The sequence below is a fragment of the Panulirus ornatus genome, chromosome 48 (genome assembly GCF_036320965.1).
Source record: "Panulirus ornatus isolate Po-2019 chromosome 48, ASM3632096v1, whole genome shotgun sequence".
Classification (NCBI taxonomy): domain Eukaryota; kingdom Metazoa; phylum Arthropoda; class Malacostraca; order Decapoda; family Palinuridae; genus Panulirus; species Panulirus ornatus.
In genome coordinates this window covers 17,146,178-17,218,266 of record NC_092271.1, presented here as the reverse complement: position 1 = coordinate 17,218,266, position 72,089 = coordinate 17,146,178, and the positions used below count along the sequence as shown (strand labels likewise).

Below are 72,089 nucleotides of genomic sequence, written 5' to 3'. Positions count from 1 at the left end.
TTTCCTTGCGCTACCTCGCAAACGCTGGAGACAGCGACAAAGAAAAAGAAGAAAAAAAAATATATATGTATTTATATATATATATATATATATATATATATATATATATATATATATATATATATATATATATATATGGCTAATGGCATCTTGACAGTCTTTGTGTATCCAGAGTGTACCACTAAGGTTTTCCATTCAGGGGTTTGATTGCCCTACATAGGGTAAATTGGAATTTTCCATGGAGTTAACGATAGACGGGAAAACAGAATATTTTCGCAGAAAAATAGAAAAAGAATTATGATTATCAAATCATAATTGAAAATTTGGTTGGATTGTTGGAAGGTTGTTTGGACTTTAGGCCAATTAACTGCCAGGGTCGTTAAGGCCGTCAACGTCAAACTATATATCCACTGAACGAATGACCTTTAAGATGATCTTCGGGTGTTAAAGATGATTTTAAGACGATGTACGAAATACACCCTCACTGTGCATGGAGCCCAGGGTGACTCGTATTCATGTCAAACTGTAGATTACTCTAAAGTTCATAATTCTAAATACGAACTGCTTTTCCCAGAATGCTCCGTCTGCGGCATGAGGTATTATCATATATCTGACAAGGTCTGGGAAAGACCTCAGCACCAGCACAATCATTTGACACATGTTTGTTAACCCATACCAACACAGATATTTTTACCACGACTAATGCATGGCGATACCTAGAGAAGTCCTAAGCTGTGGTGAAAAATAGAGTAAGGGACAAAAAGATAATTGAAAAAAAAAAGTTTGTGAACTTTGGAATCATTTGCACAAAGTGTTTGGAGTTATTTGCACAAAGTGTTTCGACTCGTCACTTGTCTCGACACACCCTGTGTGTTTCAACTCGGTCTGTGTTTGAGGACTCATTCGTTCTGATCATTTAGTGAAAGTGACGCTTCCTAAAGAGTGTCATTGGAACATAGAGCACCTCTCTGGGTTAATGGTCATCCCTACTGAGTATATAAAAACCTGTTCAACCTAATTCTGTGATGTGCTTTTCCCAGTCTTAAACAAATAATCATATGATCCATCTTACTGCATTCTATTAATGTCTCTTGCGTCTCATCCCAGATATAATGCACGACTGATGGTCTAAGTTCACTCTTAAGATATGTAGGAAAAGTAGAATTTTTTTTATACTTTATTATTAGAACCTTCTCTAGTTTCATTCCGTGTTTCTGACCTTCACTCGTCTCCATTAGCCTCATATATACCACCCCGTCGATAACCATTCAGTATCCACGATTCGATAACCATTCAGTATCCACGATCACCATCCACCAGAGACTTAAAACTGCCATCCTCATTCATCCACCTACTTTACTGTAGTAACCCTCTGTTGCTCGTCACATCTGTTCTCACTAGTCACAGCTAGAGAGTATGTCCATTCTCACCACACACACACACACACACACACACACACACACACACACACACACATACCCTCACTATCCATCACACCCTCATATCTGCCCACCACACCCACCCACACCACCAATACACCCACGTACCACCACCTACTTACTCCTGGCCACCTACACCAGCCGTTCCCGTCCAACCTCACCAGCCCCGTCTCTGAAGTAACCCAGAACCCACCCAAATATTCAAAGGGAACCTTCATTCCACAGAGAATCTTGGAGTCATGATAGTTCGCCTCTCACACAAGTCATCTCAAGTGGTGATTGCGCTTGTAGATGACCGTAGGCAGTGTTTATACAGCGAGGTCTGCCGTGTTGTCACGAGCAGAGGATGGGAACCCGACGAACAAAAGTATTTTAATTAATGTTATGAATGTGATGGTACGAGAGTGAAGCGAATGACGCCAATGAACAATAGTGTTATTCATTTTTTTTTTTGAGAGAGAGAGACAGTTTTCCATACAATGGAAAACTGATTATTGAAGAATAGTTGGAATTTGCATGTGTTCATTGTTGTACACTATAGGATTTTATTCCGTGTAATAAAATGATTATATATATATATATATATATATATATATATATATATATATATATATATATATATATATATATATATATATATATATATATTCCTATGAATCCACGAGGAAAATGAAACACGGTAAGTTCCCAAGTGCACTCTCGTGTAATAATCACATCATCAGGGGAGACGCAAAAGAGAAATATAACAGTCAGTTGATATACAACGAAGAGACGTAGCTAGGACGCCATTTGGTTGTATATCGATGTGTATCAACTGACTGTTATATTGCTCTCTTGTGTCTCCCCTGATGATGTGATTATTACACGAAAGTGCACTTGGGAACTTATTGTGTTTCATTTTCCCAGTGGACTCATAGGAATATACTTGATCATGCATAAAATTGTGATCCTTTCCAATATATATGCATATATATATATATATATATATATATATATATATATATATATATATATATATATATATATATATATATATTGTGTTGGTAGTTCCTAAAGCTCTTCTTATCTTTCGAGTGACAAAAGGGAGGGCAATCTATATAAGTTCACGACAGGAGTTGTCCTCACTTCGATCTATCATTTCGAGACCATCTGCAGGAATGATTCGCATCATCATCTTGAATAGGTTTACCTGGATGTTTCCTGTGTGGAACTTACTTAGACTGTAGCTGGTCATCCCAGTGTTGGGTTGTGACCCTAACCATCTTTTGATTATGCAGGTGGACGTCTACCTACAAACGTGGGTACGGTGATATTCACATACACAACAGTGAAATTTTCTTGCCGCCACCAGGAACGAGGTGTTGGTGGCTCCTTGCAGTTCTGTTGTCTCTGTCAAAGGTGTTTTGCTAGTCCTTTCGTTGCTAGTTTGTCTTCCCGGAGGTTCCACGACGAAGTGTTCCGATGAGTTCGCATTCCAGTTGGTAGTATGCGGTCTTCAGCTTGTACCTCGATGCCCATTTCCCCTTGCATGGGTAACTCAGTCTTATCCGGTGCAGGTTTTACTCTCCCCATGGCTTCATCTGCTCAATCTTTCTGCCCAGTGGTGCTGGCTTTCCGTACCTCGCCATGAAAAAGTTCCATCACGCAGTAGACGATTTCAAAGAGTCGATCTCCAGTACCGTTCGTGTGTAACAAGAGACGTGGTGACTTATTCTTTTCTTCATCTGCTTGTGGCTGGGTTGAAATCCCAGCGCCAAAGATCGATTCGACAGAGCAGCTCTGGCGGCTTCATGAATTCGATTATTTCCTCATAAGCCTTCCTCACTGGGATCCCAATTGAGTGCAATTTTTCAGTTTTGTTGCATCAGTCTTTGTGGCAATTATACGTACATGAGTGATTAGAGTTATCATTCCCACTTTATTTCTGGATGCATCAACGTTTCATATACAAGAAGAGGTCTTATACTGATGGATATTTAGCCAATAACAATTGTGATGGACAAAAGGGTGAGTGCCTACTTCACTTAAGTTCAAAGGGGATAACGGTAGAGGTCATCCCGGCTATGTATCTCTTGAGTGTTGTAGATGAAGACTAAGAAGGTCGTGAGTGGACGTCTGCAATTCCTCACCGTCTGTATTGTTATGATCATTACATCCCATTAGAAGGCACGAAAGAATTCAAGTGCAGAAATTTCCCTGAAGGTTCGGTGGGATCTTTTGCTGACGCTGTCTCGATAAGGCGGAAAGAGTTGGCAAAGTGATATATATATATATATATATGTGTGTGTGTGTGTGTGTGTGTGTGTGTGTGTGTGTGTGTGTTTGTGGAAGAGAGAGAGGGAGAGAGACTTGAAATAACGGATATATTTGTATCTGGTATTTATGGGTATGGAGAAAGCATATGAGGGAGGTGACAGATATGCTATGTGGAGGGTCTTAATAATATGTGGTGTTGGAGGCAAGCTGTTAGAAGCAATCGTACCCTGAACTGTCACATTACTCGCCTTCGCATTCAAATCACCCATCATCAGTACTCGGTCTCGTGCACCAAAACTGCTGAGACTCGCTCAGCTGCTCCCAAAGTGCTTGTCTCTCATGATCTCATACATATATATATATACATATATATTGTGTCTCCCCTGATGATGTGATTATTACACGAAAGTGCACTTGGGAACTTTTCGTGTTTCATTTTCCCCGTGGACTCATAGGAATATATATATATATATATATATATATATATATATATATATATATATATATATATATATATACATACTAAATGCTATATAAATCTGAATGCCAAGATGTTCATATATTGCATACAGAGCACTCTGAATTGCTATAGGGACATATTGACATATTCTCTTTCTGTTACAGATTAATTTCTTTTAAGATTCATTAGATTTTCCCTTCACAATCGAGAGGTCAACGCTGGTGTAAAAGAGTAGGAGAACGGAATACCAAAAGAATATATAAGGAAGACAGTGTGCACGTTACCATCAATAAAGATAATATGTACTAAATATGATAAACCGGATTTATAGTGATATAATAGTTGCATACGCATTATCTATAGGAAATACATAGGTGAAGTACAACAGAGTAACTTGGCTAGCATGTAAATCATACTTGCCTTCCGATATGTAGCTGTTTTCCGCTAAATAAAGTTTTACCTTTTCTCAGTGATGGTTCTTTCTAGCAGAGTCTCGCTCCTGATAGCGCTGCGTATGTTGCCTTCGATGGCACACTTGATGTAGTTCATACAAGACCGTCGAACACTTCATCTCAGACTAGCTTCCAGGTTGTCATGAAAATATCAATAAGCTGCTGAGCCTTGGATGTCATTGACGTAAGCCCAAGATCACATAGTTTACTGATGCTATATTCTCTTTGGTGATGGATCAGATCTTTCGTACTGATTACCCACAATTACCCAAGGTGCTTGTCTGAGGCGTCCTTCTCTCCCTTTCATAACACAATGCAGTTATTACAGTCGTAGGTGATGAGTGACCGTAACTACTCAGAAATCTACTTGAACTTTAAGATTTTGATGTGGTTCACACAACAAGACAGTCATGCAGAGTAACTGCATTTTATAGTGAACATAATAGGAAATTAAATTTCTACGTTTCTTGACACAGTTGGTGACTTGATTGACAGACTTTGCTGAAACAGAGGATCGGTGAAGTTGGGTTAATCTTGGAATGATTTGAATGAAAAGCAACAAAGACAATTGGACCAAAACATTAGTAAACAAGGATGAATATGTTAAAGCATAATATACAGTATTTCATCTGTTAGCTACGGTTAAAGAAAGAAATATTCCTTCATTAAGTATGGTTTCCATAACGACGTTAGAACGTCAGACAAAAATGAAATAATGTGAAACTAAAAAAATAGCGAAAGATATCTGAAATCAGCGACGCAAACCTGAAATGCTGTCAATGGATTCCATTAACAAATGAATAATGAAATGCCGGAAATAATAACAATAGAAACTAGATATTCATACTCTACAAGAGCTATATATATATATATATATATATATATATATATATATATATCCCTGGGGATAGGGGATTAAGAACACTTCCCACGTATTCCCTGCGTGTCGTAGAAGGCGACTAAAAGGGGAGGGAGCGGGAGGCTGGAAATCCTCCCCTCTCGTTTTTTTTTTTAATTTTCCAAGAGAAGGAACAGAGGGGGGCCAGGTGAGGATATTCCACTAAGGCCCAGTCCTCTATTCTTAACGCTACCTCGCTAACGCGGGAAATGGCGAATAGTTTAAAAGAAAAAAAAAGATATATATATATATATTCGTTATAGAAGTTATTTATGACTTCTTCTCCTTTCACAGAAGGCAAACTCATATACATACAAATATGAAATTTTCTGATACAAACATGTGTATATTAGATTTTTCTGAAAGGTGCAATTTTAAGCAACATGAAAATTGTGAAAGGTTACCGACACTGTGAACTGAGTGAGACGAGTTTCCTTTCTCTCCTTCGTGTTGAGTCAGACGGAATCGTACGGCATGGTGTCTCGCAAGCCTTCACTAACACTCCTTCTTCCAACGGAGAATTCGCTCGCTTAATCCGCTCAAACTTAACCTTGCGACATCTCCCGCCCGTAGCCTTTCATGCTGTCGACCCTAAATACAGAAATGCATTGTTTAGCCTCGTATAAGAAAGCTAACGTAGGTTTTGTGGCTAAAAATTCATCGCGTTGTAAGACGCCAAGATGCAATTCTTAATTTATCACATCGTCTCCTCAAGGCCCCGTTTAGATTACGCTGTGTTAGTCACTTCTGGTCACCAAAACTTTGTCAAATACGAAGAAAGAAAACGCGATAAATGCAAAAAGGCTTGAAGAAAAGTCTGATTTGCTCCCTTGGAAGTAACATTATGGAGACAAGACTCGGGGTTCTAAAATGTTCTCCTTGAAAAAAAAAAGAATAGAACCCAAGATCTCACAAACGTTTTCAAAATACTAAATACTATCGGTAAATATAACTCACCATCAGTATTATGCCTAATTGTATGATGATCCACAGACTACAACGAACGGAATGAAGTTGTAAGAAGAAGTGTTCCAGTGCAAATCTGGGCTAAAGTCTCCACATATAATCACAGAGCATAGACTGAAAGCCTCTGCTTAAAATACGACGGATACAAGAATGTTGATGATTCTGTAACTAAGACTGGATTATTGCCTTCGGGAAATACACCCGAGAATAACATTCTCATATGTTGGCGTTCCCATTGGGTTCTTTCTCTCCACTGCCTGTGCTCGTAAGAGGACGTACCTCGTATCTGGGATACCCAGCGGCCGTAATCAGATGACAGTGTTTGTTTCTTCTTTTCCTCCTCTCATTTCAAGCATCTCCCTGCTGTATGGTGTCCAATGGACTACTCCAGAGAAAATGGTGGATGGTGACGAGCATTCTCCTGTACACTACGCCGGCTCCATCTGTCCATTTTACCTTTTCTTTTTTCTTTCACTGTTGCAGCACCGATTCCTCGTATCATTATTATGATCCTTTTTTTTTTTCATACTCTTTCGTCGTTTCCCGTGTTAGCGAGGGATTGCCAGAGAGAAATCTTTCACATCCAGTCTCTCTAGCTGTTATGTGCTATGCTCTGAAACCACAGCCCACTGTCCTCAACAACCAAGCCCCACACATCTTTTTTTGTGGTTCCCCTGGCTGCTCCTTGTGCTTTTAGCTCAGTCCAATAACATTATCATTATTGATATCATCACTGATACTCTCATTATTATCTTTATTAGTCTTACCGTCATAGATAGAGATAGTTTTATTATCATTACGAGCAGTAAGGTGTGCTCAAGACTCCTCCTGTCTGAGAAGTTGGTTACCATGGGACGTGTGCTGGATGGTTACCATGGTACTGGTGGCATCTCTTCCCTCACTACAATTTGGTGTAAACTTAAGATTTAATCAAAATCCCTTGCCTTTTGTGTCCCGGTACATTGCAAGAGCCGCAAGCCATGGGAATAGACATTTTCAGAGGTCTCCCCTTTTCCAGTTTATAATACGATCTTCCCGCCAAGTTACCCGGTATTGTATTTTTCTTAAGTGTGTTACTGTATATTTCGTTTGAATTATGTTTCATTTGTCAACTTGCTATTGCGTCAACATCCGTTACAACCATCGCAAAAATTGCTATCCTTTGTCAGCTTTGCTCCCCTTTTGTGTGGTTAGTTGTTAGTGTGGGAGGGAAGGCGCTAGAGCAACGTAGGTTGTCAAACTGCTGTTCGTTGGTGACTTAAAGGTTAGTGTGATGTTCGCTGTGAGTTGTTCCTGTAAATCTGTCGTTAGATGTGCCTGTAAATCTGTCGTTAGATATTCCTGTTAATCTATTGTTAGAGGTTTCTATTTATGTTTTTAGGTGTTCATGTTAATCTTCTGTTAGGTGTTCATGTTAATCTTCTGTTAGGTGTTTCTGTTAATCATTTTTTCAGGTGTTCCCGTTAATTTGCTTTGAGGCGTTCCTGTTAATCTGTCGTTACCACTGCCGTAGGGACGCAACTCCGTGGTATTGCTGGGCGTGAGGCAGAGTCGTCGGCATCTCCCACAGTTCTCAAGATGGTCGATCCCGGCCACGACGAAGCTCTGAGAATCGGCACTGGAATCTTTCGATATTCTCCAGTGCCGTTCTTGTACGTTCAGAGAGGAGAGCTACCTCTCTGCGCTAGAAATATACGAACATGTATTTTGCGTTGTACTGATAGCGTTAGGACACAAGAAGGTATGTCTATAGTGAGTTCTCGCTCATATATGTATTCCTGGGAACGATGGAAATGATCAGTGAGCAAAGACGGATACAGCTGTGTTTTCATGTCTCATACAACGACATGTATTCCTGGGACCGATGGACCTGATCAGTGAGCAAAGACGGATACAGCTGTATTTTCATGTCTTATACAGCGACATGAAGTCCCACATCTACAAGAATGTCTTTTTATTAAATAGAGGCAGCAACTGGGACGGATAACAAACAAAGAATGTGAGGAATTCGAGCAGTCTTTGGCAGTTGGGCTGACGCGGGTTCACTTCAGCCGACCAATAGAAGTGGTTCAAGCAAGGCTGAGGATCAGACTCTCAAGATACTCATGGGTGGTTGATGGCAGGAAAACCGACCAGTGAAGTGCGTCATGTAGAGTTCAAAACATGTATAGTGGTCTTATATCTAGAAGAAAAGCTTTAACTTCTGCCACAGTACTCAAAAATGTACTGAGGGTAGATTGCGACGCTTTTATTCAATCTGACTGGTGCCCTCAAGTTAACCTGTACACACTCGACAAATTAGTTGTGTTATTTTAGATAGGTTTTAGTTTTAATCGGATAGTCTGCTCTTGTAGAACTTTTGGAATCCAAAGCTTTCTCTTTTGATCAAAGGGATGTGTATAAGTATTTTCAATACTCTGGATATTTTCCATTACATAACTCTATCATTCAGAGACAGATATATACTATTAATGACTCTTATTTTGTTTACGTGGTGGATGAACCTACATAACAGCTCGGTCTCAACCTCCCACACATACTCTCACTTTATATTTCTCACGTTTCCCAACAAAGTGCAGTAGCGTGGACCATCTTAGCGAGGCAAGGCACCACCGTCCTTCTCTCTTTCCCTCTGTCCTCGACGTTCCAGCAGTATATCCCTTGTACCACCACGACTCCGACAACATTCCACGTAGCGCGTAGCTATTCGGTGATTGCTCGTCTGCCAGAGTAGCATGACTCTCGACTCCCCCATTATATGGGGTGGGTTGTCGCGCCGGATATGTGACCTGAGGGGTAACTTAGTGACTGACTCGCTCTCTTCGCTGGGACTCGCACGCCACCATCCACCCTCCTTGTCCCAGACATTTGTTTGAAACGTTGTGGAGGAACGTTGTAGGCTGAGCGACTGTTGTATCGCCATAGGTAGGGTGTAGAAGGTCGTAGATGGTGCAGTGACTGCTGCTGTGAGAACAATACTAAAAGAGCGAGACTATGGCCAGCACTGGACTGTAGGCAAAGGTTTTAGTCTCTCACTTGAGGGTGTGGCTAAAGCCACTAGCTATACATACGGATTTTCCCGACGCGGTGAAAACGGGCATTGTACCCGTCTAGCAGAACAGTCGGTTACAGCAAAACAATAAAGGGGCGATCAATAACACCACCAAACCTCTACAACCAGACATTAGGGCTAGATCGTGCAACCATCTAAAGTAACCAACGAATAGAATAGTCCTATCCATCTATCGTAACCAAACATTGCGACGTGGAAGCGTACACAACCAATCGTAAAAACCCAATTAGGTCTAGACATTATAACCAGTCACTTGTGACCTATCTGTTGTATCCAACGTTTTGAGACAGTTATGTATACATCGAGCCATCGCCGAAGTTACGACATCCACGGAGTCGCCTCCTCCTCGCCCGGCAGCGCCCCCGGGAGATGCGTGTTCGCGTGTCGTCCCTCAGGCCATAAAAATGAGAGGAGCACTCGGGCGGTGTGGCAGGTACGGCCGCTGGCATTAAAAAAGTGTGGTGACGCCATAAGTATAATGGCATCAGGCTGTACCTACTCAAGGGTATTATTCTGACACAGGAATATATTTATTTATATTTATTTCTTTTGCTTTGTCGCTGTCTCCCACGTTCGCGAGATAGCGTTCAGAACAGAGGACAGAGCCTTTGAGGGAAATCCTCACCTGGCCCCCTTCTCTGTTCCTTCTTTTGGAAAATTAAAAACGAGAGGGAAGGATTTCCAGCCCCCCGCTCCCTATATATATATATATATATATATATATATATATATATATATATATATATATATATATATATATATATATATATATATATTATCCCTGGGGATAAGGGAGAAAGAATACTTCCCACGTATTCCCTGCGTGTCGTAGAAGGCGACTAAAAGGGAAGGGAGCGGGGGGCTGGAAATCCTCCCCTCTCATTTTTTTTTTTATTTTCCAAAGGGGGGAACAGAGAAGGGGGCCGGGTGAGGATGTTCCCTAGGAGGCCCGGCCCTCTGTTCTTAACGCTATCTCGCTGGTGCGGGAAGTGGCGAATAGTATGAATAAAAAAAAAAAGAATATATATATATATATATATATATATATATATATATATATATATATATATATATATATATATATATTGCAGTGAGTTCGCCCTCCTGTCAGCGTGATTCTAATCGCTATCATTTGTGTGGGAGCTTGGAGGAGCCTCCATACTCTTGTTGTTATCGTCCTTCCTCGATTCCCGTGTGTGTGTGTGTGTGTGTGTGTGTGTGAGAGAGAGAGAGAGAGAGAGAGAGAGAGAGAGAGAGAGAGAGAGAGAGAGAGAGAGAGAGAGAGAGAATACCATATGCGTGTTACACGTAAAGAGTTTTACATCTACGTTGCCCCCGTCTTTTAACCTTGCGTCATCTAATTTTGTCTTTGCTCCAAAGAGATGGGACAACACAAATGTAAAACTTTCTCGCCGTTACACACACCCACACACACACCCACACACACACACCCACACACACACACACACACACACACACACACACACACCCACACACACACACACACACCCACACACACACACACACACACACACACACGATTTTCATTATGTCACATTATTGAGGGGAATTCCTGTAGACAAAAACTGAGAAAGTGTGTGTCGTATGTTGTTCCCGCCAGAGTGATCGAGTTAGGGTCAGTAAGCAGTGGCTGTCTTACACCAGCAGGTAGATAGGCCATGTACAGGCCACTGATGTACCTGCGTCATGCAACGCGCAGGTAGATAGGCCGTGTACAAACCACTGATGTACCTGGGTCATGCATCTAGCAGGTAGATAGATGTACCTGGGTCATGCAACGAGCAGGTGGATAGACCATGTACAGAACACTGATGTACCTGGGTCATGCAACGAGCAGGTGGATAGACCATGTACAGAACACTGATGTACCTGGGTCATGCAACGAGCAGGTGGATAGACCATGTACAGAACACTGATGTACCTGGGTCATGCAACGAGCAGGTAGATAGACCATGTACAGGACACTGATGTACATGGGTCATGCAACGAGCAGGTGGACAGACCATGTACAGGACACTGATGTACCTGGGTTATGCATCTAGCAGGTAGATAGATGTAACTGGGTCATGCAACAAGCAGATGGGTAGACCTTGTGCAAGACACTGATGTACTTGGGTCATGCAACGAGCAGGTGGACAGACCATGTACAGAACACTGATGTACCTAGGTCATGCAACGATCAAGTAGATAGACCATGTACAGAACACTGATGTACATGGGTCATGCAACGAGCAGGTGGATAGACCATGTACAGGACACTGATGTACATGGGTCATGCAACGAGCAGGTGGATAGACCATGTACAGGACACTGATGTACATGGGTCATGCAACGAGCAGGTGGATAGACCATGTACAGGACACTGATGTACATGGGTCATGCAACGAGCAGGTAGATAGACCATGTACAGGCTATACGCAGAAACACACACACACACACACACACACACACACACACACACACCACCACCACCACCACAAACATCAACCGAGAAAAAGATGTATATCAAGTTTTATTGTTATACTAACGAAAAAGAAAGGAATCTTCAGTTTGACAAAATAGCTGTGGCTATCAATCATAAATGCAGCAATGCATCAAGCTTAAGCTGGCAGCTTATATAGACCAAGGACACACAGCCATTACTCTTATATTTTCTCTAATGCACTCCAGCCCAAGCCAGGCAGAATTTCTGCCTCCTGCTTCCACTGAATGCACTGCAGAACTGCTTTGAATTAGCTACGCTGCACACCTGGCTATGTCTGGCTACGCAGCATACCTGGTTGGGTCTGGCTACGCAGCATACCTGGTTGGTTCTGGCTACGCAGCATACCTGGTTGGGTCTGGCTACGCAGCGCACCTGGGTGGGTCTTGCTATGCTGCAAACCTCGCTTAGTTTGGCTACACTGTACATCTGGCTTGGTTTGGCTGCACCGTACACCTGGCTTGATCTGGCTTGGCATGGCTAATCTGTACACTTGGTTGAATCAGACTGTACAATCCACCTGGACTGCTCTAGCTGCACTGTACACCTACCTCGATCTCTCTAGGTTGGGCTACAGTGTACACATGACAGTCCATACTCCACACCTGGCTTGATCTGGCTGCGCTGTACACCTGGCTTGGTCGAGCAGCACAGTACATTTGGCTTGGTTAGACTATCCTACACACCTGGCATCGCCAGGCTTCGCTGTACACTGCTGCAACCCTGGCGTGTGATGGGTGTAACCACAGCAGACTCGTGGTTCAGTTTGGTTACACTGTGCACAGGTTTGTTGATGGTGTAACCCCAACCTGCAGCAAACCACACTGATAACGTAGCTCTGCTCATATGAAAATGGTTAATCTCTGCAGCTACTAACACTCCTATAATCATACATCTGATATAATGATAATTAACCCATCTTACGCTAGCATAGGTAATTCAACTCGTTTATATTCTTTAAACTCATTTAATCACATAAATGTATGATATACCTCCCCACGAAGGTTCACACAGGAAGTTATACATAGTGTTGTGTACAGACGTATATAAGTATACAGACGTATATAAGATTGTGTACAGACATATAAGATTGTATACAGACGTATGTAAGATTATACACAGACATATACAAGACTGTATACAGACGTATACAAGATTACGAAATGATCCCAACTTAAATTTTTAAAAACAAAAAAAAAACAAAACCCCAAAAAAAAACACAACACAAAAACCCCAACAACCAAAAAAAACCAAACACCACCACCACCACCACACCACCACCACCACCACACCCCACCACCCCCCCAAAACACCAACACCAACCCAAACCACCACAACACCCCCCCACACAAACCAAAACCAACCCCCCACAACAACAAAACACACCACAACACAAACAAAAACAAACAACAAAACCCCAACACACACACCCACACACACACCACACACCCCACACACACACACAAAACACACACACACACACACACACATACACACACACTCCTGTCCTTGCAAGTATTGGAAAAAGTAAAAAAGAAATATTCCATAAACTGTTCTTCGTTAAAGCTTTTGTGGTACCAGTCATCAGGGACTCTTGTCTTTCTAGGTTATTGAAGAGCTTCTCTTGTTAAACACATAGGATAACCCTTGGTTTTAGACGCGAGAGAAAGCTGGGTGGATTGTCTGTATTTGGATGGCCAGAAGTTAATTGCTGCCGCACCACAGAGGATACAGGTCAAGATATTTCATCTTCAGGCAGGAATAAGGGAAAGACTATCCCTGTGGATAAGAGATTATCCGAATGGAAGGGGAAAACAGTGCATTTGTTAGGGTCATCTTCTTGAAATGGACTGAGGTCACAAGTGGCGTGCCGAAGGTGTATATCTTGGGATCCTTAGTGTTCTTGATCGATGTGGATGAAGTGTCGGAAGGATTGAACTCCTGCTTGAATATGCTTGCGGATGATGCCTTAGTCATAAGGGAGAAGGGAGGTTAAAAGCGAGGGTGAATGCATTGGCTTGCAACGGGATCTAGACACTCTCAAAAGTTAGTCTGATACATGGCTGGTCAAATTTAAGTTAAGTAGATGCAAGGATGGGGTACAGTGAAAAAAAAAAAAGGCGTCAATATGAATATTATCTAGGAGAGTGTAGGCTGTAGGAATCTGCGCGTGGGAGGAACTTGGGAGTAAACATCTTTTCTAACTTGTCGCTAGAGTCCCACCTTAGGAGAATATCATAGGAGGCAGATTGCCTGCTGGAAGATTTCAGAGTAACGTTCAAATCTGTATGTAAGGAAATGTCCAAAGTGATGTTCATTTTCTACATTAGGCCAAAAATGATACATGCCCCTCAAGCTCAGTCGCTACAGTTATAAAGGCACATAGAACTAATAGAGAGGTTCCAGGGAACATATGGTACCAGAAATAAGAGAGCTGCATTACAGGGTAAGGTTACGAGCCTTAGATTTGTATGTGTGTGTGTTGTGTGTGTGTGTGTGTGTGTGTGTGTGTGTTTTGTGTGGTTGTTGGGGGGGGGGAAAAAACAGGTTCCCTATTCAAAGTAAAGGAAAAAAGGGGACAAAAATTTAAAAAACTTTTCCCCAAAGGGTTTCCCCAAACAAAAACGGGGGGCGCCTTCCCCTTTCCTTTTGGATTTCCAAAACCCGAAGGGAAAGGGATAACCCGCCCCCCTTGCAGGGTTACCCCAAAAATAACACCATTTAGAACAGGGAGAAAGGGAACAAAATTACAGAAAAGAGAAAAAGGGTTTAAAAGAATGTTACCCAAAAATTTAAGGGACAATTTTTTTGGTTTATCCCACCCTTCAAAAGAAGGGGAGTTGGAAAAGGGGAAAAACCTTCACCCCTTTATCCGTACCCAATACTCCGTACTAAGAGCCACTAAATCCCTTGTAATTATGAAACAGCAGATCACAAGAAAAGTAGTTACAGCACTTGCATAGTATCTTCAGCATTTAGAAGCAGAATCTGCCATGCTGATTATGCAAGGTTCCAAGGATGGAATGAGGATATGGTTATGCTCAACATATGTTGTTACAAGGTTATATTTTTGTGATCCTCTGAAACTGAAAACGGGGACACGATAACATCTAGATAGAGACATTGGGATAAACTGTGTTTTAGCAGTATTCAATCTAATCTGCTAACTGCTTGTTTATTCTCAGAAGTTGTCCAGGTTCGAATTAAAATAATGGTTCGGTACGAGAAAAAGTATTAGAATGAGGAGAGAAGAGAGACTGAGCTGAAGTGTGTATAGTGGAATCGTCGGCGTAAACGATGAATGAGGTTAGAAGTTGATAAAAGATCGTTTATGAAGAAAAGAAAGAGAGTAGCCAATAGGAAAGGTCACCACTTGACAGAATCAGAGGAACACGTCGCCCCATCAACGACAAATAAAATGGAACTGCCAGAGGGCTATGGAGGATGGTTTTAAGTATCTATTGAGTGAGGTAATGTTGGGAAATAGTGTCAAATGCTTTCTTGATACTTTTTTCCACTAAGACTGTGCGAAAGGTGGGTTAAAGTTGATTAAAGTCATCCAGAATGTTCTTTGTGAGGTTTGTGGATATTGTGGTAATGGCATGATTGGATCTATGGCCATACATCTTTAGGTGAGAGACGAATTTGATTGACGCTGTTTTGGATTAGTATTTCAAGAAGTTTGGACACTGAAGACAGCAGTAATATATGGAGGGCGTACGAAGAAGAAGTTGTATGGTTTGGGGGATTTCTTGATGGACACAATGCTGGCAAGCTTTCAGATGTTTGGGATTATACTTTGTAACCAGTAGTTGAATATATTTGTTAGTGCTTAGACTGCAATAGGGACAAAGTGTTTTATTTGGAAGTTTGGAATGTTGTCAGGGATTGTAGCAGGGAAGTTCTTTAAGGTCTTAATTTCGTTTCAAGCATCAGTAGAAGTGGTGGGTGGGTTAGCTGTTGTATCAAAATCGATTTGTGTGTGGATTTTATTGGATTTGGTTAGAATTGCTTCATGTATGGGACTGGGGTTGTGTGGGAGGCATGGATTTTCTTATTGTTTATCACAGTTGGCTGCTATGGGTTTTATGGTTAATTGTGTTAAGGAAGGAGTGATAATTTTCTGTTTGTCTTCATTCATTAGGTTAGTAATGGTGTTGTTCCAAATCTGGATTTGTTATACTTCTTTGTGTCCGTGTGGTAAGTGCTTTTTCTTGGCTTGGTTAGTTAAGTTGATGAAATGCAATTTAGCATGGAAAGGGGACGAAACAGACCTTCCCTCTTTTCCTCTGACCATATGCCTTTGTTCTGTGGTGGGGTATACCCCAACACTTCAGTTCTCTCTATTCTTGCCCTCCTCCATGTTCAGGTCTGGATAATTATTAGTCTTTCACTTCATCCTTCCATTTCCTTCTCTGTCTTCCTCTTTCCCTTGTTCTTGACAATTCGGAAACATATATCCTCTTCCTCAAAATTTCTTCACCTATCCTCTCCAAATGTATTAATCACTTCAGCACCTAGTTAGCTTTCTAAACCACATTCCACTTACTACTGCACCTTTCTTTACAGTGTCATTCCTTATACAATTGATCTCACATCACATATTGTCCAGCTTCCAACATTACAGTGTGCTCTGAATGTGCTTAAAATGGAGTACTTTCCAAGACTGCTCTAACAAAAGTAATCATAAATGTCTTTACTGTAATGATAATCACAGTAAATTATCCATAAGATACTCCAAAGGGAAGGAAGCAATCAAGCAAGAGATGAAAGGACTTGGAAAAGACATATCTAGAAAAGAAATAAAATTTGTGTTGAGGTTCTTGACTAAAAAAATATCAAGCAAGACCACCCATCATTCAGATACCCAAGTTATTTGTGAAATTCATGATTGCTCTCCATGCTCTTTTCTTGAACATGGCGAATCCAGGACCTTAACCAGTATTCCCAGATGAAGAAACTACCTCCGTAGAATCAAATCATTTAACCTGGTAATCCTGTCTGAGGCACAGAACATCAGCTTCAAAATGCCATCTCAAGTTTCCACGCAACCAATATGTGCACCAAGAAAAAGCTAGAAACATGCTTAAAAGAAAGGGGATATCTAAGCAAGAGAAAATAAGAACTCTTGGACAATTCCCACCGGCTAAAAAGAGTACATAAAAAAACAAATACACCAAAAGGGGGCTGCAGATTATTGCCCTTTCACATATACACCCACATCAAAGACAAAAAGCATGTTATTAGAGCCATTGTGTATTGAAGTCAAAATTAAACAAGAGCCACAGTAGACAAATCCCACTGAATCCCAACTGGCTGAAAGAGGAAGTAGAAAATATAGAATGAACCCATGAACATGCATAACAATGGATGCACAAGAACTCAAAATAATGTGCACTGAAGCTTTCAGCAACCATTTGGAAAATAAAATGCACAAAATTCAAATAGACAACAGACAGCTGGGCAAGTTTTGGAAATCAATAATCATGCTGTTTGAAATCTCTAGCCATCAACCATGATATATCAAATGCCACAATGGAGAGAAAAAAAAAAAAAGGCAAAGGACCAATAGAAAGCTCTCAGGAAATCCTAAGAAAAAATCTATAGCACCTCTCACTGTGTGGGGATACAATCAATCCATCTGCATTAATTTTGATAATACCACAGCACAAAGATAATCATAAAGATGAAGGAAAAACAAAACAATAAAAGTGAATTTTTTCAGTTTATTGCACTAAGTGTAAAAGCTTACAAAGCAACTACTATGTTTAAAAAGAAATTCTACATACAGAGGCAAAGATGTAATTGTACAGCCTCGTATATCCCTAAACATCAAATTTTGCTTCACACATACATGCATTTATCTACATCCACTACTTTTCACATGAATTAACTCATAATTTGTAATCAACTAGATGGTACACTAATGCTGTACAAGTTGAGATCGCAATAATTACGATGAATATTTGTCAAAAAAGAAAATTGTGTAGACATGTGCAGTGGCTGCATGGAGGACATTCTGCATTAGCAACCCTGCTGCCTTGTGGAAACAGGCATTTAACATGTGCTTACTTCGAGCCACATTAAACATTTCAGAACTAAAGGATCAAATTACTTTATCACCACACATGCAAGAAAAAATAAACATGGTGCGGACATGATGACTGAGACATGATGAAGTTATGATGAATTGTAAAGGTAATTCAAATTGCAAACACATTTCTGATAAAAAGTAAAAAAAAAAAAAAAACTAATGAAAAATCTAATTAGGAATGTCCTTCATGTTGCTTCTGTAAATCAAGTTCACACAAGTAATAAACATTATCCTGTACTCAATACTTAAAGTAATCAGATAATCAAACTGAAAATAGTTAATACATCCAGTAGCATCTAATTAACAATGTCTTGTATCTATTCTTCAAACTACAAAAAATAGTAACTTTGCTGATGTATAATGCAACATACATACTTGGGTGTGATGTTTTCTCATTTTTATATTTGTGGAAGAAATAGTACCATTTCAAGCAACTGTCAGCATTTTTTTTAATGAAAATACATCAGTTACAGCACAATATCAAGTGTTAATATATATATTAAATGTTGTTAAGGCATCATAAAGGCACTAAATATGAAGATACAAACGTTAGAATTTCAATTATAAATTCTAAAAAATTCTTACATAACAAAGGAGGACATGACAATTTCACATGAGATGGGATTTTAGGAAATACAACAGTGTCGAAGAAGAGTAATCCATTAACACCGTTCCCATACCATTCCCTTGAAAGGGCACAAACTGAAGTGAACATCAGAAAATCCTCCTTCGTACAATCTATATATCTATCCAAGGCATATTCACAACATAATTAGTTACGATTTCACTATAAAAAAAAATTCATCTACATTACATTCAGATATTTGTATTCTGTTAGCTAAGGTACTACATTACCTAGATGTCAGGAGAGGTCAAATTTTATGGCCTTGCAATACTGATCAATGATATCCTCTCTCTAAATCATCCACAACAATCACACAAATCTCCTAATCTAATGCTAGAAATCAAACATAGCAAGCAAAGTTTAGAATGCAACATTTCAAATGTAAATTATATTACATACCAATGAAGTCTCACTGTATCATTACAATCTATTCAACACAAGATTAGCACCCAAGTATTCAGCAACAACGCTTTAATGACTTGTCACTGTAGTAGTGCAAGTCCTACAGATATCAAATGATGGACTGTTGCCATGTGCAGCCAACAACCAAGCTGCAAATCATCACATATCACAAAATGTTTTTATAAATCTCATGACACAAAATTTGGAGCATGGACTTTAAACATTTCATCAAGATTCTTTGACTGTAAATTCTAGCCATCCTCGCATAAATGCAATTCCTCTCGTGCTATAACAGCAAATCAATGTAGGATTTTCAGTCTCTGTCTCTATGTAAAACAGTTAACAATCTGCAAAATTTAAAACATATATCAAATATGTAGTAATATGGGAGAATCAAAGCTCATCAGCAAGAAGTTATTGGCCATCCATTTAAATTCACCATATTCATGGGAGCTCCCCTCTAGACAGGATATACTATGTAGAAGTAATGACATTCAAAAGATGACAGGCTGCTCCTCTTACATATACAAACTAACAAAAATTCCAAAAATTTTAGTTCTTAAAAAACATATACTTTTTGATAAAAGCCTATTTGGCAGTTAACACTGAGAAAAGGAAATATCAAAATAATTGTATTACCCTACTTTTGGCACCATAATTCAACTAAATATTCACTGCTTTCAAACAGTACTGGTTATTCTTCCACACATGGCAGTGAAGATTTATCACACTCAAAAAACTAAGATCATTACCTAAACATAACATATAACAGCACTCAGGGATGGAACAATTAATCCCTAAGCACAAATAAAAATGTTAGTCTCACTTGACAACTCCACTTAGAATATACAGGACATTAGAAACACTGTTAGTGAGGAAGGGTTTGATCACTTAATACATAATTTGAGGAAATGTGTAAGCAAAGAGGCTGCATCTAATACATTCCAAGAAGAGAAAAGTGTGGCAGTAATAACAGCAAGTGCATACAAACAAATATCTTTATTTGAAGAAAATTAATGTATATCACTGTTCAGGCAATGTGTGGTATTTGTGGGCCACCTGCATACATATAGCATAAGAGATCAAAGGAACTATTGCTATAGCTCTGGTTCATAGGAATTTAAAAGTAGGATGTCATACTGAATGAACAAGACAAAAATTCAGTTCAGAGTCTGTGGTATAACATATGGTACAGAATTAATGAAATCTTTAGTACAATAAAACAATTTTTTAGTATACTATGAGCAATCATACTTCAATGATGGAGTATAAGATGCTCATAAAATCAAATAACAAAAGAACTAGATGTCTCCTTGGTGTAAAATGAAAAAAAAGTCACCCCTGGATGCAGCAGGAAGTGAAGCCTTAATGAAAATGAGGATTAACCCAGACTCTAATTTCTTCACAATCACTTTGCATAGTCTTAGCCCTCCACACCTATCCCATGCATAGCTAATGTACCTACTAGTGCCAAAGCATTTGGATAAAAAAGAAACAGAAATCTGTGGAACTCTGTATGACTCATGTTAACTCGTTCCAAAAAACTAGTGGACAACTTTCCTTCAATTAGTAAAACTAACATAATCAAAACAGATGTCTAAGATCATGTTCTGAATTGGAAAAATTATAAATGGCATAATAAACTGAGTCTGCAGACCACAAAACCTTGCGTAAAAATATAAATTCATCCATAGTAAACAACTTTACCTTCCAAGAAGTGACAATTTATCCTACAATAACCAAATGAAGCAATTTATACATAAGAGATTTAAACTCATAAAGATTTGAATGAGAGAGGGGTGATACAACATTCTCTGAGTACCACAAAAATAAGGCTACCTATTAAAATCTTTGGTCATCAACAATGAACATGATACTGATACACAAAATGTTTCAGCATTAACAGGGTCGTATGTGAAAAACACATTATTAGTATATAGAAGAGGCTGTAATAACACAGAGGTACTGGTACTTTAGATGAACTTAATCCATTATTTGTTGGTATAAGTTATAACTGCAAAATATTCCACTCTATTTCTCCTGTATTACTGTAGGAGTTTTGTGACTAAAAGACCTCCAGCAAAAATTTTTAGGCCTTTTTCCACACAGCTGATGATCATTTGGAAAACAAATGTATACCCACTAACATTTTATGCAAAAGCAAATTAAAGCATCTTGTGCTTACTATTTTTCTTAATATTATCTTTCTTAATGTCAGTCATCTCCAAAGAAAAACAATATTTTCTGAATATTCAGGGTACTTGAAAAATAGACACCTCATTCTGTTCACTGAAGCACCAATTACTCTTTAATGAAGCCTTCATCATTTTTGTGGATAAATGAAGGTTTAGGCTGTAACCAAAAAAAATTTTAGGTTGCTTATTTATACTGTATTACTAACATATTAGCTCATGGAAAAATATGGAAGTGTGAACCTTATATTTCTTAATACATTTCAAGCATTGACACTTCAGCGAATCAAGTCTGAAACTACCTATCCTATCAGGGTGTTACCTTGAATGTCTGCTTCATCTTTCCAAGTAATGGAATTCTTCTAAAGTACCAAGTGACCCAAAACAAACTATGAGTTGTAATGACACACAAAGAAGTAGAGATCATAATGTAATGATGATAATCCTCAAAAGCAGTCATCATGTGTGAGTCAAATCAGATATTAGCTTTTGATTATTCAGTAAATCTGAAATAAACAACTTTTAACCAAAAGCTTGCTCAACAATAGCAGGTTCAGGACTACTTGAATGAAAAAAAAATAGTTTTAAAAACTCTTGGAATAATTTTCTGGTTACCCATACAACTGTTCATTTCTAGACAAAAAGATTTTTGAGACTGCTTATACAATAGTTTGGGAGACTTAATTATTCTTCAAGGGAGTAATCAAAAATGCTCATGTTTTTGTAAGAAAAAACAGCACATTCTATTCAATTTTTTCAATCTTAAAGATTCAATTTCAGCAAAAAAAAAAAGGTCCTGATAAACGTTAAAATGTGAACTACTTGTTTCATGAGATTAAAAATAATACGATTTGCAGTCAGTTGAAACCAAGATATTTGGGATAATCTCAGAATGTAAGCAAACTGGTAAAATTCTAAGAAGTAAGGAATAACAAGAACTATTTGATATGGCATGGTTTGTAATATAGAAATAACACAAGCCACATTATGCAAGTTAATGTCTGCAACAGTTGGATGGATGAGTTCAAGCAGAATTTTGTGTGGGGTAGATGTGAATTTTGTTGAGTTGAGAGGGTGAGGAATGAAGAAATTGGAGGATGACACTATGTTGAAAATTGTGACTTATAAGGTACAGTATAGGGTACTGAGGGTATATAGACATGATTAGATAATTAATGATGTATGAATAACTAAAAGATAAATTTCAGATGTAAGGAAGATACAAAAGAACTGAAAGTAGAAAGGAAGGATGAAATGAGTGAAAGTTGGTGTTTACAAGAGATGAGAGTCTTAATGTAGGATTCAGCAGAAATGTGGAGCAAGTGTGGTGATCAACTATCAGTTCCCCTGTTGTATAACAGTTAGTGTGTAAAATATAGACAGACAGTAAAAGCTTACTAGCTAATCCTAAGACCTTAGGTTCCAGTAAGAATTCGAAGCATACATCAGAGATTCCTTGAACCAGAACACATAATTTTGTATCCCGACAAAAACAGTTTTGCTATACATATGTGTGGATAAATGCTTCCAACCAAAAAATGAAAATATCTGAATTCAATAACGAATGAAACTATTTCATTTTCATATGGTTATTATTGTAAAATACCTTACAAAATGATATTAATCACTCCAAGAAATAGATTCAATAAGGTTTGACAGTCTCAAGTAATGATGTCCTTAAATCATAAAGTCTACAGTACATCAAGAGTAAAGACAACTTACACCTCCTTTTTTGAAAAGAATAGAGCTTTGATACATTTCCTCTGACATTGCCTATAATCAGTGCATGATTTATGGAATTGGCTTGCCACCACGAGCCTGGATCTCATGTAGTTTTTTGAGACGTTTCTTTAACTCCTGAGGGAACTTCTCATAGCATTTCTTACATATCTGAAAAAGAGAAGAAAGTTGCCATTAATATGGCAAAGAAGTCTTTAAAAATGTTGACCTAATATGCAAAATCTTTGGTTTGAATAAAATGAGTAGTCTTTAAGGAAAATCCATCCACTACATTTAAGGAAAAGCATAAGATATTGCTTCTTGTTCAAACAGTTTTGCTTCTCAATATGAATTTTTTGACCTGAAGGCCTAAATCCAATACTCAGACCAGAAGCAGATACCTGAATGTTGGTAAAGCTATTAGTCAAAGTTGGCATCACCAATGCATGTATGAATGTACAACAATAAAATAAACAGTGACCAAGAATGATGGTTACCTAAATACCTGCATAAAAATGTAAAGTAAAAGTAAGGATATAAGAAATAATCAAAGAAAAGTAAATGGGGAAACAAATATATATGGCAAGGTGGCTGGAATGGAAAGCACTGCAGTTGAATCTTTTATGGAAGGGGACAACTGTGCTGGAGACTGGTTAGTAAGGATTTTCAATGTGAGTATGGATCATGCTGAGGTGCCTGAGGTTGGCAGAATGCATGTAGCATGCCAAAAGATAAAGATAAGAGGGAAAAAGGTGAATGTATGAATTACAGAGGTATAAGTTTGCAAAGTGTGCCTGGAAAGTTGATGACTGACAGTGTGGTAGCATGAACAGAGCACTGGATTGGGTTGGAGCAATGAGGTTTCAGGGGTGGTAGAGGACATGTGGATCCGGTATTTGCTTTGAAAAATGTGTGATGAATTCTCATAAAAACAGAAGAATTTGTATGTGGCATTTACAGATCTAGAGAAAGCATATGACAGCACTGATAGGGATGCTTTGTGGAAGGTACTATGAATATATGATGCGGGAGGGTAGTAAAGAGTTTTTTCTATAAAGTAAGGCATGTGTAATAGTAGGTGGAGAGGAGAAAAGAAAGTTCAAAGTGAAGGTTTGTTTGTGGAAGGAGCGTGCGATATCACCAATGCTGTTTAATCTATCTATGGATGGGGTGGTGAGGAAGGCAAATGCAAAGGCTTTGGAGACAGGGCAAAGTATGCAGTTTATAGGAGGTGAGGGAGCCTACGAAGTGAATTAGTTGATGTCTGGTGTCTGTTGATGACAAGGTACTGGTGGTAGATTTGAGTGAGAAACTGCTGAAGTTATGTCTGCATTTGGAGTGCTTGTGATAGGAGAGTGAGTGTGAATAAATGCCAGGTTATGAGGTTTAACAGTGTAAAGAGACAGGTTAGTTAGGGGTGTATGTTTGAATGGATGAAACTTGAAAGTAATGGGGTGTTTTAAATGTCTTAGAGATGACACTGCAGCAAATGAAGCAATAAAAGTGGAGGTAAGTCATACAAAGGGTAAGGGAGTGAAGGTCTTGAGAGCACTGAGGAATATGCAGAATGAGAAGTCACTGACTGAGAGTGTCTGGGTTGGAGAGGCCTATTGTTGTTGCACTTTACTGAAAGCCAAACATGTTGAGAGAGTGCTGTAATGGGAGCACCGTTGCTTCATTGCAAGGGTATTTCATATTTGTGGTTGGTACACAGCCAGTGATATCTCTGTACACACTACCTCATGCTAAATTTGCTTTTGAATGGGAGAAAGACCTGGCAGGTGGGGCATATCTTAAAGTATAGCAGATGATTTGTTTGTAAAGGATGCTGAGTGATTCTTTTTCTTGTTTAAATCTGGTGCCAATTTGCATTCTGCAGGCATTTACTTTTGAGTACCCCTTTGTGTTAGTGTGATTGATGTGGAGAGTAAATATCATGTTTTTGTAACCCATGATGACTACAATGGTTGATGGCTTGTTCAGTGGTAGTGACTGTCCATTCATTGTAGCTAGACTTGAGTCTGTCAGAGGTTAAAGGAGAGATTAAAGATTTCTTGTTAAGTCATCATTCCAACTATCGAATGAAGTACTGCATGTATGATATTGGTCCTGAGGTGTCAAGCTGCTACAACATGATTGTGAGATTGTCTGCATATGAGAGTCCTTCAAGCTGAGGTTTGCTTGAGGTAATGAGAGGTAAAGGAGGAAGAGACTGAAGAAAGCTGGAGAAAGAGTCTTCCCTCAGATATTCTACGGTAAAGTTTGTTTCAGATGTGAAGCTATTGTGAGTGACTCGAGCAAGGCAGCCAGCTAGGAAACTGGCCATCCACTTTTAGTTCTTGTTGTGGAGGGTGGCATCCGATATTTTTTGTATGAGGATGTGTTAGGCACAATGTCAAATGCTTTGTAGATATCTAGTGCTGCTACTCTACATACTCCTGCCACCCAAACAACTCCATAACTAACTACTGACTCCAAAATGGAAATAAAAAGTATATTTCTGCCTTACATTTCAGCAATCTTTACCCACAGATCACCCTAGGCCCAACAAGTACAGCACTAAACAAATGCCCCTTCCATCTCGGTCTTAAGCTCCATCCTACCAGACATACACCCATCTGAAACCACAGTCCTCGGATACATATGAGTCACATCTTCATTTCTCCATTTTCGACATATCCCATCCCTACAATGCTATTGGCATTTCAACATATCCCAAGACCCGTTAAGTTGACAATGCGACTACAACAACGAAGACAAAGAGCATTTACTAATAAAATGCTTTGCATTATCTACATGCACATAGATGCAAACACATCACTACATTTTATGATGTATGGTCCCTACCAGTGGATGATGAGAGCCAAAAGCACTAGAAAGCGTGGATATACTTAATACCTAATATGTCTGGGAAAAATCCACATTAGCTGCTCAGTTTGGAATATGAAAAAGGCAACATGGGATACAGACATATGAACAAAAACTTTATAATTACCAATAAATGAGTTCATCTGTCTAAAGGTATATACAGTCAGTAATAAAGATTTGAAAAAGCTAAATATTTTCAGGAATACTGCTTCAAACACAAATGATTACCAACTACAGATAAAAAAAAGCATAAACAATGAATTAACCATTACTTACTGGCTTTTGGTCAAACTCAAAGAATTTGGTTTTCTGTGTCATTTTAATGTCACATACAGCACAGGCAAAGTGATGATGACACCAAGCTTTGTTGAGGGCTATTACCACTGTGGATAAACAAGACATAATCAATGTGTTTTGCTAAACACAGAACAATAAAACCAACAAATATGAATTAGTATTTCTACATTTTGGATGAGAAGCACTGTTGCATATTGTAATCTACCTAAATAAGAGTATGATGAGATTATGGCAGTGGTCATCATGTCTTTAATAATCTAAAATCATAAAAAAGATGAAAAGTAGACAATAACCAAAATGTTGGTGAAAATATAATATAATTCATCCTTCAAACAGAGAAAACAGCAAAAACTGACAAAGGTAACTGGAAGTTTCATATCCAAAGGTATTATCTATTAGAATCCCAATATTCATTGCTATTACTAAGCATTGACAAGAAAATGATCACCCTGTAGATCCTTACAACCCAGTCACACTGTGCCTCTCATCAGACTATTCTACCTTACTAGTAATGTCACTGAATCTGTCTTAATTGCTAATACACAGTAATAACTTTAACCTATCCGCAGGTAGCTTTAAAGCACATCCTATCATAAACCAAATCATTAAAAAAGAGCTATAAAGGCAAGACAGCATAAAAAGAGTTACTGAATACACATCTCACTACCCAGGGCAACCATCCCCTCATAATCTCACTTCATCACAAGGTACTCTCTACTTTCCTTTTACCAGCTAGAACATAAGTTTCTACTCTGGCATGGCAGTAAGAGGGTGTACAGGTTTGTGTGCCCATGTTAGGGGTTAAATATCTGCAAATTGTTCACACCTAATGAGGTGAATTTCTTCTGTGAAACATGTTGTAGTGCTTTGTAAAGTTTCAGTAAACTAAAGTATCTATACCCTAACTGAAGTGCGATTATCCCTTCATCTATCTATTTCATATATTATACTAGACCACTGTTTCCAGTGATTAAGTACAATAAATAAACAAATAATATACATACACATATATACACATGTACATATTCATATAAGCTCACCTTTATACATTCCCAGTGCCACCTCACCCTACAGGAAACAGCATTGCCACCATCTGCGACAGTGAGGTAGTGCCAGGAAACACAGTGAGAAAGGCCACATTCACTCACATCAATTCTCTAGCTGTCATATGTAATGCCCTAAAACCACAGCTCCCTATCCACATCCAGGCCCCAGAAACCTTTCCATGATATACCCCATACATTTCACATGCCTTGGTTCAATCTACTGATGGCACATCGACCCTAGTACACCATATCATTTCAATTCACCCTTTCACCCTCCTGCATACTCAGGCTCAGATCACTCAAAATCTTTAACTCCAGCCTTCGACCTCCAATTTGATACCAACTCCTGACTTCACTACCAAGACATTTCTAAACCATTCTACCACTTTATCCTTGAGCATTGTTTTGCTCAGAGCCAAAACATCCAGGTTTCTTTCCTCAAACATACTACCTATGTCTCCTTTTTTCTTGTAACATCTACACACATTCAGAGACCTTAATCTGAGCTGGTTAATAAAAAAAATGAGATAATCATGATAGAGAGTATGATACAAGAATGCTGTACAGGTATATGAATTCAACATGCCATGCTGACATACGTCCGACTTGTATCCATTTTGAGATCCAATCAGTCAGTCAGAATGGAACTTGGACGTATGTCAGGGAGGGGGTGTATATATCTTTCTTTCACACTTGTTTGTCATTTCCTGTGTTAGCGAGTAGCATCAAAAAAAGATGATATAAATTCATTTCTCTATTCATCAATTACTGAATCAAAACCACAGCCATCTATCTACAACCAGACCCCACATACCTTTATGTAATTTCCCCTGACCAATTCATATGGCCTGGTTCAGTCAAATGAGAGTAAATAACCCCCTGTATATCAGAATGCTCAAACTCACCCGATCCTGTAAATGCCTTACACCATCCTGCATGTTACGGCTCAGAGCACTCAAAATCTTTTTCACTCCACATATACATAGAGATGTTATAATTTCAATGACAGACATATATAAGCTTTATGGTTATATCAGGTTTGAAAAAAATTCAATTAATACACTTTAAGGTGTAAATTGACACCTTTAAGGGAACTGTCTTAAGAATTAATGCTATATTCAAAGACTTATAGAGTCATTTAAGCTACATCTGTATGTAAATGGGTTAAAGGGAGAAAATTTATATCTTTATCTATTCTATACCTGTTTGCCATTTCCCAACATAGTAAATAATTGTGAGGAACAGACAACTGACTCTTAGACGAAAAAGTGTTTTACTGACTGTAAATCATGCTCCCTCTTTTAGCTACAGAATCCTGTCATTAAAAAACTTCCTCATAAGAACAGTTTTTGTATGAAAAAATGGACGAGAAAAAGCATGAAGGCTAAAAACAAAAAACAGAGGATAAGCATACGGAGTAATCAAGGAAAAGATAAGTCCTAACCTTGAAGAAAGTTCTGGACACTACTTCAACACTACAGAGCAACAGATTTTCAACTTCCTAAATAGTGTATAATCAACTTTGAAAAGAGAACATCTTGAAAATGAAGATATCACACAAAAGATAAGACACTAAAAATCATGAAAAAGAATTGCAAAATACAAACTTACCATCACCATAAATAACTGCATTGCAAACAAAGCACAGGTTTCCAAATAACTCATGATAGTGAGTCTCACAATATGCAAGGCCTTTCCGTTCATAATGGCGATTACCCATGAATGGTTTCTCACACTTGGCACAAACAAAGTGCTCCACATGCCAGTGTTTGCCAAGAGCTGTTACTACTCGCTCTTCAATGGGACGACGACATGCTCCGCAAATTGGAATACCCATTTTGTCATGGCAACGAAGACAGTATAGCTCATTCTGAAAAAAGAAAAAAATCGGTTAATTTTTTTCAAAAAAGAGAGTCATGGTTTTACCCAGGACCACTTTCCAAAGGCTCCTGCAGCCTAAGGCTGGACTACTTCCAGTACCTGGAAAATGTGTACCACATCAGAATAAGTTCTCTAATGAGACTGTGCTTCCAGCAATACAGCCTCGACAAAGATGACTTTTCACTTGCAGTGTATCTTCAAGCAGGTGTAATCTGGGAACACCAATCAATACCTTTACAGGTATATGATAATAAAAAGCTACACATATGCACCATCAGTTCTATATAACAGTATCTAAGCACTCAAATACAGCATACCTTATGTTGATCATTGGCCTAAGTCAATTCTTTTGACAGAAGAACTTTATTAACGTAAAGCAGCTAGAAATCCTCTTCCTTATGGTCTCTCTCACAGTAAGGGGATTATTTCTTGAAATACACCTTTGTGTTATCAGTTTTCTGTATGAATTCATCCAAAATCCATTTCTACTTGCCATTTCTTTCCAAACTACTGTTTTCCTTAACTCTACAACTCATCTCCTATGGTTATCTCATGTCTGGGAAACCCCTCATTTCCTCTAAATGCTCCTATTTACCAGATACTCCATTTACTAACTTTGGTTGCCCATAGAAAGAATTCCATTATAAAGGATATGCCTACAACTCAACTTAAGATGTTTCAATTTGAGACCTTTTGTACACTAAAGAATTCACATACATATTTGACTTGCAACAAAAATACTACCTACATGAGATAGATAAAAAAAAAAAGATAAAATACTCTTCCTTTAAATTTTCAGTGCATAAAATAAAATTTTCTTTAATACACATTCCAGGATTTTCTAAAGTATTTTTGCACTTATAAAGCTGAGGCAAAGCACAATTTGATTCATATATCCTCAACTGGTAAATAGTCATATCCCACCTGCCAGAGGTCCATTAGTAAGCAATAAATTACCTGACATATGCTGTAGATTGTGTACACTGATATACCTGCTACCCCATTATCTATTGTCTCCAGAGTGTATTCATTTCAATATGGCTTTCAGAAATGTTAAATGATGCTCAAAGGTGTACAGGATGTATGGTCATCATTCTTGAAATGAAATTATAAGTGCTCAGGAGGTCTGGTGGTAAGAAATTTTTTGTCTGGCACTCCATTGATACATGATACAATAGTGTAAAAAAAAGCCTATTCCTAATCATTAATCCATCCCCATTCCACTCTACCAGTACCTCAACTCCTTGTCACCATAGTTTCTGGTAAGTTTCCATTAAATATCATCCACATTCCCTGTGATATGGCAACAACTATTGAATCACAGTTCAAGGGGTGACATGGACAAGCTATGTACCTTCCCTGTCCATCCCTTATCCTACCCATTTCCATTCTGTCAATACCTCAAGCTCTGATTATCACATTTTCCAGTAAGTTTTCTTTAATATCATCAAAATAAATGGGGAGAGAGAGTGATGTATTGTATCTTAACCTACGATGCTTCATAAATGTTGCATAGGAAAGAGTCTGATACAGCAAAGTTTGACAGGAAAATACTCCTCCCTTTTACAAGCCTGATTTAATTTGTTTAGCTTATAATAATTCGACTTGTGAAAGGTGTTCCCATCACAAGTTGGGGTATACATATACAGGATTGCTTTCAAAGTCTGATCCAGCAAAATTTAACAGGAAAATACTCCTCCCTTTTACAAGTTTGATTTAATTTGTTTAGCTTATAATAATTCGACTTGTGAAAGGTGTTCCCATCACAAGTTGGGGTATACATATACAGGATTGCCTTCAATGTCACATGTTTAATATTTACGTATATTTATATTGCAGCCTACATTTGTACATATCCTTAAAATCAAATCATCATTAAAAGATGTACCATCACTTTTCTCATTTACTGCCTCCCCTTTTGTGTACTTCCATCTATGACCTTCCTTTATTCATACATGAATGTCAAAGTAATCCTTACCATTTTTGCACCTTGCTTCTTGTGTGAACAGCTGATAAATGCATTTTTCATGTAAGAGTAACATCAACATGCAGCTTTTTTTTTGGCAAATTATCTGAACAGCTATTACCTCTGCAACATTTAAGGGTTTATATCTCTTTTACTTAACATATTGAAGGATGATTTAGATCTTTGCATTACACCAGAATTTTCAAAATAAATGCAATATACAGCTATGTCATTCATGCTTCTGTCAAATTTCTCCATTTTTCTTCAATATAAGGGAACATCTTTAAACTTCAGGTATTCTTCTCCCTTAATAATGCATTCATGAAAAAGTATTCTTAATCATATTTAACAAATGAAACAATACTAAATATACCTTTCCTTCAATCAGAAGCAACTTCAAACTTCTTTCTTTTCTTTCATACTATTTGCCATTTCCTGCCTCAGCACGGTAGAGTTAAGAACAGAGGACTGGGCCTCTAAGGGAAAATCCTCACCCGGCCCCCTTCTCTGTTCCTTCCTTTCTTTCTCCCCTATCCCCAGGGATAGACTTATAGACTTAACTTCAAACTTATCCACTTTTAATTTTTTCATAATCATACAAGACTTACCATTTCATTAGCTGTATACCCAGGTCGACTCTTAACCTCCCTAGCATCAGCAGTCAACTCACTGCCACAAGAAGCACAGTTGAAGTGGTATGGATGGAAGGTGTCTCCACGCCAGCGCAATGGCTCACCATCAATTGTTGCACTGTTTAAGATTGAAAAAGAAAAATCCCTCAGCATCTTCTACATAAAGTTCATCTGCTCCACCCTAAACTATGCCTCACATGCCTAGTCATCCACACAGCTAAAGGCAAACATAAGATAGTTGCAAACCTCATATAGAGCACTCAGAATAATCAGTGGATGACCAGCATCTATACACATTCAACACCAACACAATGAGACAAAAATACTAACAGGAACATATTACTTCAATAACTTACTCATCCCATACATTGCAACAGCATTATAGCCCTCCCAACCAAGCCGCTAAACACTAACCACCAGCTCCAAAGGAAAAATGAAAAGCTTATCCATGCTTTGCACTTCAGCAACCTATACTTACATACGCCTCCTTTCCAATAAACAAAATGTGGACAAAACCTAGACGCACCAAAATTATTTACAACAAGCATTAAACCAATAGCCTTCCATCCAAATCTTAAACTCAACACCAACAAACATTCTCTCATCTGAAACTATACTCCAGAGGCATGTAAGAGTTACACTTCTTATATGTATTCTGGACAACATCCACTTCTTCAATACTATTCCATATCTTATTTTATTTTGCTTTGTCGCTGTCTCCCGTGTTAGCAAGGTAGTGCAAGGAAACAGACGAAAGAATGGCCCAACCCACCCAAATACACATGTATATACATACACGTATACACACGCAAATATACATAACTATAAATCTCAACGTATACATATATACATACGCACACAGACATGTACATATATACACATGTACATAATTCATACTGTCTGCCTTTATTCATTCCCATCACCACCCTGCCACACATGAAATACCCCCCCCCCATGTGTGTGAGGTAGTGCTAGGAGAAGACAACAAAGGCCCCATTCGTTCACACTCAGTCTCTAGCTGCCATGTAATAATGCACCGAAACCACAGCTCCCTTTCCACATCCAGGCCCCACAAAACTTTCCATGGTTTACCCCAGATGCTTCACATGCCCTAGTTCAATCCATTGACAGCACGTTGACCCCAGTATACCACATCATTCCAATTCACTATATTCCTTGCACGCCTTTCTCCCTCCTGCATGTTCAGGCCCCAATCACTCAAAATCTTTTTCACTCCAACTTTCCACCTCCAATTTGGTCTCCCACTTCTCCTCGTTCCCTCCACCTCTGACACATATATCCTCTTGGTCAATCTTTCCTCACTCACTCTCTCCATGTGACCAAACCATTTCAAAACATCCTCTTCTGCTCTCTCAACCACACTCTTTTTATACCACACAACTCTCTTACCCTATTATTACTTACTCGATCAAACCACCTCACACCACACATTGTCCTCAAACATCTCATTTCCAGCACATCCAACCTCCTCTGCACAACTCTATCTATAGCCCGCACCTCGCAACCCTATAACATTGTTGGAACCACTATTCCTTCAAACATACTTTTGTTTTCCGAGATAATGTTCTCGACTTCCACACATTCTTCAACACATCCAGAACTTTCGCCCCCTCCCCCACCCTGTGATTCACTTCCACTTCCATGGTTCCATCCGCTGCCAAATCCACTCCCAGATATCTAAAACACTTTACTTCCTCCAGTTTTTCTCCATTCAAACTTACCTCCCAATTGACTTGTCCCTCAACCCTAATGTACCTACTAACCTAGCTCCTATTCACATTTACTCTCAGCTTTCTTCTTTCACATACTTTACCAAACTCAGTCACTAGCTTCTGCAGTTTCTCACACGAATCAGCCACCAGCACTGTATCATCAGCGAACAACAACTGGCTCACTTCCCAGGCTCTCTCATCCACAACAGACTGCATACTTGCCCCTCTTTCCAAAACTCTTGTATTCATCTCCCTAACAAACCCATCCATAAACAAATCAAACAGCCATGGAGACATCACACACCCCTGCCACAAACCTACATTCACTGAGAACCAATCACTTTCCTTTCTTCCTACACGTACAAATGCCTTACATCCTCGATAAAAACTTTTCACTGCCTCTAACAACTTGCTTCCCATGCCATATATTCTTAATACCTTCCACAGAGCATCTCTATCAACTCTATCATATGCCTTCTCCAGATCCATAAATGCTACATACAAATCCATTTGCTTTTCTAAGTATTTCTCACAAACATTCTTCAAAGCAAACACCTGATCCACACATCCTCTACCACTTCTGAAACCACACTGCTGTTCCCCAATCTGATGCTCTGTACATGCCTTCACCCTCTCAATCAATACCCTCCCATAAAATTTCCCAGGAATACTCAACAAACTTATGCCTCTGTAATTTGAGCACTCACTTTTATCCCCTTTGCCTTTGCACAATTTGTACTAATTCAACTTGTCACAAGAAACTACAAGCAAAAGATGAAACTTCCATAGCAAAGACACTGAATACTTACTCTTATAAGTGTCCTGTACTCACCCCACACAGAAATACACACATCACTGCACTTTTTGAACTGTGGTCCCACCCAATGGACAAAGCTGGCTTCCTGAGCAATGAGGGAGCCCAAAAGAAGAAGCACATGTTAAAATTAACTCTTTCACAAGCTTGACTTCTGTGAGGACACCTTCCTTGCAGGCTTTCCTTGCCCCTAACATAATACTGCTATAATCATCCTGTGATCAGGATGGTTAAAGGTAAAATGACAAGGTAGAGAGGAACAAAAATGATGCAGAAGAAAGATTCTTATGGGCTTCCCTAATGTGCAGATGGAAAATAAAATATATTATGAAGCCTGATATCTACATCAAGAAGCCACTCAGTGAACTAAAAGTAAGTGATTTAAACAAGGTCTTTGAACATTTCACTTACGGTGAATATGTTCATACTCAAGACTATCTTATATCTACTAACATTCAAAGGAAAACATAATGATACATACTGACACTTCTGACACATGTACTTCCCAAGTGATTCTGCTTTCACTCGAGCATTGCACTCATGGCAGAGTGCCCGTCCAGCATTGCGAATGAATCCTAAGTCAGCTAGTTCCTTACAACAAAGTTCACATGTGAAGCATTTTGGATGCCAATTGGAATTCATGGCCTTGATCACTCTGCCAATGATGAATTCATCTGAGAAATTAATAAATATTAAGTAAGATTACACACAAATAATAAATCAAAATTCAAGATGTATATTTCTGTTTTATGATAGAGCCTGAGCCAAGAGGGCCTGGTACCAAGCTTGCCTCGTCTAAGCATGCTTTGACAATACAATACCAAAGGAACATAAAAAAACACTAGAATATATGTTTATCAATCCTTAAATGACTGGTCTAGGAATTCAAATAGCATGAAATAATGAAGTAGTAGTAGTCAGAAGGAACATTAGGTCAGAGCCTCTGCAAACACTGTGCTAGAGTTCCCCTCTGCCAGTGGCCTGTTAGGAGTCAGGTAATAAAAGACTAAGAAGTGACACTGGAGTTCACTAGTTATGGAGACTTTATTGCCGTGGCCACCCCCTTGAGAGAGTTCCATTTGGAACAGGAGTCAGAGGTATAAATAGATATATAGATAGAAATCAACGCTTTGAAGCAAAAGCCAGCACCACTGCATAACCTTACTGCAGAAGTAAGAATGACATAAATTCAGCCTGAAAAGCAAAAGACACTTAAAAGTCAGTGGGTTGGGGATGCAATTCAGCAATGCAGACCATCTACAAGAGATTATACATAAATCTCAACCTCCTTATCTTTTTTCACACTTGATTGTCACTCCCTACATAAGCTCGGTAGCAATAAAAATAAATAACTGACCTTTGAAGGTAAAACATTGCTTTTCTCCTTCCCATACTCCTTTAAGAAAGTAATAATCAGTAATAAGGGGAGTTACATTTCCATCCCCCATCCCTGCACCTCTTAGTTGCCTTTTATGATAAGCAAGAAATGCATGGGTAATTTTCTCTGTTCCTTCTCCTCAAGGATATATGGTATATGAATCAGAAAGTGTAAATGCTTTCATCAAATCAGCAAAACTTAGAAGCTGAAAAATGAACCCATACTATATCACATGACCTGATATTAACATCTGGTCAAACAACATTCTCAGCACACCTTACATCACCTGAAAAAAGAATTCCTTAACAAAAAAAAAGGATACTTTTTGTTACTAAACAAAGCACAACCAACATAAAGAATCATCCTCACTCTTTTGTCTTAGACATGACATAATGGATGAAGGCTTTTGATAAATGCTCCAGATCTTGCCTCAAACTAACAGCCCTGTTTCCTTTATATATATTTCTGTGTGTGGAAGACAAAGTATACAATGAAGAGCATACTGTTTTTAGAAAGTTACAATGCATTGTATTCATTTTAATTTTGAGTGTAATTACCTTAAAGAGCAGTACCATAATCATTAAGAAATGCATCTCATATTCACGCTTACCAACGCTACTAAAACAACAGTCACAGTGTTCATTTTGAAATGCATCAGATCCATCCACAAGATGATTTATTTGCTGAATGTATGTCTAACTGTTTAAAGACATAAAGAGGAACTTGGATCTTATGTTCTACAAGACTGATTGTAGCACCTGATCTATGCAGCTCCATCAGAGGCTATTAGTTTTTGAAATGATGAACATCTTAATCTCAAAATCAAAGAGTGCATTCAAGAATGCTGAGGATGCACCAGCTTGAATGTACATATCTTAAGACAATATGTCATACTCCATATGACAACAAAAGCATGATTCTTGACACTTCCTATGAGCTGTAAAAGTGTAATATGAATTATTATTTTGAATGAAGCAATTAGATTTAATACATTTCCTTTTACCTGCAACTATTGCTGCTTCCTACTTGACATGATGATAATCACTTTATTCCGCAAAATGAATAAATGATAGTAACTATTCAAAACTAAGGCAAGACAAAACCAGATGCTGACATTGGCAGCAAGATGTTGGTATATCTCTGTTCGAGTCTTGCGACCTCCCATATGGTGACGAGGCTTTTTCTTTATTCTACAGTATCCAACTTAGGTTTGGTAGATGAAGCATAACAATCAGTCTGTCTTCTTCATCCTGTCTAAAATGAAAATCAGATATCTTTCATTTAAAGATGACCTATCTATATCTATGTACTAAACGCAACCAAAGGCATTCTAATTAGCAACATCCAACATGCCACTTTCCACTAAATAGAGAAGCAAAATCTCTTTTATTCAGCACACTTAACATACCTATTTTTCTTTTGTGGATACACTCCCTCAGTCAATTCTCAAACCTTTCATCTAATCTTCCACTTGCCCTCAAATTTGCTCATGACTCATTAAACATTCAATCTTCAACACATCATCATTTCTCCTAACCCAGTCCTAGAGAAATTTCCTTTAAATGTTTAAACCCTACATGTAATTCTTCTGTTACACACCCAACAAGAGATGATTTTGCAAATCCTTAAACTCTTTAATTTTTTTTGCAACCCTGCACACTCAGTGATATCAGTACCTTTAAATGCTAGGGATGTTCCTTTCCTGCATTTTTTCATATAATTCTTGACTGCATAAAAGCCGTCCATCATAATGATATCCACCCATGGCTCACTAACTTTCGTAATCCAATACCTACTTCATTATTCCTGCAGTATGTTACATAAATACTTAATATTATGAACCCTCTCCAACTGCATTTCCATTAAACAAAATTTTCCACACTTACTCCAATTTCTGACACAAACTTTTCTCTGTAAAGATATGTCCTTCTAACTTACCACTCCAAAAGTTTTTTACTTTCAGTCTGTAAGCACTGTGCTTTACTCACAATATAACTGTTATTCATACACAACAGCAACCCTTAGTGTTCCAGTATCTTAAGATGATTTTCTTGCAAAATGACTGACTAACTCTTTTACTAAATACCAACAATTATAACAAACAATCAGTATCTAAATACAACTTCTTTGATAGACACATTTTCAAAATATATCTCTACTTCCATTAATTTTCTTAAAATCTTATATAACATCTAAATCATTCCACATTTTAGTCATCATTCTAACTATCTTCTCTCAAACTGATTAAAACAAAAGAAGCACAGAGTTCAACTTACTGCATTCAGCACAGCATGGTGCAAATAGAACCTGAAAGTCATGCTCGCAGTATTTACGGCCTTCAAACTCATAGAAAATGTCGTCAGGGAATGGACGGAAACACTGAGCACACCTGCAATATTGAGTATATAACACATAATTTAAAAGTCTATTAATGTATATGTAATGGGAGTAAATGTATCAGCAATCAATTCTCAAACCATTCTATCTCACTAAAATTTACCCATAATCATTTTGCTTCTCTTGAGCAGAATATCAAGAAAAAATCATATACTAATTTGTTTCATATACTACTATTAACTTCTTGATCAAGTGCAAATGTACAGATCTGTCTAACCACATGGGTTCTTCATAAGTCATGCTGCTTTCATTGGAACACACTATGATTTCTAAGCATTTTTATACAAAAATTAAATATAATACCCACTAAAGGCACTGAAGTGACATAAATCAGGAAATACAATGCATAAATTAAAATGACACTTACACAAAGCACTGGGTGTGCCACAGTTGTCCATTGGAGTTGACAATTTTCTCCTGGGGTTCAAAGCCATCCCCACACCGAGTGCAGGTCATGGACCCCAGAGACATGATGTGAAGACTGCAAAATGGCCTCAGTTGATTACTTCATTAAATTATTAAAGTTTTCATACCTATAAACTTACAAAAGTGTCACATAATTTGAATAAAATTTCCATATGAAGAAGGTTACCTCAGTGTCACTTTGGTGAAGAAAGAATGACCTTTAATTTAATCATGTTTGTAAGTTCTCTTGAAAGACAACTAAAACATTATCCATTACAAGTGAGAATACTGCCAATGTCACACTTGAAAATTTCATTAATTGCCTTAAAATGAGTGAATACCATGTATATTACTTTGTATGCTAATGACATTCTTTCAATTCTATAAGTACTGCTTATCAGTCAATTTACAGGATGTTCAAAAGTTTTATATCAAAATAAGAAAACAATAATGTGAGTGCTGTCACCTACAATCAATAAAAGGAAAACTAATCATAATCTCTGAATAAATTAACAGTGTGTCTCTCTGAATGTACATTGTAAGGATTATAATCTTAGTGAGACACAAAATGTTTTTGGCACAAAACACTGACATGAACAGAAACCTGTGTTCATGGTTTGTTATTTCCTTGACCTGAAAATATTAAATCAATATAACATTCAATGTAATGAGGAACAGTATATGGTTTGAGAGAAGAGCAAAGAAAAATAAGAGAAAATAACTTCGAGAAAAAACCACATCCAACTAAAACAAGCATTAGTAATTTCAGGGATTCTATTACTTTTAGTTTTACTACTGATCATAATTCAACAATCAAATGATTCATATAAATAAGTACCTCAGTATCACTAAAATGATAATAATCTCTTCATGCATAAAGAAAAACTGATTCTGAGCAAAAGTTATTTATATTCAAACTGAAAAGTCTTCTTTAAATCATCCAAAATAACATCCAGATGTTTTCTCTATCATCTTTATTTTACTTTGTCGCTGTTTCCCACGTTAGCGAGGTAGCGCAAGGAAACAGACAAAAGAATGGCCCAACCCACCCATACACATGTATATACATACACATCCACACACGCAAATATACATACCTATACATCTCAATGCAAACATATATATACTCACACAGACATATACATATATACACTTGTACATAATTCATACTGTCTGCCTTTATTGATTCCCAACGCCACCCCACCACACATGAAATAACAACCCCTTCCCCCCGCATGTGCTTGAGGTAGTGCTAGGAAAAGACAACAAAGGCCACATTCGTTCACACTCAGTCTCTAGCTGTCATGTATAATGCACCGAAACCACAGCTCCCTTTCCACATCCAGGCCCCACACAACTTTCCATGGTTTCCCCCAGATGCTTCACATGCCCTGGTTCAATCCACTGACAGCAGGTCCACCCCGGTATACCACATCGTTCCAATTCACTCTGTTCCTTGCACGCCTTTCACCCTCCTGCATGTTCAGGCCCCGATCACTCAAAATCTTTTTTACTCCATCTTTCCACCTCCAATTTGGTCTCCCACTTCTCCTTGTTCCCTCCACCTCTGACACATATATCCTCTTGGTCAATCTTTCCTCACTCATTCTCTCCATATGACCAAACCATTTCATAACACCCTCTTCTGCTCTTTCAACCACACTCTTTTTATTACCACACATGTCTCTTACCCTGTTATAACTTACTCGATCAAACCACCTCACACCACATATTGTCCTCAAACATCTCATTTCCAGCACGTCCACCCTCCTGCGCACAACTCTATCTATAGCACATGCCTCGCAACCATATAAGATTGTTGGAACCACTATTCCTTCAAACATACCCATTTTTAATTTCTAAGATAATGTTCTCAACTTCCACACATTCTTCAACGCTCCCAGAACTTTCGCCCCATCCCCCACCCTATGATTCACTTCCGCTTCCATGGTTTCATCCGTTGCCAAATCCACTCCTAGATATCTAAAACACTTCACTTCCTCTAGTTTTTCTCCATTCAAACTTACCTCCCAATTGACTTGTCCCTCAACCCTACCGTACGTAATAACCTTGCTCTTATTCACATTTACTCTCAGCTTTCTTCTTTCACACACTTTACCAAACTCAGTCACCAGCTTCTGCAGTTTCTCACACGAATCAGCCACTAGTTCTGTATCATCAGCAAACAACAACTGACTCACTTCCCAAGCTCTCATCCACAACAGACTGCATACTTGCCCCTCTTTCCAAAACTCTTGCATTCACCTCCCTAACAACCTTATCCATATACAATTTAAACAACCATGGAGACATCACACACCCCTGCCGCAAAAACCAACGTTCACTGAGAACCAATCACTTTCCTCTCTTCCTACACGTACACATGCCTTACATCCTCGATAGAAAGTTTTCACTACTTCTAACAACTTCCCTCCCACACCATATATTCTTAATACCTTCCACAGAGCATCTCTATCAACTCTCCAGATCCATAAATGCTACATACAAATCCATCCAGATGTACCATGCATAAATGATATATACCTTACTCACCATACGTGACATTCAATGATTTGAATAAAATCAAGCTTTACCAGAGACATAAAGAAACCATCCACTCTTTAATAAGTGTTAAAGGTTCTAAGAAATGAGTTGGAGAAGGGGCACTAAGTATATAATTTCTATCAAAACTTTTCCGACTTAAAACCAACAAGGATCCTTCTTACCCTTCATGCAATAAATGACTAATTATGGTTAAAATATTTGCAAACTGTTACAAATGAACACCTGCACATATAATTATCCAAAAAAACACACATGGACTTTTGTAGTGTAGTGGTTAACATCACTGACCAAGAATCACCCACAGGCCTGCCCAGGTTCACTTCAAGGCCACAGCAGTCAGCCCAGAGCCAACCCAGTCAATACCTGGGGACCTGGCTTAGGGTGGGATGGGTGTGTGTACGCATGTAAGAGTAAAAGCATGGTAATATATACATGGTTAAGAGACAGGGCAACAAGAGTGCAAAACTCTTCTCACAGCACACAGATAGTTATCACGGTAAATTACAAAGACAGGCCGAGGTCTACAAAGCAGTCCACCAATGAGAAGTATGCATGTTTGTGCCTTCATCCATTCCTGGTGCCATCCTGCCCACAGGAAACAGTATCATTACCCCCTGCTTCAGTATGGTAGCACCAGGAAAAAGGACAAAAAAGACCACATTCTTACACACTCAGTCTTTAGCTGTCATGTGTAATGCACCGAAACCATAGCTCCCTATCCACATCTAGGCCCCACAGACCTTTCCATGGTCTACCCCAGAAATCTCATGTAGAAACTGGTTTAGTGCATTGTTCCAATTCAATCTATTCTTTGCATGCCTCTCACCCTCCTGTATGTTCAGGCCCCGATTGCTCAAAATCTTTTTCACTCCATCCTTCCACCTCCAATTTGGTCTCCCATTTCTCCTTGCTCCTTCCACCTTTGACACATACATCCTCTTCGTCAACCTTTCCTCACTCATTCTCTCCATACACCTTCTTCTGCTCTCTCAACCACACTTTCTTATTTCCACACATCTCTCTTACCCTTTCATTACTTACTTGAGGAAACCACCTCACACCACATATTGTCCTCAAACATTTCATTTTAAATACATCCACCCTCCTCCAAACAACCCTATCTATAGCCCATTCCTCATAATAGTGTTAGAACTACTTTTCCTTCAAACATAACCATTTTTGCTCTCCAAGATAGTGTTCTCTCATTCCACACATTCTTCATCGCTCCAAAAACCTTCGCCCCCTCCCCCACCCAGTGGCTCACTTCCGCTTCCAGATATCTAAAATATTCCACTTCCTCCAATTTTCCTCCATTCAAACTTACATCCCACTTACCTTGTTCCTCAACCATACTGAACCTAATAACCTTGCTTATTCACATTTACTCTCGACTTTCTCCTTTCGCACACTTCCAAACTCAGTCACCAAATTCTGCAGTTTCTCATTCGAATCAGTCGCCAGAGCTGTATCATCAGCGAACAACAACTGACTCACTTCCCAGGCCCTCTCATCTCCAACAGACTGCATACTTGCCCCTCTCTCCAAAACTCTTTCACTTACCTCCCTAGCCACCCAATCCATGGGTGGCTGGAAATCCTCCCTTCCTGTATCATTTTCTAAAAGAAGGAACAGAGCAAGGATTCATATATCTATATATATATATATATATATATATATATACATACATTTTTTTTTCTTTTTTTTTTCTTTTGTCTATTCTACACAAATCACTTCATTTATATGATCACTTTGACAAGTGACTGCTTGTCAGAGCAATCAGCCGCTACTGACACATGTAGTCTTAATTCTTTCAGGTTATCTCTGTTCCTGAATCATCCAATTTATTTCTTCGTAAGTACTGTATAAGTGGATCACAAATCAGTGGGTCACTGGGTAGTGTGAAACAACTGTATTATGCAGTTACTCAATCTGCTCGTAAGAGTGGTATTTGTAGGTCTGCCCCCATCTCTATGTAGCTACCTATCTTTTACCTTTTTGTGCAGTATGGAGGACTTTCACATTCATGTAGCCTAGTCTTCAGGACTTTATGGCATACATTTTTTAAAACTCAGTGCACTTGCAGTTTCACCACCTGGCTTGTTCCATCCACTCTTTTAACACTTTTCTGATGTATGACACATCTAAAAATAAGTTTTTCTTTGTTCCATGCTGTGCTTATGAATGATTCATAACACAAGAATCTCTAGAAAACGGAAAAGGAAGCATTACTCACAAAGAAAACATGTTTTGTCCTGGATTTACGATTTTGATTGTTACAAGATAATTTTTTTTTTGATAATGGTTTCTGTAAATATATTTTCAAACTTTATCATAAACATCTCACATGCTACATAACAACCAGAAGCACAGAAAATTTCTTTGATGAGATCGCATCCTGAGGTATGCAAGGACAACAATAAGTGGAGACTCTTCTGTTGTGGCATCCTCCTTGATGGGAGTTCCCAGAAGGAATGGATGTCAGAAGTATAGACAGACAGACAGACAGTATCCTGATGATACAACCTCATGGAGGATGACTTTTCAATCAAAGCAAAAACCACATGCAGAGCATGAGCTAGCTACTAACCTTACCTTTACTACTGGTGTAGTTTTCATTGCTTCATTGGTGTATGGGATCAGAATCATTATAAAATTTTCATCAATATCATTATTATCATCATGATAATATCACTATATGAATAATCCCAAGGCCTTCATTTAAAGAGTTCTTGCAGCTTCATGGTTGTGCTAAAATCAGTACTTGGAAAATAGGGTATTTCTTTGAAATGAGAAGTTCCTTGATGAGATTGTGCTCCTTTTCATCCAATAACAATAAAACAACTCCACCAAAGGTAACTTTTCACCCAAAATGTAATCCCATGCAGGGGTAATCCAGTAACACCCATGCATGGGATTAGAATGATAGCACAGTAAAATCAAAGTTTTTACTGAATGGAGACAGAACTCCAGTTTAGTCTGCAGAAACAAAACAGACAGGACGGGCTGCTGTATTTCGTATCTTCTTGACTACCACAGTTTCAGGATAGCCAAATCATGCTTTTCTTCCAGTAGACTCAAAAAATGCTCAAGATATTTAACAGTTTGAAATATAAACAATTACAAAGGAATGATTTACATTTTGAAAATGCTCTAAGAAAGCATACCCTGAGTAAATCAGAGTAATGGAGTAATATACACTCCAATACATACAGTAATAGCACTGCTATTAAACTGCTGTAATAATTACCCTAATGTGATTCTGTATGTCATATGTACAATACTGGACTAATTTAAGATTTTTTGAATAACTTAATTTCTGTCTCAGACAATGGATTTACTCCTAGTGAATGCGAGCAAATGACGTTTTCCTTTACACAGATAAGAGTGCTCCAACAGTGAAAAAGAAAGGACTACTAGCCTTCATTTCATATACGAGAAAACCTTTAGCATGTAAGATCTTATAAGGGGATGGTGTTCAATTGAAATATATATCTCAACCAAATAAGCCCTGCAAATGAGGAAAGCAAAATATGGTATACAGCTCACCTATATGGTATACCATCTGATCAGATGAATTTCCATAAAGCTTTAATTGAGGATAGTCACTGTCCACTCCTAGGAGACAAATCTTACCAAAGAAGACTTAGAGAACAACACAAAGCAAAATTAACTCATTAAAAGTGAAAGAATGTAAAAAAAAAAAGAAAATACTTGACATGCAAAAAAGTAGCTTCTGACTGGGTATAAGGGAACTTGTGAGGCTCAACAACAGGCAAGGGTGGAAATCAATATTCTCAAATGTTTGATTTTTTCTTTCTCTTTTAACATAAGATAAACAGCACGAACAATCAGTTTAACTGTAAGAGAGTTGGGTCAATGTGAATACAAGCGAGGTGCTGGAACATTTCTACATAAAAGACAGTAACATATCAAATACAAATTTTGTGAGAGCAAGAAACATGGCAGGCATCAGTAAGCCTGAGTAGTCTATGCCACAAGAAACTCTGCCTTAAAAAGGAGGCATAATGCAAATACTGAAGAATGCTCTAAAGAGGGGAGCTTCAAAAAGCTATAAAAAGTTAAATTTTGAAGAATTTCAGTTTGGAGGAGTGGGAATAGTTGGAAGCATAGAGAAATTTTAGTAATAACTAAGAAAAAGAAAAGATATAAGAGCTACGTGAGAAATTAAAATATTAACATAGAAAAAAGACCATACTGTGATATATGAAAGTTTTGTTAGAAAACAGAAGAAAGATCGGAACTGAGAGATGAGAGGATGTATATTAAACAGAAAAATCTCTTAAGGAAAGGGTCAAACAAGATAAGTCTTAAGTGAACCAGAAAATGGACAGCTATGGGAAAGATTACACAGCAGACAGAACACAGATAAAAAGTGTAGATAAGTAAAAAAAAAAAAAGAAATATTAGGAAAATGTATGGAGATGTCATATAAATTGCTGAGCATCAATAACGTATGAGGAAATAAAAAAAGTTCTGTTAAATAAAACCAGGACTAAAGTACATAAAAACAAACTCCCAGAATCAGCCAAAAACAGGAATCAGCCAAAAACAGTTAGTACAAGTGCATTTGAATATCTTTTAAAAATCTAAACCTTATAAGTAGCAATTAAAAGCTTCCATGGTTGCACTTGCTCCTACAGAGACTGCAACTGATACAGTGTAGTATAGTGCAATCCTATGCTATTTATGTTCCTTCATACAATCCTAAACTAAAGACCCTAAGCACATATATCCATTTACCTATGTTTCCTTTCTCTTGGAAGTTCAGCATTTCTTAAAGTAACTCACCTTGCAGGTGGTGTGAAACTTGGAGGTCGATCTTTCAGAACCTCTTCTAAGTCGATATCTCCAATGAACTGGTTTCGAAATTCTTTCTCTAATTCTGTGGTGCCCATATTTGTTATACGTTTGGTCTTGATATCATCAGCATTATCATTACTGATTGTCATTTGGGCAAACATCCTGGGAGGTTTTGGAACAGGGTTAACCTGTTTAAGGCCCGACTCAGCAAATGTGTTTTGCTTTTCAAAATCATTTGTATGTACAGCACTAACAGTGGACGGATATGGCAATGCATACACAGGACTCTCACCATGATTATCAGAATTTCCTGATGCACCTGCACTAACATGATACTTAGCTGGTTGTAGATTTTGTGAAGTATCGACAGTAACTTTCGGTTTTATTGTATTTTCCTCAAACAATGAGGATCCATTTTTGCGCCTGTTATATAAGTGGCTTCCTTCTATCTCTAAGGATAATTTGTTTTTTCTAAAACTCATTTTCTAAAATTACAGGAATTAATTAGTGGATAATGCAATACTGAATCTGATTGAATAAAGAACCACTTCCTTTATCAACAGAGGATGTAGCTCCTATTGAAGAGTTTAGTGCAATGTAAAAGACTCAAATGTATGACTGGCAATCCAGTGCTCACTTTCTAATATATTCTATACCTTGATTCCTTTCCTAAAAGATATTCCCATTATGCTGACACTTAAGGTTAGCTAAATTTCAAAAACTACAATATAAACTCAAATTTTTCCAAATAGAAGATGAAGGCCTTAACTAGTGTATTGCAAACACTTGTAATTTTCAATTTTACTGAAGAAAAATTCAAAATGAGCTTAAGAAATGCTGAAGTAAGAGCAGTCAACACAAGGGAAAACTACTAACTGATCTTATCAGCAGATACAGTTATCTCATTTGGATACTCCAATAGGAAATGTGTTACTTACCAATACTAATGTCTTTTTGTCTTTGAATAGAAATCATGTGACATCAATATATATAAAAATTTCTAACAAAAAAAAAAATTGGAATAAAAATATCACAATGTCGGATAACATACAGAGGAAATGACAGGTGGACTTATTTGGCTACATGGTAACCTAATGCTTATCATAATGATAGTAGAGGGTGGCTTAGGTGCATGTGATGCTTAATTTACTGATGATGGTCACTTACTACACAGGAGCTTTTTATCATCCATGTGAGTAATGGTATCATTTCACTAATGTAAATACTAGGTGACATTTACTTGACACATGCACATTAGATGCCCAGTGAAAAAATTTGATTTTACATAATAAAATGCATAGGGATTTTACATAATAAGATGCAACAATCTTCACTGTCTCTACCTTTTAGCAGAAATTCAAAAGAAACTATTCGCAAATACATGTATATTTCCACTGGGTATTTTACTAATGCTCATCTGTATGTTAAAACATCAACTACAGATTATATCAACATCTCTTAACTCACAAGAGCTTTTACCTTCCTTGCTAGAATCTATTTACAATTCAACTATATATCTTCTAGACAAACACTGAGTAAATAAATTTCATATCAGTCCCTACAGAAAGTCAGTATAGGTTTCACAAAACATTTTTCAAAACTTGTGCTTAGACAGAATTTTCAATGGCAAATGTAAGATAGAAAATTATTCCCTAAAAAGCTTAAATGAGACTGAACAGAAATGTAAATTCATTCCGAGTGGTGTACTCATCATATCAAGTACTGATATGATAATGTGGCATTTCTAACTTTAAACGAAAAAGGGAAGAAGTCCACTCATAGCAATATTTGGCTGAGATTAGGAGCAGTACAGTGATATCTGGTTCTATAAATGTCTTGGAAAATTCCTTCACAATACAGATTACAGAAATCATTGTATCATACGACTTCTTTGGGCCACCACATCAACTGTATCACTATGGGCAAGTCTTAAATAGTTTCTGAATGTAATGAATGAAATCAGTGAATAACTATACTAACATCATAAAAGAATAAAACAAATAAAATGAAAAAATATAGCAAACTTTTATGTTCTATGATACTTTTCAAACCTATCCTTATATTCTTAGAAAAATCATACCTTACCATGATCCAGTAAACAAAACATTTACATGAGCAACAAGCATATACAGCATTAACTACAAATAACGCAGTTCACACAGCACAGAAACAATCACAGAACAGAGTAACTTTAAATATTCTAAATGAATGCAATGGTTCAGTGGTATTTGAGTGAAGTATGCTAGAGACACAGTTATCCAAAAACCTTGGGACATTCAAGCTGATTTGTTTATTGTCTATAAACTACATCTAAAATCAATAAACTATATACTATATCCAATATTAATTAAGAAACATTGGTGATAAGAATTTAAGATATGGTAAAGGATCATTTTTAGTGCAAACTGTCAAGGATTCCTTTTTTATATGAAGAGTAATTTTAGTCTTAAACAAAGATAATCATTTAAATTAGTAGCTTTAAAAGGAAGATACATATCACAGATCTTAAACTTCCCTCAAGATGTAAATGACCAACAATTAATAGTTTAGGGAACTGAAAAATACAGTTTAAAATATATTATTGTTATGATGAAAACTAATAAAAAGCACTATGTTTACTTGTGGGTCCTAAGCTATAGAATAAACCTAAGACTACTTTATAATTCCAAATATCAAGCTTTAATTACAGCATTATGCACACTCACACTATAACTTTATCTCATTTACTAGAGATTTCAATGTAACTCTACTTCTTCTCCATTCCTTGACTTTGTTTTCTGCTTCATTTATCCTACTATTCTTATCAAATAGGTAAACCTATAAAACAATTAATCCTTTTCCATTCACACAATATCAACTTCAACTCCCTATCTCTTTCAAAACAAAGAATGCGCTTTTGTGTAAACTTTGAACACCCTCTTCCTAACATACATCAGCAAATGGATGTATGATTCAATTAACTTCTCTGATTCAAGAGCATCGGTCAAATTATAACTGGTTTCTTCCATTCTGTCCCATCATGTTCTGCTGTACCCTGTAATCACCTCACTTAACTCTTCACTCTTCATTGCAGCAGTCATAATACCTAGGGACACCCTGCTTGCTGGATATTCTCAAATATTCTAAAACAATATCTCCTTAAGTTGTTATCACAGTTAACTACAATGTAATTTTCTATATAAAATGTAATACAACACAATCTTATGAGACACTGTCTACATCTGTTAAGTGCCCGTTAATTCATGATGCTCCAATTTTAGCAAGCATCTGAGGTACTCCAGGAGAATTTTCAGGCATACATGATGAGATGTGTGGTATTTCTGTAACTGTTTTGTCACAAACAAATATAATTACAAACGGTTTTCATTCGCAATGTCTACTATCTGGCGGGAGTGACACAGCTTCAAAAATTATCAAATAACAAGAAGATGCATATCTTGTACAGGCTTCCCTGACACCTCCATTTATACTGAATAATATAAGGATACAGCTTTGGGCAGATTCAAGAATTAAAAGTGTACTCCCCACATGCAGGAAACGGAAAAAATTACCTAGACATACATACCCCATACGCAGCAAAAGGGTTAAAAACCACGATGACATTACCCAGTCCTATGATTTAATTTGGTTTTGCAGAATTTGTAAAGCACTATAGCCTATCAGTTATTCATAGCCTTTTAGCATGAAAAAGACTTCTGAAATTTTAAATCTTGAGAACTTACATATTCTCAGTAAGAACTCCCTGAATTCCACTCCTATTAATCTTACTGTATGCCTTTTCTGAATTAAAAAATTCTGCATCTTTTCCTCTAGAACTTTCTCCATTACCTTTTTATGGCAAAAATCTTTACGCACATCTTAAATCACAGTCCTGCCATGCCACTTAACTCTCCAATTTTGCCAAAATTAATTCCTAAACAAATTCTAAAATCCTTTTTACTCCTTTATCTTTATCCAGTTACACCTTTACCCAATCACTGTACATATGACCACTTTTCCATGTTGCTCTAAAGTTTCCAAATTAGGGGGTTTTGTCCTCCTTCTTTATCTTCCTCCCCACACTGTCTTAACACCAAGATTTCAAATCTTTTAGAAACATTACTGCTGTCCTCATCTCCTCCTTTGTATTGTCATACTCTCTCCAGTGCCTATTTTTCACTCTCATCATCTTTAATCCTTTTTTAATTAATACCCTGGACATATATCAATATACTTAAACACTTTTAAAAGTACTCTCTCCACCTCTTAAAAACATTTTGCTCCATAATCTCTCATACTTATCAAGCACATCCTCATCTTTAACATGTCTACTTCCCACATCTATCTTCCCAAAACACATTTTCATTTCCCCTTATGTTATCATTCAAGCATTTTCAAGATTCTTTAGACTATTCACCATTACTGTATACGATTAATCTTCCAAATTCTCTATCACTGGTAACAAATCTTCCAAAATGACTTATTCTGAGACTACATTGCCACAAACCTCTTTTGCTCCTGCTTGTAATACACTTCAAATGCCTGCACATCACTTTAACCTCACTTTTATTGCTATTTTTCAGCTTCTATCTAAAATCTAATTCTTTCACTTCTCAATTTTCATCCCTCTTATTTTTCATCTACATTTATAGTCCTATACCAGATGATCTGATATGCCCTCACTTTACCCTCTCAAAAAACTTATAGCTGGGACACTAACAAATTTTCCTTACGAAAAACACATCAATTATTCTCGTTTGCATTGTCATCTCATGATCTAGCTATACGATGTTCAGTATATTCATAGACTTCTTAACATTACAACACTAATGCCTGTTGATGATCACATTTGTCTCATATATTCTTCCACCAATGTAATTTTCACCTGGGACCCCATATTTACATATCACTCCTACTAAATTGCCCACCCACTTGTTCACATTATTTATCAGAACTGAATTTCTAACCTGGATCCAATTCCTCAACTGTAATTTCAAATTCTCTTAAAAAAAGGCTCTTTCTCTCTTTTATAAGACTGCATGGCACTTAAGCAGCTACTAACCCTTGAAACTATAAGCACTGTGTACAATTAGAAACTCTTAGCACAAATGGTGTGACAAATATAAATTACATACTACTCAGAAAGTATTCATACCAACTTAGGACCCACATAAGTAACACATTGTCATAAAGAAGGCCAAACACAAGATTTACATTAAAGACACCCACACTTGCAAGTTGCTTCTATTAGTACAACATCAAATTTTGCTAAAGCTGACTTACCCTGGCATCTTTCCAAAGTAATCTACAAACAACCCTGGAATAGAGGAAGCGTCAACAGCAATTAGGAAAATTTAAAGAGAAGTTTAACCGAATCACATAAAAAAAGCCTCATACAGTAATTGGAATATTTCTCTCCTCCTTCATAATACTGTACCCCCATTAACATAATAGAAGTTCCCCTCATTCATGATAATGGCAGCTTTCAGTTAATAGGACATGTACTGTATTATGCACTTTAGCATAGAATATCACATCTAATATCTAAGAAATGCATAATTGAATATATTACAGTTCTGGTGATAATGAGAAAAAGAAGCAGTTTCTTTGCAATGCCCCTAGATCACAAGACCTTTCTTAAAAAATTATTTCATTTTTCAAAAAATAATTAATTTAAACAATAACTTGAACTAATATTATCCTTATATTCTATTAGGAGAGGTTATAGCTATAAACATTCTGACATAACAACCATTCAAATAACATTAAAAAACATGGAAATTCAAAAAGAGAGAAATGGTTGCAAATGAGTCAGCCTCTGCGACATAGTTCACAGAAAACCATGTGTAAAAAGTGGAAATCATACATTTTTTTGTTGTTTGGGATAATAAAAGCAGCTATTTAGGACCATGGATTTTTGGAGTTTACAGATTTTAGAAAGAGTTTTCAATACTCTAGCTGTATTTCTACATAAAATTACTGAATATATCAACACGAATACTTTGTAGAACATATATATTAAAAACACAGACACACACATACACATTAACACCAGTATCACATAAATGCTATTTAGATTCCAAGGCATTTCTACATACAAAATAGTAAATCATTAATGCCACAGTTCTTTGTGGAATCTACAACAAAAACAAAAAACTTAAATAAATACCAAGATATTAGATCATAAAGTAGTTAAACAGCATGTAACAGACACAGACACACACACTAGCTCATACAAATACATGTAAAACACACATACACATGTATAGGTACACACAAAAACACAATGAGTCTCCATGGTGTAATGATTCATGATGTGGCCTACGATCATTGTATATAAATCCCTCTTGGTGCTCAATGAAATGTTCATTATGTTATTGGAAGATGTTAATCTGTTGTCTAGGCATCTTCGCATAATCACAGTATATTGTTTTTCTTTTTGGAACACAAGATGGTCTTACCTTATTTCTGTGCATAATGCCAAGGGATTTACACATTGCCACAATCAATTAATTGATTTAGCCTTTATATCTACCTTAGTTATTTTTGTGCATTTTGCCCTTATAAGGGCACCCAACACTGGCTGGTGAGTTGCTCTTCTCATGGATAGGGAGTTGACATTTTCTTAAAGTAACTCATCACTAAGGATGGCATCTGGGTAAGAGCTGAGGCATTATATACACTGAAATTACCTACACTGAAGAATGCCTAGCATAACCTGTAGGATATGGCCACGTTTGAAAACAATGTGCATGCCAAGGATTTTGAAAAGGTTTAATTTTTCTATTGAAAAAACTCCAGCAGCAGAACTATTAGGGTAAGTCAAGATGGATACCAGTAAAGAGGTCATCAATGAGTGCCAGTGCCAGCTTAAAATTCTACTTGTAAGAGTGATGAAGCTCATTCAAGGGGATAGTAATCAGAAAGATACTGAAAATGAAATAACAAAGGTAAAGATCAACACGGATACTGGGATAAGACTGGCAAATCTCATGGCAGCAAAACAACACTCATGTTTACTCCCTCTCTACTTCAAATAAACCAAGTGCCACCTCCAGCACTTCATTATAACCCAGTTAACAAATCAGTCTACATTGTACATTTTGGGATCCGATAGTAATCAGGTAGTAGTTGGTAGGCAGCCAACGACCAGGGAGGTATATTACCAGTATTACCCGCCTTGATATCGGGAGGGTTAGTAACGGCTGCATAATGAACCAGCACTTTAGTGCTTGTCAAGATGTACTCCTCTGACCCAAGTAGCAGTCTTTTCTGCCTCACCTACAAGTGGACTACTAACACTCTGTCCACAAACATGCTCTCTCTCCTTGTCACATATAACACACGACAACACTTAACTCACACAGCTCATTTTTCGTAACCCTATATTTTCCTGTGGTAAGTGCTGTGTGCTTGCCCTATCTTTTGGCAAAATGGTAGGAGCAATAGACAGAAGCAGTAGGTAGGAGGATTAGAAATCATTAAGCAGAAGTAGTAGGTAGGAACATTAGAGAGGAGCATTAAGTAGATGCAGTCACTAGGAATTTTAGGTAGGAGCCTCTGCAAACACTGCACTAGACTTAGCCTCCACCAGTGGCCTGTTAGGGATGAGGCAATAAAGGCTAAGAAGTGGCACTGGAGTTTACTAGTTATGGAGACACTATTGCCATGGTTACCCCTTTGAGGGAATTCCAGGACAGATAGACTGACAAATCAAAAACATTAGCTTCTTGGAAGAGAACTTCTTCACCTAACAAGAAGTAAAGAGCATGTAAAAGATTCAGGATAAATTAATCAAAGACATGACACAGCAAGAATTGATTAAAAATGCATCAGAGCAATGTACACAAAGTTCCCATGTCTAGTAACTCCAGCCCATTCCCTGAGCCCCTAGCCTGATGATCCCCAGTCTGAGTTTCAATGACCCTCCAAGCTCATTCACATCAGCTCGTAATGGATGAAAGGCCTACCTCTCCTAAAACATCAACCTCGCAGCAGAAAAATTACACTCTCGTTTACTCACTCTCAACTTCAAATAAGCCAAGTGCCACCCCAGCACTTCATTGTAATCATATTATCACTTAGTTTACACTGTACATTTTGGGATTAGATACAATAGTAAGTATGGTAAACAATCAATGTTTAAATATTTCCTTTATACAGTTAAAATTTCACTCACATAAACCAGACCTAATACTGGTAAGGTTTCTAGTGATTTCCACTTAGTCAACCACTGAAACCAGAACCTAACATAGGTTTGAGTTAATTTATTCAATCTTCTTTACCTCATCCTGCATTTTCCCTGAACTTCAAAGCCAGCTCCTTTTTTTTTTTTTTGAGTTTTGAATTCTGACATTAAAAAAAAAAGAATCACAGAATATCAATTTCATCCTTTATTTACAGACCCTCACTATCTTAATTTCTCCCTCCCTCCCTCCCCTGGAGCCTTTCCTACTTCAGCAAACATCAAATCTCTAAGTGTTTTGTAATATGTACAAAAACCAGACAAACATCCAATACAAATTCAAACTCAGTTTATATTGATTGCTTCATATGACCTAGTTCAATCCAAATGACAGAATTCTTCCAATGCATTCTTTCCACTACAAGTCTTTCACCTCGTAAATGTTAGGGCCCCAATACCCAACAATTTCCTTCACTTTATCCTTCCAACTCCTTGATCTCCCCTTTTCCTTGCCCTATCTACTTCTCACACATAGATATTCTTTGTCATATCTACTTCTGACACATAGATACTCTTGGTCATTCTCTTTTTACACATCCTTATCATACATGTGAACAAATTCAGCACACGTTGGTCCTCTCAATCAAAATATTCTCACTACCATATCTATAAGCTTAAAATTTATATAATTTTTCACCTTACAGTAAAACTTCAAGGACTGGGTTTCAAAATTTAATATTCAAGATTTCAACATTAAAAAGCTTTAAAATGATTTCAAATGCTGCTTACGATGTAAATCACTCAGCAAAGACATTATGGATTCTAAACTAACCTAATATGACAAATCTGAGTAAGTTCTAGTTTAGCCTTCAGTAATAAATACAAGTGCAAATAAGGTAGGCAATAGTGATCAGAAAAAATATGGGGTAAAAGTGAAACATTTCTAGAAATATAAAAACCAAAACCTCACCTAACTTTCTTGGATCATCTGAGGATTCTAGATTTGATTACGATGCATTTGTTTTCTACCTAACTTATCCAACTGTAACCTAACCTACCTTAGTACAGAAAAACAATCCGGAGAGATTGGAGACAATCTTCAGGTGATCCACTTCCCCTAGCAATCTAAATTTACCTCATTTTTGATGTTATATGAAGAATATGTGAATGCTAGAGTGTCTTCGCTTACTGTGTTTGTTGTGTTCACTGATAACGTTGACTTCCTCACCCTGTATGAGGCCAACTGGGTAGCAGAAAGATGTAACAAAGTCTTTGATATATTTCAATTATAATAAGGAAAATTTGGGTGAAACTTGGCCACTATGTAATCTTAAGTGAGGTCTTTAAAGGTTCTGCTGATTTGTAATGGTTTCAATTCCTTCAGTCCCACATTTTCTGTAACCACTGTTGCAGCTACTACAGAATAATATATTCCCAGTGTGATGATATAATGATTCAAAGCACACTCTCTTTGTCTAAATCACTTCAAGTGATGAGTCTTTCAAATCCATAATTCATTTCTGGGGGCTCCTAAACTGAAACTTTACCAGCAAGTCTAATGATAGCAAATTGGCAATTTCATGCTACAAAACACTGGTTTTATGCCAAATTCATATGAATTATACCTTTCAGTGACACATTAAACACACAGAGACCTCTGAAATACCACTGGATGCTCTATATACATAAAAGAACAAACACCTGCACCCAGACTGAGGGACCTCAGCGAAAAGGTCCCCACCCACCTTCACTACAAACCACCGACAAACAGAATTAACTCTAAGTACATCAATCCCCACACATGCTTCTCCATAGCATTCAGCCATACAGTCTTACAAAGATTACGGCGGAGAACACAGTCTCCACTTACGGGTTGATTCCTCGACAGACGGGGGGTTAAATTTTGTAATTCTTTCGACTACTCGCCCACACACCATAGAGAGAGCCTACACCCTACCCGAAAATAGCGGATGTCTGTTTACATGATACCCTCCCGTCACTTGGCCTTAATACAAGAAGAACCAATAAGAACAAAGGATTTAGCTCTGAGGTTTTAATCCCGCTTTTCTATTGGAAGACTGACAACGACCTCACCTTTTTATTTCTAAGAAGAGCGATTTTGTAGGAGATAATCTAGAAAGTAAATCTAGCATATCAAAACAATATTATATTAATCATGAAATATGCGGTTATGAATAACTCCGTATTGAATACTTAAAGAATAACTACACATTGCAATTTTGCTAAAAGAATAATAGGTTTACCATCTAGTATCTCAGTGTTGTATACATACCTTAACTAAGTATACAACAAGAATATACTATAAATATATAATTCTTGATTATCAATATTTTTCTAAATGACAAGATTCGACAAGCATATGATTTTGTTTTGTCACAAGGAATACTTAACAGGTTTTGGTTTGACTCCTGAACCACGTTGACGTTTAGGTGTAAACAACTCGGTGGCGACATCAGCTGTACTGAAAGCTAACAGCTGTGGTATATATTACCTTCAATTTCCACGTTATTCTAGGTATTACCCAAATCAAGACATTGAAACTTGTGACATCTTAAACGAATTTAGTAAGAGCCATTTTATCACTAAACCACATTGTATAGTTTTCAAGTAACTGCCTACAAGTTATAGTTTATATGGAAAGGGAATAGGACATAGCACTGGCATAAATTGACCTTGCCAGTCTTGCTGGTCTTCTGTTTTGCAGTGATGATGCATTTCATGTTTTGTTACATTGATAGACGTATATCCTCTGTTCCAATCTGATATGAGCTTTTTGTAAGTACAACAAAACAATCTTTATCCCACACACGCACTATTCTCTCATACTTACGTTGGTGCTAGTATCATATACCCAAAGAGACAAAACTAATACATTCCAGTTTAGCCCAAAGCCACCACCCTTTCACAACGACAAACTCATTACTACTACCACCTCCACTCTACCATCGCCACCCCTCCACTTTTCCATTACTGTCACCGATCTATTATTATATCATTCCCACTACCCCACGTTCTTTCTGCTGTCACCACTCTTCTTATCATGTTTTTAGATGGGTAAGATTTCAGAATGCAGTTAAAATTTTCGAGATGAAATTATACAAAATTGTTACCCTTGGATTCCTCTTAATGTGGTAAAGTTGATATAGTTGGGAGTTTAAGTTTAGCACCAGTAATTCCATCAGTTTCATTTCCTTGTAAAGTGTGCAGGGCTTTGAAATTGTGGGAAAGTGTGGGATGACAAACATTAAAACGTAAAAATTAAAAGCGAACTCTTGTGGCTTTCGTTCAATTCCAACAAGTGGGAAATGAGCATGTGGTTTACCTGTGGCATCCCCATGCCATTTTGAATGTCCTCACATGTAGCACGAGGACAATAGAAAAGTGACCCTCCTGCAGACAGCTGACAAAATACATTCACTTGGAGTTTGGATTCTTGGAGCCACAGTCAGTTCATATGTTGGTCTACAAACTGAACAGTCTTTATCAAACAAGTTCTTAAATTTCTGTATGCTGCACCTTAGCAGTAACACCTTTCGTGTAATAATCACATCATCAGGGGAGACATGAGAGAAATATGTCAGTTGATATACATCAAAGAGACGAAGCTAGGATGCCATTTGTTTTTTTTAAATGTTTTTTCAGTGCTAACTCAAACATTTTTGTTGATAACTCATAATCTTACCCATTTCAGTTTGGTTTAAGAATCCAAGATGCGTCAGTTGAAGGGTAAAGTGAAAGAAACTGCCAAGGAGAAGAAGGAGCGAAAGAAGGAATTTATTGAAAATAAGGAGAAGGCATTTACAATAGCCCTCCCAGTGTTGGGAGGACTGTTTCTTATCGTTGTCCTTTTGGTATACTTCAAGACTAGGCCCAAGGAGATAGAGCTGTAAGAGTTTTTTTCATGAGTTTGTTGTACTTTGGAAGTTTTACAGTATGTTACATCTTATGTCAAAGTTCCTTAAAACTGTTTTTCTCATTTTGAAGATTTAGAATGGTTTTTACTTTTATTAATGCACTGATTTACCTTGTTTACCTGAAGTATTATGAGAGCACAAATTAGATTATGGTCTTTAGTGGAAAAGAATACTAGTAGAACGAAAATAGGAATTTTCTTTGATTAACGTTTGTTTATGAAGGATTGAAACTAAGATATTCATGGTACTTGAAATAATCTTTTTTCTACTGGTAGGCTTTTTACTGTGATAGAAATATTTAGGTGCCTTTATATATGATCCACAAACTAAAAACAATTATTTTGATAAAATTCCCAGGAAAATACAGTGTAATAGATATTTATAAATGTAGGATTGTTACTTCAGTATTATCCCAGTCGAATAGGTGAATTCTATCCAATTATTACCCATTGTTTTATAAATGGGTTCTAAATTTTGATTGTCACCTTAAAGCATATCACTATGCATTATCACATCACTGTTAGGAAGAATTTTTACCTGTCACTTTGTAATTACATGGTTAAGCTTCGGAGGGTAGCAAGGTTGTGTGCCTTAAACTTTACCATAATATGAGATGGCCATATGCCTTTTTTTTTTCTAGGGTCCCTTAAGTTACAATCACAACTGGGACAGAATGGAAGCCATTTAAACCATGCATATTAAGTTGATACTATAGTAAATTGTAATAGCCCATTTCTGATTTTGTACCTTTATGCAGCTATGTTCAAGTGAACCTAGTTTTTGAATAATTTATCCATTTTTTGTCAAACCGCTAATTACAAGTGAAACATCTTTGAAGTTTGATAGATATTTAGATTGTTAAAAGGAGACATTTGCTTTTAAAATGTATTCATATTTTAGCATTTTTAGGATGCTTGATATATATTTGCCATTCAGTTCAACAGTAGGGGAAAAGAAAAAATCTTTTTTGCATTAAAAGTTTGCATAGAATTTGGATGCTGTGCATGAAAAACAGTTACAAAAATAGAAATAATGAGTACTTATGAGCAAATCATTTCACTTTAGACTTTGGATTATCCTTACAATCATTTATATAGATACCTGTGATGTTGCATTTGATTATATTTAGGCACAAGGGGTATGTCAAAGATCCTGCATTTCTAATCACTCTTATAATCATTACATGTGAACTAAAACCTAAATAGATAATTTTGCTCTCATTGCAAATTTTCTTTTAAAAATACCTTAACATGGTAATGGTCCATTTGTTTTGCAGGTCTCCCTTTTGGCCTTTTTATGTTTAGTAACCTTAAATTAATGTTCTTGTGCAATTTTTTTTATTTCTAAGTTTATGAATGGTGTAGGCTTATAATGGAAATAACATTTCATATGTCTTATTGCTAGCATTGAGGGTGCTTAATTACTATCTCAGGTTAAGGATGAACCACTTCTCTTCTTTTAGTTTTATGCTTGGTGTAAGGAAGTTGATATGACTCTGGCTTACACAGAAATCTTTTTTCCTTATTATTTTGATTGGTCCTTGATACCCATTGTTTGTAGACAGTATAAGCTTTTGATTTTAAAGTTTGGTGTTTGTTATTGTTTAAAATCTTTTAAAGACATAAGAACCCAATATGTATTTATTATGCATCGAGAATGTGCAGTGCATCAGAAATTATGTAGCAATTTTCTCATTGGCATGACTGAAAAGGCTGCAGATCATTATTGTGTATCACTGTTAGAAAATAGAAATCACTTGAAATCTAATTCATGATATGTTTCCTATTATTGTATGATTTTTTCAGAGCTAGTGGTATTATTTTTTCATATATAACATCAAAAGAGCTAAAGAAGAACTGACAGTTGTACCTTCCTTATTTCAATTTTGAATCATAGAGTAGTACCATAGACATGCCTGCTGAGGAAATAACCTACTATATGTGAAGGTTATCTGGTTGAATTATAGTGCAAAGTTATTTATATGTTATATCTGAATACCAATATTTCATATTATTTAATAATTTCATGATGATTGTATGTTCTCATCAGGTGTAGCCATCCATAATTATATTTTCTCAATGAAATGGCATTTTTTCACCCCTTTATGAATACCAAGTTATGAAATTCTCACCCTTCTCATCCAGCTTCAGGTAATCACATCATTTATCAGTCACTGTGCTTCACAAAATAATCAGTTTAACACAGCCCAAAAAAGTTCCTCAGTTCCTCATGTTGCCTCATGTTATGATGATATCTTTGATGTTTAAGTTTCATCTTGTCCTGGATTAGCCCACTTACCTTTTTCCTGATAATTTCCAATCATAACACTCTTTTTGGTATCTTCTTTTATGTTTCTTCATCATGTGCCTGTACTACCTCAACTTTCCCCTTTCAAAAAATGAGGTATAGGTTCAAATTTCCTTTCCATGTTTCATGTTCCACAACTAGATGTGGAACTCATATCAGTTTGAGGATCTTCATATCAGCTACTTGGAACATGCTTCATATTGGAGTTTTAGGACTATTATTCATATCTATGTTTCATATGTCGCAAAACCATTATAAATTTTGCATTTTTTGAGAGGTTGTGTCCTACATAAATGGGTAAAGAGGTACGGGATCTCTGCTAAAGGTAGTAATTCTATTGTTCAGTTCAAACTGGGTTGTATTCTCATTAAAGTTGTAATCTTGGTATCTAAAGCTGCTGTATTGCTTCATGCCATGATTGTTAACTACAAGATTACACTGAGCAGGGTTTCCCAAGAGGGTCACGGCCTTGAATTAACCTCTTAAATTTCACTCCATGTAGCAACTTTTATCCTGAGTTCTTTTAATTAGTCTGTTGCAAAAGTTATATCATCTTTGCAAGCAAGTGTTGTCCATTCATATTTTGAATTTATCCATATAGAATTCAAACATGAGTGGTGGTAGTTCAATTTACTGTTTGATTCATGTTTGAATTGTAAACAAGTCCTAATTCTCCCCTATGTGGTTCCACAATGCAGTCACACTTATCTTATTTGCCTTTTATTGCTGAACTAGATTTTTCGAATGGAAGAGGATAGTCTACATTCTCCTGTGTTCCCAAAGCTTTTGTGTAGCTAATCTGTCAAATGCCTTCTGAGAAATCTAGAAATGCAATTCCTTCATCACTCCAGTCTAAAACCATATGATCATTCTTCCAATTTTCTTTCTTAACTTTCTTTTTAGTATGTTCTGGAACACCTTGCTTTCATATGCCATCAAAGATACCCATGTCTAGTTCTGGCATAACTTATTATATTTTGGATTTGCAACACATGAGAATTAGGGTACACTACAGACTTATGGTGTGAATGCTTCATAACTGTGACAAATTTTTAAAAAGATAATTTTCACCTTTGCATCATTGATTTATGAAATAATAATACCTTTTAATAATAGAATATTTCAGGCTATTTTAAGGTGAGTTTGTACTCATCTTACATATTTTAATGATGTCTGGGCAAAATACAATTCAGCTCATATACCACTGACTGGCACAATATTTTTATATTCCTCTTGCTGTTGGTGGGTGCATAAACTAAAAGTTTTTGATCCAATTTACACTTTTACATCAGTTATCTTGGTTTTACCTTCCATTTCATGTTTTTCCACCATTTCCCATGTGAGCAAGGTAGCACCAATGATATGAAGAAACAGCATTTATTTGCTAACATCCACACTGTAGGTACATGTATAAAGAAACCAAAGCTACCATATCCACAGCCAATTCATGGTTTTCCCCATTACTTCATATGCCCTGGTTTAACCCATTGCCAATACAGCATTCTCTGTATACTAGATTGCTCCAATCTGTTCTTCCCTGTTCAGGCCTAGATAATTCAAAGAGTCTCACTCCAACCTTCCATATCATCACCTGTCTCCTCCTCTTTGTTCCCTCCACTTGGTGATACATGTATTCCTTTAAGTCAGTCTCTGTATGGCAAAACCTCTTCCACAATGTCATTTCTTTTTAGATCAACCCTTCTTAAAGCATTCAGTATCTTCAGGCATTTAATTGTCACCACATCCACCCTCTTTTGTATTTTTTCATTTAGGGCCCATGACTTTCATCCATATTGCACCATCTGAAGCACTATATCATCAAACATACCAATCTTTGATGTTACTGCACTTGGCCTGCACGAGTTCACACCACGCATGAAAACTCATCTTTGGCAAGGTTGTATCACTGGCAGTATAGTTTCATAGAAGAACTTCTTACTCTAAATGAGTCCACATATCTGCTGCTGGAAGTAATGAAGTGTTGGACCGTAGAAAACTTTGGAAAGAGGACCTCGGTAACACCAGGACAACTTCTTGGAAAGAGTTCTAGTGGTATATATAAATGAATAAATAAACAGATACCCATATTATAAACTCTGTTGACATATAACCCATGTTTCACCAAAATATATGACAGACTTACAAAACTTATCACTAAAATAACTCTTCGATCTCATCAACCTAAGTAAAATGAATAATTCCACAGACACATTACCCAACATTTCTCAAACAAAAATTCTATGACTTGCCAACAACACTTCCTAAACAATAAATTCACGCGATTTCTGACTCAAATTACGAAAGTCTATAAGCCTATCAAACAGCATTTTAGTAATGTTAATTCTATGGGAAATACCAACCACTTTTTCATGAATCGGAAACACTCTAGGTTCCACCAACCCACAATTCAATTACAACTTTTGCCAACGATCATACATTCACCCTTTAGTTTTCTGGGTCTTAAAGTATCTTATATTCAGCCAAATGTCGTATCGCTATCGTACTGAGTTTGTTATAATTATATTGTAAAATATGTAAGTAAAACAACTACAAGTATCACCGAAGAAGAGAGCATTATTACACAAACGTCACCTTGTTCAAGATCTTCGTTGGTCATATTAAAGTATTTTCTGCTTATCACCAATTTGTTTGTCAAAACTGGTGGAGTCAGCTTTATCCCTGATCACATATCCTTCCATATCCAGTTTGATCTCTCACTTCTCCTTTTTACCTTCACTACTGACACCTATATTCTCTGGTCACTCTCCTTATTCTCTCCATATGTCCCAACCATTTCAGCACACCCTTTTCAGTTCTCCTAACCATACCCTTCTTGGTATCAAACTTCTTTCTTACCCTTTCATTACTTATTCGATCAAACCATTTCACATCACATTCTGTCCTCAAACATACCCCATAACAAAATCATTTAACAAATCTCTGACTAATGGTCAGGTGCCATCTGACCGGTGAGAGTAAGTGAGTTTGGGAAGGAGACTTGTGTGAGGAAGTACCAGGAGAGACTGAGTACAGAATGGAAAAAGATGAGAAGAAAGGACGTTAGAGGAGTGGGGGAGGAATGGGATGTATTTAGGGAAGCAGTGATGGCTTGCGCAAAAGATGCTTGTGGCATGAGAAGCGTGGGAGGTGGGCAGATTAGAAAGGGTAGTGAGTGGTGGGATGAAGAAGTAAGAGTATTAGTGTAAGAGAAGAGAGAGGCATTTGGACGATTTTTGCAGGGAAATAATGCAAATGAGTGGGAGATGTATAAAAGAAAGAGGCAGGAGGTCAAGAGAAAGGTACAAGAGGGGAAAAAGAGGGCAAATGAGCGTTGGGGCGAGAGAGTATCATTAAATTTTAAGGAGAATAAAAAAATGTTTTGGAAGGAGGTTAGTAAAGTGCGTAAGACAAGGGAACAAATGGGATCTTCAGTGAAGGGGGCTAATGGGGAGGTGATAATAAGCAGTGGTGATGTTAGAAGGCGATGGAGTGAGTATTTTGAAGGTTTGTTGAATGTGTTTGATGATAGATATAGGGTGTTTTGGTCGAGGTGGTGTGCAAAGTGAGAGGGTTAGGGAAAATGATTTGGTAAACAGAGAAGAGGTAGTAAAAGCTCTGCCGAAGATGAAAGCCGGCAAGGCAGCGGGTTTCGATGGTATTGCAGAGGAATTTATCAAAAAAAGGGGGTGACTGTATTGTTGAGTGGTTGGTAAGGTTATTTAATGTATGTATGACTCATGGTGAGGTGCCTGAGGGTTGGCGGAATGCTTGCATAGTGCCATTGTACAAAGGCAAAGGGGATAAAAGTGAGTGCACAAATTTCAGAGGTATAAGTTTGTTGAGTATTCCTGGGAAATTATATGGGAGAGTATTGATTGAGAGGGTGAAGACATGTACAGAGCATCAGATTGGGGAAGAGCAGTGTGGTTTCAGAAGTGGTAGAGGATGTGTGGATCAGGTGTTTGCTTTGAAGAATGTATGTGAGAAATACTTAGAAAAGCAAATGGATTTGTATGTAGCATGTATGGATCTGGAGAAGGCATATGAGAGTTGATAGAGATGATCTGTGGAAGGTATTAAGAATATATGGTTTGGGGGCAAGTTGTTAGAAGCAGTGAAAAGTTTTTATCGAGGATGTAAGGCATGTGTACGTGCAGGAAGAGAGGAAAGTGATTGGTTCTCAGTGAATGTAGGTTTGCGGCAGGGGTGCGTGATGTCTCCATGGTTGTTTAATTTGTTTATGGATGGGGTTGTTAGGGAGGTGAATGCAAGAGTTTTGGAAAGAGGGGCAAGTATGCAGTCTGTATTGGATGAGAGGGCTTGGGAAGTGAGTCAGTTTTTGTTCGCTGATGATACAGCGCTGGTGGCTCATTCGTGTGAGAAACTGCAGAAGCTGGTGACTGAGTTTGGTAAAGTGTGTGGAAGAAGAAAGATGAGAGTAAATGTGAATAAGAGCAAGGTTATTAGGTACAGTAGGGTTGAGGGACAGGTCAAATGGGAGGTAAGTTTGAAAGGAGAAAAACTGGAGGAAGTGAAGTGTTTTAGATACCTGGGAGTGGATTTGGCAGTGGATGGAACCATAGGAGTTGAAGTGAATCATAGGGTGGGGGAGGGGGCGAAAGTTCTGGGAGCGTTGAAGAATGTGTGGAAGTCGAGAACATAATCTCGGAAAGCAAAAATGGGTATGTTTGAAAGAATAGTGGTTCCAACAATGTTATATGGTTGCAAGGCGTGGGCTATGGATAGAGTTGTGTGGGGGAGGATGGATGTGTTGGAAATGAGATATTTTAGGACAATATGTGGTGTGAGGTGGTTTGATCGAGTAAGTAATAATAGGGTAAGAGAGAAGTGTGGTAATAAAAAGAGTGTGGTTGAGAGAGCAGAAGAGGGTGTTTTGAAATGGTTTGGTCACTTGGAGAGAATGAGTGAGGAGAGATTGACCAAGAGGATATATGTGTCAGAGGTGGAGGGGAACGAAGAGAAGTGGGAGACCAGATTGGAGGTGGAAAGATGGAGTGAGAAAGATTTTGGGTGATCGGGGCCTGAACATGCAGGAGGTTGAAAGGCGTGCAAGGAATAGAGTGAATTGGGTAATGTGGTATACCGGGGTCGACGAGCTGTCAATGGATTGAACTAGGGCATGTGAAGCGTCTGGGGTAAACCATGGAAAGTTGTGTGGGGCCTGGATGAGGAAAGGGAGCTGTGGTTTCGGTGCATTATTTTATGACAGCTAGAGACATTGAACGAATGTTGCCTTTGTTGTCTTTTCCTAGCGCTACCTCGCGCACATTTGGGGGAAGGGTGTTGTTATTTCATGTGTATAAACTGTATAAACGACGTCGTTAACGGGGACACTAGACGGCTAATGCGCAGCATCGGGGAGTCGGTGATTGCTTAAAACAGAAAAATGCTGAGCAGAATTACATTTTCTTATGGTGTTAAAATCCACTTTTTTTTCACCAGGCAACCCAGCCATGGGCCAACCAGGTCTCCTGTTGTTTGTATTTTTCATGTAAACTCTTGTTTTTCATTTACAACTCATACACCCTTATACATATCTATATCTAGCTATCTGTCCATCTATCGATCTATGTATATATATAAATATATATATATATATATATATATATATATATATATATATATATATATATATATATATATATATATATATATATATATATATAACGAACCAATACCAACATACAACATTTGCTTCATATATTTCTACACACTTCCGAATATATGACGCAATTGGCTTGGATCCTGTTTTACAGTTAAAGAGAAACGAATTACAACTAAAGGCTATTAGACAAAAATCCTTGGAATCAAAACCCACATTTCAAAATATAAGAAAACTGAATTGACCTACGTTCCAAAAACATAAAGTTTCCGGACTTACAACCCAAGATTCAGAAACAAAAGGGTTTACATACATAAAACCCACGTTTTCAGAGTGACCGTAAATATCTATGCAACTTCAACCTGCGCTCCACAACTTGAAATAACAATGGAACTATCAATCCGCGTTAACTATCACAACCTCTATGGAGATGTAACTCATGTTTTTCTAAAACAGATGACAGACTTACAAAACAATATCATAAAAATAACTCTTCGATTTCACTGACCTAAGTAACACGAATGATAGTTCACAGTTCTACGAACATATTGCCCAACACTTTTAAAACAAAAATTCTATAAACTTGCCAACAACAATTCATAACAGTAAATTCACATGATTGGTGACCTAAAACTTAATGAAAAAGTCTATATAAGCTTAACAAACCATATTTTAGTTATATTAATTCTACGGGGAATATCAACAACCATTTCACGAATCGAAAATAACTCTACGGTAAGACCAACCCGCGTTTCACTTACAAATTGCCAGCTTTCATAAATTTACCCATTAGTTTTTCTAGGTCTTTAGGAATCTCCTCTTCAGCCAAATGTTTTATTACTAATATGTTGAGCTTTGTCATCATTAAATAGCGAAATATGTAAGTAAAACTATTGTAAATATCACCGAAGAAGCGAATATAATCGTGCATCAGCCGTCACCTCGTTCGAGATCTTCGTCGGCCATACAAAGAATTTTCTGCGTATTACTTAACCTTGTTTGTCAGAATTATCAATTAATTAATAATTCACTTATAATAATCATTGCTAATGTCATCACCAGAGACAACCCGGTGGAGGAAGACGTGATGACGACTCCAGTCGCTCTACCTAATAGTTACCAAATATTCACTTTATACGCATACACATATACTATACTGAAATAGCGTCTGATATTGCTCATTTCTTAAAAAAAAAAAAAAGGTTTTTAAAGCCTCTTTTAAGCATTAAAGAAATGGTTTACATTAGCCTAATAAAAGGCAAGTTTAGCTTCTGCTTGGCCTTTTATCGGTCATGGATGGGGATGTTGCACAATGTACTCTACTCATTCAGCCAGCAAGGAAAACGGGAATATATCTCGCAGTCATGTTCCAAAACGGAAAATAAAAGTACAAGGAATTGACCCCCTGCATCCAACATTACATCACCCAGTAAGAAGAAGGAGGCCGTCTTTAACCCAATAATTTCTCAGTATAGAGAGGAAGAAAGAAAAACATGTCGTCAAGACTTATTTCAAGAACTGAACTAACAAACACTGTCACGCAGGTCTCATTTCACGCAATTGCAGATGTCAACAAGAATAGAATAATTATTATTTCAGTCTACATCATCAGGCTCGACACTGTCGTAAGAAAACAGTGACAACAAAAATTGCCCAGAGAGAGAGAGAGAGAGAGAGAGAGAGAGAGAGAGAGAGAGAGAGAGAGAGAGAGAGAGAGAGAGGCATTCACGGATCTTAAAGGTACTGATTATTCTTTTCTGAGAGAGATCAGGGAAGACAAGGTGTTTCTGTTATCTTGAGAATTATTATCATATAAGTTCGTCACATTTAATGAGAACTTATTACGAATGTTCACCTTTCAAGAGGACAGTCGGTGCATATCTTACCACTAAAAAAAAGATAGATAAGGATCGATCTTAGGAGGCACGGATTTTTCTTTTCATGAAAAGTCGACGGGAGTAGAAGCCTTCCCATCCTTCTCCTCCGCCACCTGTATATTATCTTCCTCACAATATTTCTCCGCCCGGATGAAGTGTCCTCAAATCAGTTCTCACTTAGACAGTGAGGATCCTCGGATGAAAAGCATTCAGGTTTGGGCACGAAGGATCTATGGGAAGAAGACAACCTTGCTTGATACACAAAATACCTTTGGGTGGACGTATCGACTGAGGACCCTTGAAAAGAAAAGACACCTGCGTGGGCATCAAGAATCCTTTGGTAGACAAAACTACTATTTGCATATCGAGTCCTTCAGGTAGACAAAGACTCCGTCTAGGTCCTGAGGACTCTTGAGTAGACAAAGACTACGGTTAGCAACTCAGGACCCTCCAGGACACAAAGCTTCCATTTCGACACCAAAGACATTCGGGATGATGAAAGATTCTCCTGGATACACCCCTATGGGTAAAGCCAGCGCTTGAACACCCAGGGATTTTATACGTTGCCTCTGATCACGTACTCGAATAAATGGCACTCCTCGGAGGCACTGATGTCCTAGGAATAGAGAGTTCCCTTCAATGGACACTGAGGATTTTTGGATAACGAAACCCTGATGAGATATTAACTGTCTTGAGGTAGATACAAGTCTCCACTTTGAAGAAATATTGATGTCGTCATTGTCGTGATAAGTGATGACTTAGAGCCTTACAGTCATGTAAATCCCTTCACGTTAATGTACCAGACTGCTGAGACCTCTGTCGCCCCCTTCCCCCTGCTTCTTTTTAATTACGTATCTTCATCTACAGACTTTCATTTCACTGGACGTCTAAATCTTAATCATTCATAAACTAGCCTGTTTCCCTACAAGAGGAAACACTGACTGATGTACTCAATATACTAAAGAATCTAGTGTCCGAAATATCTTCTTTCTCCGCCTGCCCCTGATTCTCACTTGAGTCTTCTCCGCTGTACCTCTCAACCTTTACGCTTGCCTATTTAACTTCTTTCCCCTCTACTGTTTCTCCATCCTACCTGTTTCTCCCCTTGTCCCTTCGCGTCGCACCCCACCCAACTCCCCAGAGCCACCTCACCATAATAATGAGCGGAGGTCGCTTTACCCCTAGACGTTAGCCCTCACATAGCACACTCCACGCTCAGGAAATACTGTGGTACCTTACATACGTTACATTCACTGTGCCTTAAGTGGATTACTTGACCAGTTCGAGTCGTCTATGGGAACGAGATAGTGGCGGGAAGAAGAAATTACAAAAAAGGAAACACAAAACAAGGAAATCCTATTGGAAAGGATTCCAATGAACAGAATAACACAGACGACTAAAGAATAATAATAATGATAATAATAATAATAATAATGATAATAATAATAATAATAATAATGATAAAGAGGAAAAAAATACAAGCTCAGATAGTCAGTGGGTACAATTTTCGACTTGCTCGCCAGACAGGGTAAGAGGGTGATAAACTGAGGACGGAGGAGTGGCACACATTGACTGCGAGGCAATGAAGGAGAGGCTGCTCCTGGCTGCACCAGAGAATTATGAAGGATAGGAATTAAATTCAGAGGTCCAGAGTTGTTGTGTGCGTCTCTAATACGAACAGTGATATGAAAAGGAAGACAAAGTGAGGAAGAAAGCAAGACTGAACATGGCGAGGAGTATATACAGTCACGAAGAACAACAGACACCAGATGCAGGAGAGGGTTTTAAATAAAACGAAAGCTTGACAGTCTTTCGTACCCAGTGATTCCCAGCGACATTTGAGGAAGAGTGTGGTGGATATGTGAGGAAGAAGACACAAGGAAGAAATCACATGATGTAAGGAGTTCGAGAACGACTCCAGCGCCAGAAGGTGATGTGTGCCACGATGGAATGACCCCAGGCAGAAGACGTGTCCCATGGTGAGCCAGAGTTGCACTTCGGTGGAAGGTACGTGAGTAGTGTGTAGACTAAGAACGAGGGAACGCCGGAAAAGACTATACATTGTATTGGTATGAATATACACAGACAACGCTCGAGAAAAGAACTAAGTACCAGATGAAACTCTCAACAGACAAAGAGAAGAAAAGATGCAAAGTTAGTGGAACCAGACTCAAAGGTATTCTATAATTAAACCTGTGATGAAAGTGATGGAACAACAGCATGAAACAAAAAGAAAAAAAATATCCGACTGGCTAGTTAGACATTAACGAGCGGAAAGAAGAAGAGAGAAATAATATGTAAAAGGATAAAAAAAATGATTAAGGTTTTGGCGGGAAAAAGGAGGACAAAAAAAAGACCTTAACACTCACAACTCCTTTCATCTTTTGTCTCCCGCTGCATAAAGATCTCTCCTGAACTCCTCCACTCAGCAGCTTCCCTTTGTTTCAACTGTGACAAGGAAACCTCTTTATCATAAACGACCTTCACGCAGGCTGAGCACAGACAAAAGTAATGGGAAACGCTGGAATATCACATTAGAAAATCAAGGCGGACGCTGAGATCTGGAAAAGAACAAAGTGTATAAATACAAGAAACGGCCTCAATAACCTAAAGGAAATAATGGAAGAACGAGAGGAGTTGTTCACGAGCTCAGAAGTTGATGATCAGGGATGACGACAACGTCCACAGAACTAAACAGGGGGAAGAGACGAGTGTGGAACAGATGAGAACTGGTGGACAACCACGATAAAAACTCCACGGCCTCGGAAACTGACCCACACAATGAGTACCGAGACCATGTAAGCATGTTCAAAGAAAAAATTCAAAGACGTTTACACAACGACTGCGGACTTGGTAGTCTACATCTCACAATTTCTCATCGGAAAACTTAGCACAATTTGCTCTCATATGCAAACTTATAACCATAGTCAAAAGCATATACGTGAATTGCAAGTTGATTAGTTTGGACAGGATTTCCGATCCAGAGGAGTTCATTGTTAAGGCATTACAACACCTGGGGGAAAAATGAGCATCCGCATAGAAAAAAAATGTTGTTGAGAAGAGATCAAGACGTATCGATCCCAGGTGCTTGCCTCCCAAACTTCGATTCAAATAGGTCCAAAAAAAAAGGACTTTTAATACTTTATTGATGTAAAGAAAATAAAAAGAAAGAAATACAGCAACACATTATACAACGTCTTACTTCGCATGTAAGATGACGCAGTGAATACAAGATGGAATACATCTTTATTTTCTGCATTGTGCAAGTGACCATCGATGGGTCAGGGAGGGAGACAGTCGTTCGCTGGACCTCCACCTCCTCTTCCTCTCTCTTGAGCGGGAGGAGGAGGAGGAGGAGACTAGGGAGGCCGGTGCGGTGTAAGTCAGAGAGCAGCTGGAGATGAGGCCCGTCAGCAGCAGCTGAGGCACGCTGGCCCGGCCTCGTAATTGCTTATCTAGCATGGCAGCGCTTTTGTTCGCAGGCAAAAGTGTGAGCTGTGTATAATAGGAGGCGGGAAATTAGGTCCAGGCTGCGTGAACCAGGGTAGGGATTAGCGGCGAGTAGGCGCGACCCTCCTGGGCAGAAGAGGGTTCTTATTTACTAGTTGCTCCCGTCGTCTTTTGTTTCGGTCCTGGGCCTAATCCACTGGGCTGAGATAGTGAACTGGCCTGTTCTTTCTCTTCTCTCTTACATTTCCTTATGACTGACATTGTTCTCTCACTCGATATGCGTAGTAGATTCTTCCTGACAACTCCCTCTTATTTCACACTCAAATGTCTTCTCCCTCATTTTATATCAATTTACGTTGCCATCTTCACAAGTAACATTTCTTGTTCTTGGGGAAGTATTCTTTTTTTTCTCTCTCTCTTCGTAAGAGCATTCAGGAGCATTCAGCCACACAAGTGGACTTTATGGCATCTTGAAGAGGATTTAGTCTTGGCTTTGAGTAGTTTTCCACCAGTAACGAAAAAATAAGTTGAAAGATTATACAATATCAAGAACCATTATATGTTCACGGTTGTGAAAAACTGAATTTCATGCCCGTTTTCCTCTAAACACTGTTGTGTCTTCACATACTTTCCTCATTCAACAGCATTGTATCTTATATTTAAAATGGAAAGTTTTCCCATTAGAAACCAGCCATTTGTAGAACAGTTGCTATTCTGTGACCAGTAATTTTGCAATAACAGATTACCTGAGCAGAAAGATGGGTTTTTTTTCAGTGGCTGTGCCAGTGTGTGGTGGGCCCGAACATTTCATTTCCTGGGAAATTAAATTGGAGAACGGGGAAAGCCTTTGG

General features: G+C 37.7%; 1 protein-coding gene and 1 long non-coding RNA gene across 3 annotated transcripts; one reads left to right on the top strand and one right to left on the bottom strand.

The window, feature by feature from the left end:
* Positions 1 to 17,759: 17,759 nt before the first annotated feature.
* Positions 17,760 to 56,037, bottom strand: stck (LIM zinc finger domain containing stck). 2 transcript variants are annotated; one of them, XM_071690689.1, is made up of 9 exons: positions 55,917 to 56,037; positions 51,145 to 51,178; positions 38,459 to 38,572; positions 37,971 to 38,083; positions 34,798 to 34,990; positions 31,746 to 31,887; positions 28,902 to 29,160; positions 26,224 to 26,330; positions 17,760 to 23,250 (listed from the first exon to the last, which is right to left on the bottom strand). In XM_071690689.1, the coding sequence occupies exons 1-9, from the start codon at positions 55,981 to 55,983 to the stop codon at positions 23,152 to 23,154; spliced, it is 1,128 nt and encodes a 375-aa protein (XP_071546790.1). In that variant the 5' UTR covers positions 55,984 to 56,037; the 3' UTR covers positions 17,760 to 23,151. The 2 variants fall into 2 exon arrangements, with proteins under 2 accessions (XP_071546790.1, XP_071546789.1); XM_071690688.1 differs by lacking the exons at positions 51,145 to 51,178; positions 55,917 to 56,037 and adding an exon at positions 45,871 to 46,744.
* A 289-nt stretch (positions 56,038 to 56,326) lies between these two features.
* LOC139764144 (uncharacterized) lies at positions 56,327 to 60,065 on the top strand. The gene is made up of 2 exons (XR_011716320.1): positions 56,327 to 56,631; positions 57,759 to 60,065. It is a non-coding gene; the product is annotated as an uncharacterized lncRNA (long non-coding RNA).
* Positions 60,066 to 72,089: the final 12,024 nt, after the last annotated feature.

Coding starts and splice junctions, on each gene's coding strand:
- stck (XM_071690688.1), bottom strand. CDS start 46,364: ATGAGTTTTAGAAAAAACAAATTATCCTTAGAGATAGAAGGAAGCCAC. Junction 38,084..38,458: donor TGGCACACCCAGTGCTTTGT/GTAAGTGTCATT, acceptor TCAATATTGCAG/GTGTGCTCAGTGTTTCCGTC. Junction 34,991..37,970: donor ACCATGCTGTGCTGAATGCA/GTAAGTTGAACT, acceptor TTAATTTCTCAG/ATGAATTCATCATTGGCAGA.